The sequence below is a fragment of the Nesoenas mayeri genome (genome assembly GCF_963082525.1).
Source record: "Nesoenas mayeri genome assembly, chromosome: 1".
Classification (NCBI taxonomy): Eukaryota; Metazoa; Chordata; class Aves; order Columbiformes; family Columbidae; genus Nesoenas; species Nesoenas mayeri.
In genome coordinates this window covers 168,850,895-168,922,983 of record NC_137541.1, presented here as the reverse complement: position 1 = coordinate 168,922,983, position 72,089 = coordinate 168,850,895, and the positions used below count along the sequence as shown (strand labels likewise).

The 72,089-nt window shown below is 39.2% G+C and overlaps 1 protein-coding gene across 2 annotated transcripts; it reads left to right on the top strand.

Annotated features, from left to right (window-relative positions):
• Positions 1-15,058: 15,058 nt before the first annotated feature.
• SLAIN1 (SLAIN motif family member 1) lies at positions 15,059-63,458 on the top strand (the record flags this gene model as incomplete). 2 transcript variants are annotated; one of them, XM_080344598.1, is made up of 8 exons in its annotated part: positions 15,059-15,546; positions 18,850-18,989; positions 43,837-43,986; positions 45,843-45,992; positions 48,191-48,535; positions 57,694-57,858; positions 59,794-60,100; positions 63,383-63,458. In XM_080344598.1, 8 exons carry the CDS (start codon positions 15,059-15,061, stop codon positions 63,456-63,458), a joined length of 1,821 nt encoding a protein of 606 aa, XP_080200724.1. The 2 variants fall into 2 exon arrangements, with proteins under 2 accessions (XP_080200724.1, XP_080200725.1); XM_080344599.1 differs by lacking the exons at positions 15,059-15,546; positions 18,850-18,989; positions 43,837-43,986; positions 48,191-48,535 and having other exon boundaries at positions 45,932-45,992.
• Positions 63,459-72,089: the final 8,631 nt, after the last annotated feature.

Sequence of the window (72,089 nt, the reverse complement as noted above, 5' to 3'; positions counted from 1 at the left end):
GGTGTTGAAATTGCATCTGTCTTTACTTCAATCTTATTTATCAAAAATTATGTAAGTTTCTTTCATGTTTCCAATAAGAAAGTACAGAATAATTTTTTTGCTTGTCATTTCAAAGGCTAAACCTCAGCCTAAAATTCACTCTTAAACTCTTCTCAGAGTACACCTACCAGTGCTCAGCCCTATAGTCTGCTATCTTTCTGCATCATTTGGCTTAATTCTGCTTGCATCCCCACACAGAGTTTGTTGTTCTAACAATACTCGGCAAAACCACTGCATTAGCATAGCTCATTTTTCTGCCCAGTCTTGTGTAGCTTTTGCTTCTGCTTCCGCAGCAGTTCTTTTACCTGGTTATTGCCTGAAATGTAACCCAAACTAGAATATAATGCTAAGTTTGTGTTTAACATGTATGATGTTACATATGCTTTTTGTCTCATATGGACTTTCTGAACTCTGTGAGCACTAGAAATGCAATTTCTTCTGTAGAAATTACTCCATAATACTTCCTTAAATCTATTATTGCAAGTACATACAAACTCTAGTTTGTTTGCATTCTTTTTAGGTGGATCTACTCACATAAAGAGGAATGGGCTTCTTATGCAGCTAGGAGTGTTAACATATTGGTAGTGGCCGAATTATCTATTAAATACTTAAGCTTATTTTTAAATTAGATTATTTTTGTTTCCTATTCCCAAGTGGGGACCTGTCTGGCCAGCAAAATTCAGCTTAAGTTTTGTGTAACTACACACTTATGAAAGCTTTGACAAAAAATTAAACAACTAATTTAAGTCTCTAGTTCATGCTTGTAGTTATGTATTTAGCTAAGTAGTGCAATTTCTCATCATTAATATTCATTTAACTCCTTACAAATACCCTGTATCCATTAGAGATTTGCATCCAGTTGTCAGCAGTATAAGGTCTTTGGTTCCTTGTGAAGGTATACGCCAAAAGTTCAGTGACTAAATAATGTAAACTGTAGGGGTTTTTTCTCTGTATGAAAACACTAGATAATTTTGGTGATCAAAGCCTTGAAAACATGCCCATCTTTTAGCTGATTTTTACACAGAAATGTAAAATGAGTGAAGAAAGCAGACTGCTTTAATAGTACCTTAATACTAACAGCTTATGTAGGAAATGTATAGAAAAAACATTTCTGTAAAAGTGAAAAAACAAAAGTACCTTTAAAACTATGGTGCTGACATCACACAATTTCTTTATTCATTTAGCTGCAAGTGGATGTTCTGGGTAATTTTAAATTTTAATAAAGATTTTCAGTTCAAATTGATCTGAATAGACAGCCATTGTGAAAATTATGGAGAGGTTTACGGCCCTTCTGGAATGGCTGTCCATTTGGTTACTGAATCACACTAATGCTGATTTTCACTTACCAGAGGATAAAATATCCAAAGAAACCAGAATTTGACAATTTTTTAATTAAGGTTGCAGAAAAAGGGATGATCTGGGTGTCAACATTCTGGTTTATAGGTCGAATTACTTTGCTCCTTGATTCGCTATAGGCTTTTCTTGTGATCTTGGGAAGTCAGCTTCTGTGTGTATCTGTGTATCGATGCTTCTCTATCTCAACAGTTAGCTTTTTGAGAAATTTGGGAAAGCAGTGCCCAGATTCTGCAATAATGGGAGACATATTTAATGGTTAAAACAAGGTATTGCAAAACATTTTAAAATAAGCAGGTTTAGATTCTTGAAGATCTTCTCTGAGTTGGATGATTAAGGCTCATCAGGATTTCTTTACTCAATGAAGAAACAAGAAGATCTCAAAAGGGTGATTCACTTCATTTTAGAACAAATTTCCAAGCTAAGACTGAGAAATTTCCCTTCAGAAATGTCTGGGGGAGGAAGAGGTCAGTGAGTATAAAGAGAATGCAGGAAACCAGTAGAGACTTAGGTATCAGATTTTCAGACGTCTCAAGGTAAGATATTCAGATATGTAATCTAATGTTTACAAAAACTACTCTTTCAGAGTTCAGATTTGATGATACTGCAGTACTCATAACTCGTTCTGGTCTGAGGTTGCTTACTCCCTAAAAGACAGTATGCTGGGAATTAAAGGAGGATTTCATTTTAATTTTTCTCATCATTTTTATTTGTGTGTTGAAGTGTGAAGTATGCAAAAGACCACTGGAAGATCTGAAAGCAGGAGACAGCATTTGGATTTACAGACAAACTGTGCATTGTGAGCCTTGCTATTCCAAAGTTAGAGGTAAGATGCAAGATGTATTATATTGATCATTAAAAAAAAAATATGAAGAGAACATTGTTCAGATAACTACAGCATATTACAACACAGATATTGCTTTTGCTTGTTTCTGTGTAGTTAAACCTTTTCAAAGTATTTCATTCAGTAAGACTGGGTTGCTTGGGATGATATCTAAGCCCAGGCTCCAGACACGATAATTGTGTTGTACCTGTGAGGGAGATGCTTTAAGGTCTCATGGTAATTTGTAGAGTCCTACCTGTGCAGTCAGTGGAGACATCTACAGTGAGGCAATGGCATCTTGCCCTAAAATTTGCAAGAATAAATTGCAAGGCTATCTGAAAATTAGGTTGTTTTACGGAAATTAATAAGCCAGAGTTCAGGTGTATTTCCATCATGTAGTCATTGTGACCAATAAAGATGCAAAGTCTATTAAATCATAATGAAAATATTATTCTGCTAGTGCCATTCTTACCTTTGTGAGTAGTATACCTAGTTAGTAAACAAATATGCAAGGCAGTGAAGAATGAAGCTTTTATTATTTTTTCTAGAAGTTGCTAGATTTTAACTCTTCTCTGTTCTCAGCAACTATTACCTCATAATACTATAAATCAGTACCTGTGTACCAAATAAATACAAATTGAAACATAAATGAAAGGTTCTTACAAGTGAACTTCTTCCAAGATAAGATCGTGTTAACTAAAATTATATTAATCAATTTGTGTTATTATGCCATTGCAAAATTTGGTGGAAGAGTAAATTTTACAATTAATTAGATTCTAAAATTAATTAGGCATTGTGACAGTGATCAAACAATAGAAAAAGATATTGAGGCTCTGTATACTAATCATTATAAATAGACATATCCTATTTCAGCACATGGCAAGATGGGACAGTCAGACTTCAGTAGATTTTCTAAAAATTTAATTGATCTAAAGTTTCCTTGTGTGATATGTAGAGAATACTGACTTGCTTGGCATTTCTGACCAATCTTTTCTATCTTGCAGAAAAATGGATCTACTAATTTTGACATACAGAAAGCATGATAAAGAAGTTCCACTAGTTTTTAGTTAAGTGTATTGGCCTGTTAATTCAAACCACTATGGAAAATAATTTTTTATTACTAGGAACAAACACTGTAAATGCAGTGCCCAAATGACAATGTAGATGCCTTTTCATACAAACATTCCAGGAGGCAAACCAAGACATTGTTCAGCGTATTCATGAGATCTGTGAAACTGCTAAACTGTATGTAAAGCTAACGATAATTTATTGAAATTTTCTGAACAGCAGGACATACCTACACATAAGTTTTGATAGGGCTGTATTCTCATTACTGAAAACACATCTCCTCATATATAAAGATCTGTTATCTTTATATAGCATGAATGGGATTAATGTCATCAAAGATTAGTCATTTTGAAGTCAGCTGTTCAGTTTAAACTACATCCAGAGTGAGGTGGGTTCACTTTGTACTTCTGAGGAGAAACATCAATCTCCTGAGAAGGATTCTCCACAAGTAACTCAAAACAAACCATTAAATGAACAAGCCATCTTTGGAAAAAGCATCTCTATTACTGCAGAAGAATTCTAGACAAAAATTGTTAGAAGTTTTTAATTAGAAGTATCTCACTCCATGTTTGTAATTCTGGTAACTATCATATTATCATTTTTAAGAAGTGTACTCTTAATTGTTGCCATGAAATTATGAAATACATACTTTGCATGACATTATGTTGCTGTATTTATCCTTCCTACTTTATTAAGTTGACTATATAAACACTTCAGATGGATTAATCTCACTTAAATTTAAACATCTACAGTGTAGACACCTACTTTTCAGTTACTTAATCTAATCTGTCTTTATAGTCATGTAGAGAAGTAAACGTTTTCAGGTACTGATTCAATTGATCAGATTGCAAACATTTATTTTACCGTGCTCTCAATGTACGCTGTATTTTCCAAGATTTGTAAAGGAACTTGGATTGAATAGTTCAGGTTTCTAGACATCTACATTAGGCCAGATAAAATCCTTCCTTTGAGATTACAGTGAAAGCTTTTGTTTTGTTTTGTTTTGTTTTGGACAGTGTGTGTTAAAGTATAGAAACTGAAAGAAGAATTCATGCTTTGTTGTGTTTCCTCAACAGTTACCTGCCCTGTTTGCTTAAAATAATATATAGTTCAGTAGTTTGCTGGACAAAGGTGTTGAGTACAGGTCTCTGCTATGACATGTTTTACATTATGGTTATTCAGAATGGATTTTTGTCCCTTCACCTCTCAGCCAAAAAAGACTTATTGGGTATGATCACGGCAGGGCTGGAGAGCTCAGAGGCTGCTGGACCTGAGCAAGACCTTAGAAGGGTGAAAAGTGCCAAAGTCGTAGATTAATATTAGACTGCTGAATGGCTGTCCTAGACAAACTTTCTCTCTTTGGCTTTACATTCAGTAGTGGAAACAGGACACATGGATGTCTCTGTAATATAAACCGTTGGGCCTGCAGCTGAATAATGATGTAATCTGTCTTGCCTGGCTTAAAGGATGTTCAGACTGATATGCAAAGGAGCTGTGAAACAGTAGATTGTTTTGGTATTTTTATGACAATTTCTTATGACTTAGTGGCAGTAGCTTTAATAAACCTGTTATTATAAATATTTTCCGATGTGTGTCTATTGCTATTGACATATTCTAGTTAAACTATATTTGTTATTAACCTGTGCTTCATGAGGAAACTTGCACAGACTTGCACAACAGGTGGAGAAAATTAGGGGTGAAGTTTTGATGTTGGGGTTACAAATTTGGTGTTGTTCAGAGTCTGACAGTTATTGCTAAGGCTCAGTTACAATGGAAGATGTTAGATATTCATTTGAGCCAGTATATTAGAAGCCAGGACTTCCCAGTGTTTGAGGAGATGTGAGATTTTCGTTCGCTCCATTAGAGACCAGAAGCAAACTCTGGATCCAAATATCTTCTACTTAAATGCTCACTGACAGAGAACTAGCAATAAGAAACAATAAATAATAATTCTGTGCTCATTAATTCATCCTTGCTGAACAGCCCTGGTAATTTTGCCATGTGTTTTTTTTGTTATTTTTTATTATATGTTGTAAGTTTGCTGAAAAGAAACACCGGATTGTGATGCTTGATATTTACCATATAAAAGCCTGGATGGCAGTACTCATTAAAATAAAAATCATATTAACATCTCAATACCAATGTCTCAAAACTTAATTGTTTTTTGTCCTTTTTGCATATCATTAGCATGTGGTGTTTTATTTCTTTTTGACTAGTGCTTCCGTGAAACAATCCAAATGAGCAGTTTGCTGGCAGCTGTTTTAATGAACATGTTATCTTCAATAATAGATTAAATTAGACTGAAAAGCTGTATTGAGAGATGATGTACTAAATTATGTGGGGTTTTTTGATTCATCAGGCCCATTTTCTTGGTGTGTAATGGACACTTTATTTTACAAAGCTGGGGCATAGCTCTACATGGGAGAGAATCAAGCAATAAGAGGAAAGGAGTGAAAGAATGCATATAATATATATTGATGTATTTAAATATGTAGATGGCTTCAAAGCTACTGATATCGACAAGAACATGAAATGTTACAAGAACTGTTTTGCTATATTAATATATTCTGTTGTATCTTGTGTAGGTTCTTACAGAATGGTCAATCTGAGCATACCCTCCTTAGCAGTGCTTAATGCATGATGATGAACATCTGCAACATTGTCCTCTCATCCTCTTCCTCAGTGAGTGTGACAAGACATGCTCTCCATTACTTCATAAAGGCTCCTTAGCCTAGGAGCTTAGGCTAGGTGAAGTTAGCTAGGCTTATAAAGAACTAGTCAATATGAAAAGTCAACTGCTTTTATTCAGTAGGTCAGCTCTACTTCTTGCTCCTTGGTATGGAGATATCTGTCGTGTTGGGACAGTTTCATGTGTTCGGTTTGTTTATTCAGAAAACATGTACATCAGAACTCTGCTACCCCTCTTGCCTTCCTTGGTATTTTAACATAATCCTGTTGTTTATAATAAAAAGTATCCGCTTTCTTGGTTGCATTTTATTTCCTATCATACTTGCATGTTGCTCACTAGAGCTACTCTGTTACACTAGCAGGTGGTTTTAGCTTCCAGTCAAGTAGGTATCAGACTACAAGGGAGAAATGTAGCCTTATTTTCTCCCTTCTGCTGCATCAAAAGCCCTTGTTTTTCTTCACAGCAGCATAACAGCAGACACACCTATCATTCCATAAAGACAAAGGATAAAGACAATACTTAGGTAGGTTTGATGTGCCAAAGTCTGAAATTGTTGACCAAAATAGCTCTGTTTAGCTGCTTAACAGATGCAGAATCACTGAGGTCTTAAATTCACGAGATATTTCTTTCCTTGACTTCAAAGGCCTGCTGTCCGATTTTGCACTTTTCCTATTCTGATCAATACAGCTCTAATCTCTTGCATCAGTAAAACTGGGACCTTGGACTTGCACTTGAGGGAGAAAAATCTGTAGATGTTCTCTAAACATATTTGTCACATGCTGCTAAGATCAGACTCCCTCAAAAATCTCCTGATAGCTACTGCCTTTTAAAATCAGGGAGATGGTGCTCTCCTCTTCGAACAGATCACTGGCCCATAAAGTAAGAGGGCCAAGTTCCATTTCTCTCTAAATATACCTCTCTTTTAACCAAGTGGTGTAACACAGTGGAACAGATTCATCTCAAAGAGATGTCCCCATTAATGAGTTTGCCACATTCCCTGACCTGTGCAGGGTGGATCCTGATGGCCCATGGACCATAGCATAACTACAATAGACATGTGTCTACTGACTCCTCAGGAATGACTGCTGAATACAAAATATACAGAGACATCTGGGAGCAAAAAGCAAATCCTGGAATTTCTCCATCTAGTCCAAGTGGTCTAATTCATAATTAAAAGCAGTCTCAATGATTCTCTGGTTCCTCTCTCTGAATGCCATGTTCCTTTCTAGCACCATTAGAGGAGCTGTCTGCACTAAGATTTGTCTGGAGCAGGATGGTGAGGGAGTGGAAGTTTGGGGTTTTTCATCTAAGAGTACTAGAAACATCTTCAAATGGTGATCTCTTCTAAGCCTTAGTATCTTCTTTGCCTTTCTAGTCCCTGAGCTCTTTTGGACAGGGACTAATTCTCTCTTTTTGTGCAGTGACCAGAACAGCAGTGGCCTCTGGGTGGTACTGCTGCACCTGTATAAGTGGCTCAAGAAAAAAATCAGATTTTACCTCTTTTTCCAAGAAAGCTACTTATAAATTTACTATTTTCATGGAGTTGTTATAATTGTGTCAGTTATAAATGGACACCGACAGTCTCATAGCATATGCCAACACTTAAAGCTGCTTGGTTTTGTCCTTTACAGTCAAAATCTGACTATAATCATGCCGAAAGTACTTGTCTGAGCCTGGCTGTCATCAGACATCTGTTTAGGGAGCTTAGACAGCTATTGTGGTCAAAACAATATGCAGCCAACATTTTAAACCTATTCATTAAAAAAATAATAATAATAATAATAATGCAAAGTTTTTCTGGTATTCAAGTAATTTTTCCTGATAGGGGAAACAAAAATGTCAACATCAAAATATCCAAAAGAAACAGAAAAAGGAAAAAAGATTAAGAAAAAGATGAAAGCATTACGCAAAGAAGCCAATTAAGGACAAGTAGAATCAGTGATTTTGAAAACCAGGGATAGCAATTTAAAAAGTAATAGTGTTGCTATGAATTATGGTGCCATTGAAATCAATAGCCAAACTTTACTGCAACATGAATATTCCAGGAAACGTTGGTCTGTCCTCCTATCGTCAGGTTCCTCTGGGGAGTTTCCACTCATGTAACTTTAAAATATGTTGTCCTTGTGTGTAGTTCAGTTCTCGGCATTAGGAATGGGAATCCAGTTAGCTGTACTTGTAGCATTAGAATCTCAAACAGCCAAATATTTAAACTACTAATATTTGGAAAATCTACAAAAGTATACAACTGATAATGCATTTCAACATTGCTTTTATTTTTTTACCAAAGTAACAGGTCATTAAATGTAACTGCAAAGCCTTTTGTAGTAAAATAACAGTTTTCTCACAACAAAAGTCTCCACGGGAGCGAATGTACCAGGTCTTGACATGAATGACATCTGTGGAAAGCTGGAGGAGGAACATAGGGAAGGAGGAGGGTTTTTTTCTGCTTCTTCCACTGTAGTGTGAGACAACCCAGATACTCAGTCAGAGGAGAGCACATGCTTTGAGAACTCTGGTTTCTGATTTTAACTCAGAGATCACCAGGACTGTTTAAAAATTCCCCTGTTGTCTGATTCAGAATCAGGATCTCCTCAGTAGGAATAGAAATGGAAGAGTGGAATGGAGGTAGGAGGGACTCATGGAGAAACTGGAATAAACAAAAGACCTAGGTAAGAATATGCTCTTTTTGTAATAACATAATTCATACATCCTTCATCAATACAGAGTCTACTCAAGAAACACCTTTGCAGCACCACATTTCTTCTATTTCCAGATTATCCCAGAAAGGGCTGATCCTAAAGCAGCTCTCCTCCAGCCTTGGAGTTGTAGGTGACACCTAAAGACTGTTCAGTCCATCACTACCCAGCCCTGGGAGACCTGGCATGGCAGGATGGATGGCAAAGTTTTTTCTGCTGGTCTAATGATCTGTTGCAAGAAAGATCTCAAGTGTTCTGCAAGTTATGTAGTCCATGGAAGAGAAGGTCTGGAAAACAAGTTTGGATTTAGGTTTTCTAACTGTACCTAAGTTCCCCTCTAGGTACCTTTGTCATTTATTGGATCTTCTGTGATTGAGTGGGTTATAGATGGTGCAAGGACAGGGTTTTGCATGCTAGGCTTTTTTTCAGACCACATCTGACAGGGAAAAAAAATAATAAAAAAATAAATTACACTGGCATTTGTGGATATTCAGCCAAGATTTTTGCTTGATCAAATTGAACTCAGATGAAAGTTCAGGTAGTCATTTTTTTAAATCATTCCCCATCTGAAAATATAACACACCCACTTTGACACAAGAAAAACTTTCCAAGCAATGGCAAACTTTCCATGCTCTTTTGGCATTCATTCAACCATGGTATCAGTGCTGTTCAGATGTTCCTTCCAAAAAACATGTTTACTGCTGGACTGAGGGACTTTTGCAGTATTTAATTTTTCCTAAATATGTCACATAACCATTGCCAATAAGCATTTTGCTTAGTTTTTTTTTTTAATGTGGTAACTTCTAAATAATTTTACAGTATTACAAAGCATTCAGTCTGTTGGCCTATACTTACTAAAATTTTGCAAACTGTAAAAATCATTTAGTTATCCATATGATGGAGTGACTAACATTGATAATATTTTTTTTTTCCACTTTATTGCAAAGCCGCTGAATTTCTTGAATCTGCTTCTCTAACTATATGCAGATAGACAAAATTATAGATGACAGAAGATTATTAAAAAAAAAAAAAGTAAAAAAAGATCAAAATTAGTTGAATCCTCCAATATATTAATGTCATCATGAAATAAGGCATTTTTCCTCTGTTCAAAGCCACTATTCCCTGAAGACAAATCAAGCTGAAATCATAATTCTTGGCAAAAAGTGTGTCATAGAGTTTTAGCCTCCTGGAGAGAAGCTGTACTTCTGTCACTATGATCTTCAGCATTTTACACTCGGACTTATTTGCTATTTCAGAGCTTTTGACATTATTAACAATCTTGAACTCCACATCTCCCCCGCTACCTTCTCCTTCTTATACATCAGTGGTAAGGTTCTGTGATCCAAATGATATTCTCCAATATACATGTGTACTGGAGACCATGCAAAGGTTCGAGCTTCTTTGAAAGCATAATTAGACTTTGTTCTCATTAGAAAGAAACAATTCTTCTGGATTTGTAAGAATCAGGTCTTTATATCTCTAGAAAATGGAAGGGAAGGGAAGGGAAGGGAAGGGAAGGGAGGGGAAGGGAAGGGAAGGGAAGGGAAGGGAAGGGAAGGGAAGGGAAGGGAAGGGAAGGGAGGGGAAGGGAAGGGAAGGGAAGGGAAGGGAAGGGAAGGGAAGGGAAGGGAAGGGAAGGGAAGGGAAGGGAAGGGAAGGGAAGGAAAGGGAAGGGAAGGGAAGGGAAGGGAAGGGAAGGGAAGGGAAGGGAAGGGAAGGGAAGGGAAGGGAAGGGAAGGGAAGGGAAGGGAAGGGAAGGGAAGGGAAGGGAAGAGTTAATTCATTTGAAAGCCAGATATGATATGGAATTGATCAGTCAAAATAAAATAACAGTCCATTAGATTAGGACTGTCACGTATAGTTCCATCTAGATGGATCTACAGATTAGAGGTCCCTAAGCTTAATGAGCAGATGATATCTTTGGATACCACAAACACTGATTTTCTGGAGCAATTTGGGCTCAATGATAATGATGAAATTTTGGATTTGATCCTATAGAAAATCCATTATAATTGTGATTACAATGTACTTCAATTTAATATTAATCAAATAAAGAAAAAGCCAGAAGGAATTGTAGTAGTTAAAAAAATGAAATTATATAAAAATTAGAAAGCCAACTATTAGGAAATTAGCAACAGCTAGGAAGTCAAAATATTTGCAAGAGACATTGACAATGAAGAATCTATGCTGTAACTCCAGGAAAATGTTTAACTATTTAAATATTTTTTAAAACAAGATTCTAAATCTAACAATAACAAATGGCTAGGAAAAGGCAGTATTTATGTAAAAACTCCACAGCAGCTGAAGTGTGACATTGTTGAACTTCTCACAGACATTTACCCTGTCATTCAAAGCAGGCTTGGTGCCAAATGAGTTGGAAGCATCAGCTGGGACATTAGTCTTGAAAAAACATGAAAGCCGCTCTGGGGAACTACATTTCAGTTAGTCTGATTTTCTATCAAGCCAATTTGTACAAATTATAATAAATAACAGAATATAGAGGCATCTGGATATGTATGATATATTGGAGGAGAATCCATACGGCTTTTTAAAAGCAAGGTATGGTCATGAATGTGTGAGTGTTTCTGAAGGAGACAATATGCTTTTGGTTAAGCTGATTTCTTTGTCTGAGTATATTTGGATTTACAAGAATTTTTTGTCACAGCTTTTCCCTAAGCTATTGTGGCATAAGAAGACACAGAAAATTAATAGAAAGGAAACAAATTAGAAAATTCAGTTTTCATTATGGAGACAGGAAACAATGGGAGGTTCAACTTGACTTCTGTGGGGACAAGGCTATATAAATTAGGGCTTGTCAGCTTGGAAGAGAAGTAACCGAGTTTTATAAAGTCATGAATGACAAAGAGAAGCTGAATAGAGAATGATTAATCATTCTGTCTTTCTCAGAAAACCAGAACTAAGGGACACCCAATTAAATTACTAGGCAGCAGATTTAAAATAGATAATAGGCAGTAGTTTTTCTTACAATACATAATTAAATTGCAGTGCTAATTGCCGCAGGGTGTTGTAGAGTCCTAATGTTTAAATGGTTTAAAAATGGGGCTCAGCAAATGTAATATTATTACACATTGGTGACTATCAAAAATAAATGGTCCAGATGTCTCGATTTGGCAACTTCTTCAAGCTGGAGAAAATCCCTCAATATTTTTCTTGTTTCTGAGGTATTTTCCTTATGAAGCTACTACCAGCCTTTGTTAAAGACAGAATACTGGATTAGATGGACTTCTGCTGGCATGGTAGTGGCTCTGTTTTTACAAAACTACTTTCACAGTAATTTTTCAGGCTGGAACTGCCCTTTAAAATAATCTCACCAGACTTGCAGTTTACTGTTCATGCTCTGACCTTATTGTAACACATCTTTTGCAGAGTCCAGACTGGATTACTGCAATTAATTCTTTACTGGCTTGCCTGAAAGGCAGGTCCAGCCTGCAGCTATTGCAGCATAAAGCAATAGGCTTATTAACAGAGAAGAGCAGATGGGATTTGTAGACTTTCAGCTTCTTTGTTCTCTGCACTGGAAGTTTATTAGTAACTCTACTGATGTAGAAATTTCTACTACAGGATACCATATAAGTAGCATCCTAGAGTAGATCTCTGCTGATTTAGGGCATATAATTTCTCAGGTCCGGGGATAACAGGTTTCATGGGCAGGTTAGGATTTTTGGGGTTGGTATTTAACACATTTTATCATTGACTTTAGAAACAAAAGGAATGGAACCATGAAGTCTTCATTATGGTTTGTAAAGAACTTATGAATTTCTGGGTTGACCAAACTCCTCAGCTAGTGTTGGTATACTGAACAGAGCTCATTAACAATTTATTACTAATATCAATATTGGAAGGAGAATAATTTGTGCTTAAAAAAACAAACAACTATGACGAATATTTTAATGACCAAGATGTTCAAACTGTCTTTGCAGAAGAATAGCAGGTCAGCATGAAGACCAGGAGATAGTGTGTTCGAGAACATACATTGTATTTGACAGCATTTCTACGTGAAGCTACATTGTTAGTGAAATTACATGGACCTTTAAAACAGCAACAAATGCAACACAGTGAAACACAGTCTTACCATTTACTAGATCAACCCATCCAGGAAATGCCTGGAAAAAGGTCTCTCACACCAATTGTGAGCCTGGTGGTTGAATATGCACAAATTTAAGCTGTTTTCTGCCATACTGCTGGATGGCAATCAGGCTCAAAGCAGTACCACCCAAGGAAGAGCCGACTTTCTGAACTGTTATTTTTGGGACGATATGTAACAAGCCTGATCCTGGCTGTGACCAATTGATCTGAACTGTCTGGAAAAAACTCTCGTACCCATGCTAAGGCACTATGCTCAATCCTAAGCTTTTTCTCCTCAGGAGCTCAGCCCAAACAAGTGTCTGCATGCAACGTTTGTGTGGGCAGCATAAACAGTAGAAGGCAGTTGAAAATTTGCAAATGCTTTTACTCATAACTGAGGACAAGCATTTCCATGGTGACTATTAAAATCCCGTGCCATGATGCTATGTGCTATAGTGTGTCTCCAAATGTGGCCCCTGATGTATCTCCAAACTGGTGTCCGCATTAGATTTTTTTACACATTTCTAAGAATTAAAGCTAGTACCAGCATTAGTGATAGCCACATGAGATATATGCCTTTTGCCCGGGTCTAAACATATAGAAATAAAATTCTTCTTTCACTTACAAAAATAAAGATTACAGCTTTCTGTAGTAGTGAAAACTGGATTATGTTACTCACTCTGGTGACATGTGGCAGAATTCGGGCCAGACAGTTTTTACACTCTCAGCATTTTCCCACTTCTTTCTTCCAAAGAGACAGAGGAGACCAAACAAAAGTTTTGGATTAAGCACTATCTGGTTGCAATCTAGTACACTGGGGGCTATGTTTATTCTCTGCAGTGTTAGAAGTTACGTTATCTGGAAGTCAATGCTTTGTGCCGTGATGTGTGTTCCTTTCCAGCCATTCTTGTAGCACGAGTTGTTATTATTTGCACTGTGAGAGTGCTTAAAAGACTGTCAAACAACAGTGCCATTGTCCTATGCATGTGCAGAAGGAAGTTTCCAGACTATAAACAAAAGAAGGAAAACCGTGACAGGCTGGATGATTTCAAAGTTGGCTTATGCTCTGAACAGAGAATTAGTGTCTGTCTCTCCTTACATAAGAAAGCTGAGATGGCGATGAAGAAAGGTGAAGGCGCTGGTGGCTGTTATCGCTACTACTCTGCCCAAAACTGATGTTCAAGAACTTGGTAGTGATGAACTGACAGCTGTTATTAGTGGGTGGCTGAGCAACTCACATACCTCCTGGAGATTTGTTCCCTATTTCATGTCAGAACTTTAGGAGACTTCAGGTCGGTAAGGTAGGAGGTTGGCCCCTGTAATTGTAGCTGGGGGAAATGAACCTGACCATGGCTGTGTGATGGCTGAGCTGCCTTGGGCATTACTGAATCTCTGCTCACCTGCCAGGTGGGAAGAAGAGAGGCAAGCAATGGCTTCATTCAATAATGGTCAATGAAGGACAATCTAAAAACCCCACCATGCACAAATGTTATTCATCTCTAAAGCGAAGACTTGAACATTAAAAACTAATCTATGTATCTGGACTGTGTTAAAGGAAATCATTTCAATATGCGGGCATCTTTCATCTTCAGGTTTCTCCTATACATAAAGAATTATGTAGTTACGCAGTTTTCTACTATGCTTGGTTCAGTCTTCTCGCTTCACCAGCAATGCATCTTCAAAAATACGTTTCTTTCCTTCATGGTGAATCAAAACTCCTAGAATCAGCACGTTTCAAACCCACAAGCGCCTGCTTTTGGCTGAATTCGTTCCCTTCGAGCCCAACAAAGCCCCTATTTGTGATTTCCATTCCCATCACACTTTCAATCTGCATAATTACAACCCTGACACCACCAAGCTCTAATTACACGGCTCATGAGGGGAGCGGCGTCCTGGGTCAGATCCAACCCGCGGGTGGGGTGCGGGGCAGGCACCTTTGTTTAAAGATCCGCGCTGAGGGGGCCCCGTCGCCCCCGGGGTTACCCGCGGAGATCCCCTCCGAGGCGGCCCCCGCCGCCCCTTTCCCTGGGCGGATGGCGGGAGAGTCGGGCGGCTCTTTGTTCGCGCCGTCTGCGTGTGCGCGGCGCTCCGGCTGCCGGAGTGGGAGGGGATCCCACCCGCGTCCTCGCCGCCGCTGACGGGAGACGCTGAGCGCGGCGGCGGAGCGGGGGCGGGCAGCGCAGCGCAGGGCCGGGCCGGGGCCCCAGCGCGGCGAGCAGCGCTCCCCAGCGCTCCCGCCTCCCGGGCGCTGCCCTCCGGCGGCGCGGCGGAGCAGGTGCCGGCGGCGGCGGGTCGGTGGGCAGGATGGAGGCTGCCTTGCTGAAACCGGCGATGATGGCGGAGGTAAAAGGGAGCGGCGCCGGCCCCTCCGTGAGCGCCGAGCTGGAGGTGAAGAAGCTGCAGGAGCTGGTGCGGAAGCTGGAGAAGCAGAACGAGCAGCTCCGGAGCCGCGCCGCCGCCGCCGCGGTAGCCGCCGGCCCTCCCAGCCCGCACCTGCTGCTGGCCCCGCCGCCGGCTACCGGCGGGTTGCGCCCCGCCAGCCCACCCTCCGTGGCGGGCGGTGGGGCCGTGCCGTGCATGCCCAGCCCGGTGCCCACCCTGCTGTGCGCCGCCGCGCTGGGCCCGCCGGAGCCCCTCGCCTATTTCAAGCCCTCGCCCGGCCCGCCGGCGGTCGGCGGCGGGGGACAAGAAGCCGGCGGAGGCGGCGGTCCGGGGGCGGCGGCCACGGTGCTGGACGAGGTGGCGGTGCTGGAGCTGGAGGACGGCTGCTGCGGACAGGACGAGGATACATGGTACATGCGGCTCGGCCCTGCCCTGCCCCCGCTGCGCCCCCCGGCCCCAGGTGTCCTTCTGCCCCCCAGTTCCCGGTCGGGCTGGCGGCGGCCGCTGCCTCCCGCAGCGCTCACCCCGCTGATGCTCTGCAGGCTCTGATTAGCATTAGCCCCCAAATCCACTTGATCTCGTTCTGCTTAAACTTAAATCTGAAATCTGGCTTTTTTTTTTTTTTTCCTAAAACCTGGCATCAGTGCGGTTAACCCCACCAACCAAAGGGGGCTGTGTCCGGGTTGGGGCTCAGGTGGGGTCTTTACCCCCCTCGGCGGGGGATTTGTGTTCATTTTCCTCTTTGAGGAAGATCGTCTCTCTTCAATTTCAGGTCTCAGCCTAGTTTCAGCCTCTTGTTTACATAAGGAATTAAAAATAGCGGAATTGTTCTGGGAAAGCCTTTCTCTAAGTAGCGCTGCCTCCCCATCCTAAAATCTCTGCCCAATTGTCTCCCATCTTCAGGGATTTGGGAGGGCTTTTGTCTTTTAGACATTGATCTAAATGGTTGGTTGTGTATCTTAAGAGCCCATGTAGCTCCGAAAGGCACGGCTGGGTGCTGGTAAATTGAATAAAGCAGAAATGAATAGCAGGCGAATAAAGCGGAAAATAAAATCGACCTAGAGGGATGATTATGCTCACTTAGAAAGAGATAGAAGGGGAAATTATAGACTGAGGATATAAATAAATAAGTGAGCCTGGTGCCTCAAAACTTGTCTCAGCAACGTGGAAGAACATCGTAGCGACTGTCCAAACAGTGCTAGAATACTGTCTGAATCACTGAGTGTGTAACCACGTTAAATATAATTGATGTTTAGTTGTTTTAAAGTGTCAGTAGTGGAATATGTAGTATGTATATTTAAATAACTGATTTAAATATCTGTCAAGGCTTCAGTGTAGTTTTTTTATGTGGTTAGTTTTTAGACTGAGCTGAAGTTTACATCAGCTGAGGATAAAATACAGTATAATGCAGCTGAGGTGCATCTAAACATCCTTATTTTGGTAGCAGACAAAGGATTTAAAAAATGACATAAATATAAATAAATATGTATAATAAATAAATATAATAAATATTTAGTGAATGCTGGTTGTATGTGCTTCATGATATAAAAAATACCATGCTGCAGTTTTGCAAAATTTCTTTTGAGAATCATCAAGAAATTGTATGGAAATCTTTGCCAGTGTTGTTTCATTATGTGCAGCACTAGCCTGCGTGGGGCTGTTCTGGGATTGTCGATACTGACTTCACTCAAATTTTGCCTCGATCTTAACCCCTAACTATCCATCACATTAAAGAATATCGAATTTGTTTGATCCCATCCTCTTAAACAAAATGTTTTCTGTGTTTATATTTTGGGGCAATACAAAGTCAGCATTTTTTTGAGTCCCTCAGTATAGTTTCCTATTTGATTTGTGCCCTGGAAGCAATCCTAAATGCTTTTTGGGGGCCAAAACTTGCTTTCATGTCACACAGATATGTATCCACAGAAGAATTTCGTGACAGCGATTTGTTAACAAATTTATTCCACTAAGAGTGAGTTGTTTTAGCTGTTGAATGTCTTTGGTTCAAGGCTGAATCTCCATCCTTGTCCATGAAAGGTCAGCTGTGTGATGCCAGCTGCTTGGGGCTTTTTTGTAATGTCAGTCTTTAAAGCAGACTGTTATCTGGAAAGTCGAAGACCAGTTTGTATCTTAGTTGTTGATTAGTAATTTTAGGCCTTAAATACCTTTGCTTTTTTTTCTTTCTTTATCTGCAGTTACAGAAAAAAAAAAAAGTAAAATTAGCATCATTGCAGACAAGTCAGACCTCTTTTGGCTGTTCAGCTTTTTACACAAATGTCTGATCACTGAGAATGATCAGTCACATGTTCAGCTTTTAAAGCACTTCTGCAGGTTAACAGGAAAGCTGAAAGATATTCCTTTTCTTTTCCTTTTGTTTTTTCTCAGTATTGTTTTTTTAATGTGTAGCCAGGCACCGCAGGAAGTCAGGGGAAATGAGTCCTCTCCTCAGAGAAATTCAATAGTTGATGTCTACTGGGATTGCCATGAGAGACGGCAGTCGCCACGAAGATATTTACTCCTTGTGAGATGGAGAGAGAGTGCTGACTGTCTTCATGGGGGTAATAAGAAGCATGGAGCGGACATTGGTGTACCACTCCTCTCAGGGCACTTGGGTAGCTGGTGAGTCAACACCTTGAAGATGAGAAGCTGTTACCTGGCCCCCTGAGGAGCTCAATCCTTTTTTTTTTTTAATTTTGATTTTTTTTTTTTTTTCTGGCCTTGCCTTTTGCACCCCCTGTGTGGGCTCCAGATTCCTTTGCAGCCCATGGAGCATTTTGTTGGTGCCTGAGAATCTGCCTGTGGCTGCCTGCAGCCCCATCCATCAGAACTGGTCAGGTCAGGGAGCTGCGAGCCATCTCCGGTGGCCAAAAATAGTTCCCTTCCTGGGAGATCTGCGCCCTCCCAGGTGAACCGGCGTCTGCTTGTGTCCACTGATCTGCAAGGGCAACAGCAGCAACACAGATCCCAGCTTTAAGAATTTTCCCATGAAACCAGCTTTGATACCTGGCTTCCTTGTGTGCTTGATCATCTGATTAGTTGCTTACTGTTGTCTGAGAATAATGCATATACACTAGCATTTCTTGCCTATTTTTTTTTTCTCTGCTGGAATTGAATATCTAAATTGGATCTTCATTGTTTCCCAGGAAATGTTGTCTAATCTTTACAAATCTGACTTGTACGACATTTGGTTCATCGGGCAGAAGAGACTGTGTATGGAAAATGAATTATGATCAGCAATCTCACAAGCTGATTAAATTGTTATAGGCAAAGGAGTGAAATAGATAACATTGAAATTGTGATTTACATGTAAAAACAAATACTGAAATTATCTAATCTCTGGTACAGGTAAATATAAAGGGGAAAACCGACAGCATCTTTGGTGTGTGCGCAGCACTTAATGAACTTGAACTCTGGGGAGTGCTGAAATTGAGACAATAGTAATGATGAGATGGAAGCTTTTTGTGAGAAATCTACTTCAACTTTGTTTTTATGTGCCAGACCTGTAGAGTTCATATTTTGCCACCTACTTTTCTGAGGAGGGAAGAAGAAAACTAATGTAAACTCTTCTACTTTGGAATACCTTTTGTTATTAGAATATCATATTGCAAGGCTTTGCACTGTTCTACATTTTTAGTGGGCAGGAAATTGAGAGTATAGAAATAAACTTTTAAGTATTGCATATCTTGCTGATATTTGTGTGGTTTTTGGTTAAGGTTGTACATCTTGCCTACCAAGACTCTCACTCCTCAAGAGAAATCGCTGAGTCCTCTGCAGTGGTGCAGGCGTGTGCTGGATAATCCAAGTCCTGAGATAGAGGCTGCAAAACGTTCCCTGTGCTTTAGACTGGAACAAGGTAATCTTATTATTTGAATTTCTTTGCTAGTAAGTTGGAATTTTTGGTGTGGCAGCTCGTGTTTGTTGTTTTTCAGAACTTAGCAAGCTTTACAAATGGCAGACATGCATGTTTTTCCTATGTATGCGTCTTCCTCCATTACATAAATGCTAACAATTATTTGATTTTTTTTTTTTTCTGATCGTGCATTTTTTAAAGTGTTCTGCTTTTTTTTTTTTTTTTTTATCCCTTTCTTCCCCTGCATAACTTTTGTTTTTAAACCTGGCAGTTTTTATGCATTGCTTAAAATAGCAGACCTCTTGGCAAGAAAGCTTTGATGCTAGCTTTACTGTTGGTATCTCTATTGAGATTTGAAAGACAGTATTTTGGTTTTGTTTTTTTAAAGCAAAAATTATCATGGTGCTATACATTTTTAAAGACTTGTTTGTCCCCATCTAATGTAGTATCAGGACTTTGCTAATTATAGGACAGACCAAGAAGAGCTGTAGCTTGACTGCTAGCACTGCTTTGCTGGGCTCTTAGTAGTCTCAAGTACTGGGATCGGTTTGATTGCAGTTTGGTGCCAGTGAACTTGTAGAGTTTTATCTGGGTGTGCTGAATTTTTGTTCTAAGTAAATGTCAGCCAGCTTTAGTTTTACTTTTTTACCATCTAGAGTCCTATTAAGATTGTACTAAGTGTTGTTGAAGAAAGTGATTAAGGTAGGATATTATCTTAAGGTTCATAACTTGCTAGGAGAGAAGCAGCAAATGAATATAGGAAGATGACAAGAGAAGGAAATAAAGATGATGACATTATGAGCATATGCTTGTATAAACTATCTACAACCATCGTTAAGACAGATTGAGGATGTTCCTGTATGCTTTGGAGGATATAGGTAGCTGTGGGTTAGTCCTATCCAAAATCAGGCATTTAACTGAATCAGTCTCTGAAGGCATCTCTCTCTTTGCACTAATAAAAGATTCTACAGTGGTTATTGTCCTAGCAATATTCAGTTGAGGTCATTTGCCTAAAGTTAGGTGGGCCAAACTAAGGTTCCTGTGTTTGGAATCTTTCCACCTAGCTTTGGGGTGGAATTTGGCTCACGATTCCGACACCCGAGTTCAGGTGTCTGTAGTGTGAGCTAAGTGTCAATGCTTGGTGCTCAATGGAAGTTTTGACCACACAATCAGAGGAACCTGGGGAGCGCCTCAGGCGATGAGGTGTATGTATTGGCCTTAGGATGAAGTCAGTAGCTCTCCGAGACCACTGATGGTAATGGGAGCTTGGCACTCAACTCCATTCTGGTCACCTGAAGTAGGCGTAGGTATAAGTCTGGTGTAGGGCATCCCAGTCTGGGGCTGAATCCCAGTGTAGAAGCTCCATTTAGATTACCCCACACAAGCATCTAGTGCCTTTTGGGGTGGTCTCAGTTACCCTAGCTGACCTCCAGCTTCCACTCAGGATGGACAGAGGTCTTGTGCCTTATCTGCTGTTCTCTGATGGTACCTTGGCCTCCCAAGGACCTCTCAGATGGGCCAGTGCATGTAGGTGTGGACAACTGAATCAAGTCCGTAATGTGTGTGTAGAAAGAAGCCAGAGGAGTGTGTGACCTATTTTTACCTTTCAAGGTATTATTTAAATGTAATAGGCAATAAAGACATTAGAAAGGCAAAGTTAGTGTTTCAAATTAAAGTCACTCTCTGGTTATCAGTTCAATCTCTCTCTGTGCAGAAGTCACAGCAAATGACATATATCACAGAGTTATGTTGACAATGAGTTGCTTTGATCCATATGTTCTACATGAGGTGATGGGTTAATGAATTTCTTGGGCTCTATAGAAAGTTTCTGAGAAATTATATGCCACATACAAAGCCCATTATAGGAACAGTATGTTCAAGGAGGGAATGGACTCGTGGGACTGATGTTTCTACTGCAGCAATTCTGTGCTAAAATTGTTTTAAATAATTATCCAGTTAGACTTGATTAACTCTCATATTTCTAAATATTTCCTTTTAATCACCTATATCTTTACAAATAATATGTAATAAGCAAATGTCATGTCTTACCCTGACTTTGTCAAAATTAGCTTCACAGTATTTATTTATTTCTCAGTTTTGGAACCAGATATGTGATTTTTGTAAGAATCTAATAATTCCGTTTTAAAATACAAGAAGCTTTCTGTAATCTGACTTTCTTAGGATTTCTTTTGCAGTCTACTCTATCAGTAAGTGTATATGTATGAAAACATACACATGATTTTATTCTAATTTTGAAAGTGACTCAGTAAGAAGACATTCTTCTCTGGTACTAAAGCTTCAAACTTTGTACTTCTAAGTTGAACAGCATTTTCGTCCTTTAGCTATACACTTTGAAAGGGCATTTTAGAGGGATTTTGAAATCTGGTCATGCCTTTTATGTTTGCACCGAGTCAACGGTAACAGTCATGTAGTTAAATGGTTTTTGACTAAACATTTAAAAACTCTTATAATGTGCCAAGCTGAGATTTCTGAAATTGCTTATAGATAGAATTCACTTCGTAATTTTTACCATGGTACATCAGCCAAAAATTAATCCAGTTTAGAGTCTCATAACTCTTTAGGCACTTATAGTGCTCATACAAATAAAAAGCAGTAAAAATTGATTTTTGGCTGCAAAGTCAGCGTATCTGAATAAGTGCACACAGAGAAAAGGGCTATGAGCCAAAAGGAGTAAAATTTTGCCAGGCTGTTTTTCTGACTTTTAACTAATTCCCATTCTCTTCTTAAGATTCCTACATCAGTGCTCATTTATTCCTGCTCATGTAAGTTTTCCTTATTACATTTTATCCTGATTTTCATAAAAGTATTGCTTTGATGCCTGAAATATGCCAGCATTACAATAGCTCTTAACAGGGCTCACAGTCTTGTTAGAGGCTCCTGGCAAAGCAATCCTAGGTGGTGAAATAATACAATGACTACTTGGTCTTTCAGGCTGGAGAGTCACTCGAGGGATGCTAGTTTACTTTTCACCTTGTTGTGTGCACAAACCTGTTTCTTTTCGGGTGAAAATATCTGCTTTAAGTATTTCATGGTGGAACTAAGATTTCATCTTGGCATAAATCTTTAAGAGTATGAGCCACTGGTGGTTCCAGAAGGTGGTTCTTCTGTGAACCACTGTGAGAACTTGGAAAAGCTTCTCAACATTCCTCTGGTCTACCACAAAGTAGGTAATGCTTATATCTAGTTCATAATGAGCTAGGCTTATTACAAGCCCTATTCCTGTGGATTAAGCATGCTAGCTTTAAGGAGGATGAAAGTTAAATGTAACCTCCTATGAGGTTTTGGAATTGTTCCTGTTTTCCATGAGCAGTTCTGGTGTTGAGGTAATATTTGTTTATGTGGCTTGGCTGATTTGTTTGGTTTTTTTCCCCTTTGTGGCCTGACCTGGATCACTTCTTTCTTTTTGCTCTTGTTTAGTCATCTTTTGTTTGAAACCTTTCTGCTTCATTTTGTTTACAGCAGTTCTATATGTATTGTAGGGTCAGTTCATTCTCCCTTTGTTTTTTAATCTTGCCGGCTATTTTACTTCATTAGATTCATTCAAAGCAACAAGGCCACATAACAGTCTTAACGGTGTGATGGAGCTTCTTCTGTATTTTCTTGGTAGTACTTGGAGATGTTGGGACATGTCAGCGTGCAGCCCAGTGAGCAGAGATGTGACGTGTAAACTTGTTCGGTGGTGCAGATGGGTATAACCCTTCTGAAATTGACGGGATGGTGTTGACTGACATGCTGGCTGAAGATGCTCTGTATAGCTTCACTCCTGTAAAATGCTCTCGAGCAGGCGGGTGGATAAACTGGGAAGTTAAGAGGCTTAGCAAGGAGCCAGTCTGCAGGAGCTCAGCTTTTATGCAGGGCTTCAAAGCATGTCTCATCCGCTTCAGCCTTCCAGACAGAAAACTCCTCTTTCATGGAGAATATGAAATATTGGCTAGATTCAGAGTTTGGTTTAGATGATTCCTTATTCAGAAATGCTGCTTCAGATGTTTAAAAAGACTAAGCAACAGAAGTCTGTATGTAGACATTGCAGTTGGCTGCAGTAATTTATAGTTTTAAGATTAAACTCTCCTTTGTTTCTTAAAATGAGAAATGTGCTTCAGGATGAATGTTTTTATGTCATCTGTGGATGATAATGTGTGTTGTGAAACAGACTGATCATAGTTTCTCTTCAATTGCTTGTGATTTCACAAACCCCAAGAATCTCATCAGTAATATTTTAGCCTTTATTGTGCTGGATCCCAGTGTCACATGTCAATTAAGTTTGATGTCCAAACATACAACATGACTGGAAAAAAACAAAAAAAATATGTAGTTTGACCGTACTATATTTTTTTACCTGAAAAAAAAAAATCTTAAGGCTGGTTATGCCCCAGGCACAAGGTTTTACCTGGATATGCAACTTGTTGCTTGCACAGAAGGAGGTGAGGTTCTGTCCCATTCTTCTAATTCTCTTCCATTTCCCAAAGGTTCGAGGGCAGTTTTTTAGTTTGAATTCGTTAAGATATAAAATACATTTAATAAACTGTGAAGAATAGAATTGCTATCATAGGGAATTTCTATGCTGTATTCTGTTAACAGCAAAAGCAAACAGAAAATACTGTACATGGATGAAAGCTTTTGTTCTTTATGCTTGAGCTGGATCTGCACTGGTGCAAGGTGAGATTTTTTTATTACTTTGAAATAGGTTTAAGTTTATTTGCTGTCCATTGATGCATCTGTATGTTGTGGCACTCAGGACTGGATAGATAAGATTTAATACAGTTTTCTCGTCCTTATTTTTCATATGTAATAGAGATTGAAGTTTTATGTAAATTCTTCTGGGGCAGCAAATGCTAACATGCTAAAGCTTGCAGGTGATTGAATTGTTGTTTCCATCATAAATAATAAAAGATCTAACACTCTAGAAGGAATGAAAGAAGTGGCATGACTGATTTGGTTCCTTTTTCTGCATGTTGCTGATATTAGTAAAAATAAGAAAAGGTGGTGAGCAGCTGAAATTCCTGTCAGCACCTGAGCCCCTTTTGGGGAACAGGACATCTCAGAGGATGGGGTGCACAGCTGTCTTCTCCTGCAGTACAGGCTTAGTGCTTGGAGCACATATATACTTGCACCGGAGTTATTTCCTATTAGCTTTCATTTATTTGACATAACCTGTTGCAACAGCTGCATAATTCCAAGCAGTTCTTAGAGGTTTTGCAAATGCTGATATCACTGGATTTTCTAACACAGCTGCTGAGGATGATTTGTAGGTTTCAATTGGGGAAAAACTTGGTTTTGATATTCTACTTAGAAGCATGTGCTTGCATTTCAAACAGAATATCTCTCTCTACCACTGGAACATTTTTACTCTGCAAGTACACTTCAAGACAGAAGTGTTTGATTGAAAACCCTTATGGCAACAAATGCAGAGAAGATCAGACGCTTCACTTTTTATTAATTTCACAGATATTCTTTGCTGTTTTAATATGTGTCTTAGATATTACTTCTACTTTTTGTTAAATTATAATATGCATACTATTTAAGAATTTTATTTCGTATTTGAGGATTAATCATTGTGCAGCTTATAATTAAATGTTTTCTTAGAACTGACTTCTGGTTGTCATCATAATTACAATTACAAGAAGATGCTGAATGCTGAAGCTTGTAAAGGTTGGTAGAGAGGTAGTGTTGGATCTTACCTCAGTTGAGAAGATACCCATCCTGTTTTAGAATAGAAGCATTCTATTAATCCATGCTAGCGACTGAGCTGGGATTATCAATTCATCATGAGTTGTTAAACAGCTAGAAACACTGTCAGATTTTACGTGAGGATTTCAGTAGGCTTACTTAAAGTAAGAATAATTCATGCTTGCAATGTAGGCTCAATGTCTGCAATGCAGCATATGGCTAAAAGCAATAGTAGTAGCATCAGCCCTGACAGTTACGTTAAAAATAGAGGCACAGTTAGTGTTATCCAGCAGAGTACTAATCACTGGTTTTTGTTTCCAAAGTATGCAACTACTTTCCTAGATAGAAATTGCAAAGAAACCTAGGTTTTGTTAATGGACTTGACAGCTTATCTTCTGAAGATACTTTTTCTATGGACAAGAGGATCTTTTCAAAACTGGGCAGTTCTGGAAGATGTAATTTGATTTTCGCTTCTGATAGTCTACATGTCTTGCTTATTGTTTCCTGGTCCGCATGTTATTGTTATAGCTTTTGTCTTACATTCTGACTTCCTTTCACTGCCTGTTTTTGATGTCTGCAGAAGAGAGGCGGGAATAACATTTCAGAATGCAGGCAAGCCTCCCCCATGTGGTTTATGGAGGTAGCACTGCTGCTTTACTAAAACGTTATTTATATCTGTATTTTCACGTTCAGGGAGCACTTTGGATCTTTTTTTTGATAACACTGCATCATCTGGGAAGCTGTTGTTCAGACTGTTTTGTGCCATGGCCCCTAAGTATCTTTTGGTTGGTTACTTCTGGGATATAGTCCGCAGTCTTGTAAATGTGCCATACAGTCTTTCTCCTTGGCAGCTGACCTCTCAGTCTAATAAATTAGAAATACTTTGTTGAATACTTTATGATTGAAATATTTGGCTACGAGGTGTTACAGAAAACTGATATGGGTAACAATTGATTTTAAAGTGATTTTGAACTGATAGTTTAGATATTATTTATTTCATTGTTTTATTTGTTTTATTTATTTTGTTGTTTACCACAATTAAAAAGTAATGTAAATCAAAACACGAGATATGGATTTTGACCACCTTTACCACTTCTACAATGTAAAGTACCTGAAAAGGGATTCTATCCATCTAGCTGAGCTGAGATTGTATCTACCTTGTAACACCAGATAAATCTGTATGGTAATACTGTTTTGAGATAACTTGTAACTGAAAGCAGAAGCATGGAAGTACAGCTGATGGCTGAACATACTCAACCCCGTATGCTGCATAGGGGCATTGCAAATGCATTCTGACTTGGAACAAATAAGTTTTCCCACCTATGGAAAGAAATCCAGCTTCTTTTGTATTAATTTGTCTTCATCCTGTAGTACCAGTATTGATCTTGCTACCTCTGCTCTATTAAATCAGGATGAGATGCCTCGTACCTGGAAGTGCGCATTTCAAAAATGGTTACATATAGAGGTAAAGGTGGCTAACTTTGAAGATGTTCTCATGTAGTCAGATAAATTCCACTATAAGAGTTGATGAGTTGTATTCTCTGCTGCATAGAAGAGGAGGTCAGTTAATTTCTCGCTTAGTTTTATCTGCAGCTGCAGGAGAATAGATTATTTCTGACTAAGTATGGTAAGCGTTAGTAAATAGAGAGCTTTTGTAATTGTTGGTACTAACAGTTATATGATTAATTTAATCTAACATGAGTAATTAAAGTTAGATACCTAGGAAAAAAAACAAAACAAAGCAAAAACCGAACAAAAAACTAGTTGTCTGACTCTGAAAAAGACAAAGGGGCAATTTGTCCCACCTGTCTTACTTCATCCATTCTTAAGCAGTTCTCTGATCTGAGTCTGGAGATAGTGATTTCTCTTTACTAATTAGAAAAAATAACTTGGGTAGTACTTAACATTGGAAGGAATTAGATTACAATATTCCTTTATAATTTTAACAAGTCTTAAATACCCTCTGCATTTTGCAAGAACAGCACTGATGCCTTTGTTTAGAGGTGGTTTCTCATTGTCTCCTATTTCTTCAGTCACAGCACTTCAGACCTTATTCATAATCATTTGCTTTGACACCCAAGTTAACTCTCCAGAATGGGGCCAAACAGGACAGTCAAAGTCTTTCTGTGTGTGTTTTCATGTACTAGTAGCTGATCTGAATATTTGTGTAACAGTTAGGCACAATTTTGTGTCAGAGTCCATAGACCAGTGAAGCAGTCCGTCTAAACACTATAGTATGTGTCTGTTGGTCTTAACGGAGATACATAGGGTATTGCTTTGTGTTGTGTGTGAATCACTTAGGGAAATCTTGGTGATTAATCTCCCCTGGAAAGACTTTGTGTGTCTTAGTTACCAGCACCAGACATAGAGCTGTTTCTGTTGTATCTGACTGGAGGTACCTTGTCCTTGGGTCTCAGGCATTTATTATGTGAATAATGTGACCCAGATTTATTCCATTTAATTTTAGGCATGTGTCTGCTATACCTAATTTAACAGCACAATTACTTTGGTCATGATTCATTTATCTTAACAAAGGTGCTAAGTGTAATTTGACATGCTTTCTGGTCTTTGAGATATCCAGATGGATATGAAACAGGAGCTGTGCAAGAGCCTCACTCATCTAGATGAGCTGGGGCACCTCAAATGTCATCGTATTCTGGTTTTGAACAACTGAATCATGCCCTTCCTGTTTAGTGCTGAAGAGTGGTCTCTTCTCCAGACCTCAGGTGTTTAAATGAAGCTGTCTAAGCATATGCGGTATGTTTGGATTAGCCAAATCCAGTGGACTTCAAGACACAAGGAAGTGCACCAATCCATTTCTCCAGAGCTGATTTTGTTGGAGTCTCAGACCCAGGAGATTCCTTCTCTCTGGTCCACTACATGTGAGGCTGCTGCACGTCCCTGTTCCCAGGTCTAGCCAGTTGTAAGGCTGAGCCGTGCTGGCAGATCTCGCACCCACACTCGTACGTGCATGCACGCCCCATGTAGGTCTCTTTGGTACCTTCCCAGGCCTACAATCCCTCCAATGTTATAACCCAGACCTCCTCATCTGATAGCTGACCCCTCGATCCATTGTCCTTGCCATATCTGACTCCCAAATCTCTACTACTATTGGCTGGCTAGTCTGACTCGATGTTTGTTGGCATCTCATATGCATACTCATATGGGCCTCTGTTAGCTGGCCTAGACTCAAAGTCCCTCTAGTGACAGGTCTGTAGCCCTCTAGCTGCTTGATAGCGGGTTCCCAGACCTCATGTCCTGCTCACTCACTAGCCTGGTTTAAGTTTGCTGGAGTCTCTCACACGCGTGTATGCATTTGCACTTTCACACCCTTTGTGCAGAAAACTAGGAGAAGAATTCAGTAAGCGGTAGAAAGAGACTGATCAGGTACAGGGCTGGCTCACACCAGCGGCCTGACCAGCAGAGTGTTGACATGTGGCTGGACCCTCTCATCCACCTTCTCTCATTTCCCACGCATGTTCCTTACCTGTTTGTTGTGATTCCTCACTTTTTGTCCTTGTCTCCTGAATAAGCAACCTGTCACTAACTCCTACTCCCCATTGGTCTCAATTTTGCTACATCTGTACCCAGATTTGCTATTTCTGGTACTGGTACTTTGGTCTTCTTGACCTTACATGGTGTCACAGATGGGGTTACCAAGACACTGATGAGCAGGACTCTGCTCTCCAAAAAGTCCATGATGTTCTCATTCAGCTGTTTCTCATGTAACCCCCCTCAGTACCCCGTGAGACCTGGCTGTCCTTTGCAGCACAGTGGGTCCCTTTTGGCAGCTTCACAGCCTGTTCCTTGTTACCTTGAAGAACGTCTTGTGTCTGGTCCTGCAGCTCCTCATGTTGTGTCCAGCTACCCTGATCTCTGGCCAAGGAGAACAAGCCATGTCCTGGCATACTTTCACACAAGAAGTATTTAAATGTCCATTTTAGCCAACAGAAAGACAGGGCTGGGTTTGGTTGCCTATATATACAGCACTGATGTTGCCTTTGAAATGTCCTCAGCAGATGTCTAAACAGCATGAGATGCCTGTATGTAGGCAGCTGAGTTGAGCTGTACTTCTCCATTGACAGTATCAGAGCTTAAGTGCAAAACTTACTTGTGGGCATCATGGAATATTAATAAATGCCTCAAACAATCCTATGAGAAAAAGTTGATTTATTTTTCTTCTTAAAGATATATGTGGTTTTGTGTCACGTTTTTTTCAAAACATTGTTTTTATTGGTATTGAAATTGCATTAACCTGTTCAATGTTACAGGTATTATTACACAAGTGACTTTCATATGTAACTTGTTAATTTGAAGTAATTATTTAAGAGTTTTGGAAGGAAAATTTGTAATAATTTTTTTTAATTAATTCTGGATGTAGCTTCAGGCTGTACCTTTTAAATTATTAGCAGGTTGGCATATGGCTCTCATGGTTTTTTATGCATCATACAGCAGTATGTAGTCATTATTTTCTCTTTTCCATTTAGAATTGCTTTTTACATATGAAGAAATTCGGTAGGTGCTTTATGTTGATGCTATCATGTTATTGAAAAGTAATCAGCACACAAGAAGATAAGTCTTGCAAGATGACTTGCACTTGTAAATTTTTAGCACGTGAACAGACTCTAAGTACCATTAACTGTTGGCCACTTCTTTTAAAGTCACTTATAAGCCATGTAAAGATTTGTGTCAGAAATCGAAGTGAGTTGTTACGGCGAGGGAGTGTCATTTGTTTTATCCTTCAGGAGTGGCTAATATAATGTAATTCCAATTTCACTGGGCTCAAGGTACTGCTACAGTATAGGCTTAGTAAAAGAGTAGGATTGAGCATTAAGTCAAGAATTTGCATCTGACTGGTAGCATATCTCCTTTTTTTTATTACTATTTTAGAGTTACTTGGTGCTCGATGTTTTTGTGATTTTTGGCTTCAGGCAATTTTTTCTTCATAGCATGTCTTAAGTCTGTTATGGGTGGAGGGAAGGATTTTGTGGCCTATAATGTGTGGGCATTAGCAATTTAGTCGTGTTCTTTCCTACAAATACAGAGGACTGGGTTTAGCATCCCAACACCTTAAGGGCTTTTCTTCCTAGAAGTCCGGCATATCCCTCAAGTAGCTCTGTGAAACTCTAGCAAAACTTCTCGATGTTCTTTGTTCCTCCTTCCCAACCCATAGGAAAGGCAGGTGAGAGAGCAGTTTGTAAGCCAGCACAAAATGGGACAAGATGGAGTGATGGAGGGAATCATTGCTTTAGGCTTTAGGCTGTTCATCTGTGGTGTCAGCAGGTTTGTTGCTTTTTTTTTTTTTTGTCATTTCTTCTTCATGTGTTGCAGTCATGTAGCCAATGTTATGAGTGCCTCATGATTGTTTCTTAATGTCTTTTAAAATGCTGGATGTGGAATACTTCACTGTCATCACAAATGGATCTTTAGTTATAAATAAGTAAATATATAACAGTTTGTAAGTAGGCCCATATGTTCTTGTTGTGTTGGACTTAGTCCGAAAAAGATTTTGTTATTTTTTTGCTTATATGGGTGTTGATAAATCTGAGATAATTACTTGGAGGAAACAAAATGGGAATTGTGGAGAAGTTTGAAGAAACTTCTCAAACTTTGTTGTCCAAGGACATTCTGCTTACTGTGGACATGACAGGTTCTGATGGTGGAAACCCTTTGTCCTGCTTTTGGCTGGCATAGAGTTAATTTTCTTTCTAGTAGCTGGTGTAGTGCTGTGTTTTGGATATAGTGTGAGAAGAATGTTGATAATACACTTATGTTTTGGTTGTTGCTGGGTAGTCAAGAACTTTTTAGCTTCCCATGTTCTGGCAGGTGCACAAGAGGTTAGGAGGGAGCACAGCCAGGACAGTTGACCCTACCTGGCCAAAGGGTGTTCCTTACCATATGGTGTCATGCTCAGTATATACAGTGGAACTGGCCAGGTGGCAAATGCTGCTACCTGGAAATGAGCAGATGATTGGTATCATGAGCAGTGAGCAATTGTATTGTGCATCACTTGTTCTGTATATGATTATTACTACTGTTGTTGTTATTATTATTATTATTATATTATCTCTTCCTTTGCCGTCTTATTAAAATTTTCTTATCTCAACCCAAGAGTGTTTTCTCCCTTTTCAGTTCTCTCCCCTTGCTATCAATTTGATTCTATCCCACTTGCTAGAGGAGAGAGTGAGTGAGAAGCTGCATGGTCCTAGTCTCCAGTTGGGGTTAAACCATGATAACTTAAACGATAGTGTAGAGTGTCTCTGATCTTGAAAAGCAAGACACGGGCAGAAAGGTATTACAGCAGTGTAATAATTGTGTTGACGGTGCTTCTGCGACTTGTGTGCTTTGACGCTTGTCTCTTGTGCCATTCTCATGCTTTCCCTGTTGTATGGTACTCTTGGTTAATAATGTCATAGTCTCCTCTTCTTGCAAACTTATATCAAGGTGACTTGTTTGTGAGGAGCGAGGATTGCCTCTTTGTTAAATGCTTGTACCATTCTTGCTGCAGTGTAGATACCTATGGGAGGTACTCAGAAGGTGAAGCTTACTTAGGGAGTCTCCCTTGAGATGTCTGAAATCACCCCAGGGGAGCTTAAATTTAGGAATGTGCTTTGGGTTAGTGACAGGAGAAACTGGTCTTTCTCTAGGGAGTCTGAAGAGATGGGTTTCTCTAGGTGAAAAGTTGTCATGGGGGTCAGGGGTTCTGCAATTACAGTAATGATAATGGTGTCTGTATCAAATATGTAGATGTCATTATACCCATGTTTCTAGAAATAACTATGTGGTTAGTGCTTCTTAATTTGACTCATGCTTGATGTTGAACCTTAATTCTACATGAGGGTATGTATTCTGAATGCTTTATTACATTTGACAGTCACTTAAACATCTACCAGAACTTATTGTAATCCTAAACTTCCAGGATTTTTTCCCCAGTTTGGCATTTTAGAAGCATGGAAAACCTATTTTAAAGTTTCTTTTATTTTTGAAGAGGTTTGTATCTCTGCTTTGGGTAATTGTGTTAACACTGTCTCATAATAAGCACATAGCTGTGACACCTGCTATATTTATCCAGAAAGCCACAGGGGTCCTGGAGGGTAGTGCAGCTTTTGACCTCAATTTCAGCCTAACTTTTAGCTTTCCCAGTCTCATTCAATATAGGCAGCAGGTATATGTGTGCAAAGAAAACGGCATCTTGGAACAGGGTGTCAGAGTCAGAAGCTGTAGACAGAGAAGCTCCCTTGCAAAACTCTCTTGACAGACGTTTAACCTGTGAATGAAAATGGTGGGCAAATACAGTTTTAGGGGAAGCGAAAATGTGTTTATGGGTGTTTCTTGAATGTAGGGGAAATTTGTGACTAAGCAGTAAGGTGAGAAAAAATGCCGTTTAGAGTTAATGTCTGAATTACTTAATCTTTTTCACATTATGATAAATTATCAAGTTATATCCAAGCAGACACATATATTTGGATTCCATCTGGCATGCAATTATTATCCTACCCTGTTAAGAGAAAGTGGGAAATTGTCCTTCTACGAGTCTGTTATTTACAGAACAGGTTCCTTACCTGTTATCCTTACCTCTGTTGCAGATGGTACTGTAGAAAAGTAAAAGAAGAGTTAAGCATTCAACCAGAAATTTTAAGAAATGTAATTATCTATATTTTTCTTGCATCCACCTGTTCTCCTGAGCATAAAAATACATCTTTGGTTTGAATTTTTGCTAGCATATCTGGTTAGCAGTACAGTACATGTCCACTTAGGAGAACTGCCACGCATCCTGTGTGGCATGTAGGAATGAAGTTCCCTCATTAATTGGAACAAAACCCTAGTTACGTTCTCTGAAACAGTAGATAAGTCTTTTTTTTGTTGTTTATTTGCTTTTCCTCTGGTCTAATAATAGACTAAAGGAATAGGACATCTTCAGCAGAAAAATGTGAGAGCACCTTGTGTAGTAGCTGAGCTCTGATCTGCAAGGGGATTGAACTAATACCTGTTCTTTAAATCAAGCAGCGAAAGGTTAAATGGCCTTGCTCTTCATCCTAGAGGAATCCTCTAAGCCTGGACTTACAGAGAAAAAGGGTGAAGGTGCCCTTCATCTTCCTCTGTTTCGTGAATGGCAGCTCAGCCCCTCTTGAAATCTGTATTAAAAAATCTGGTTTATTCCCTAAAATAATAATTGCAACACCTTTTTTTTAAAAAAATTTTTTAATTGTTTACACTGTGGTTGAATGTTTGCCCTAATTATTACATATTTTTGAAGCATTTTAGTTGATGTGAATTATTTTTTTTCTGCCTGGAACAACACTTTACTACTGTCTCCTCCAGTCTTTTATTCAACTCGAGACCAAAGCTGCAGAAATTGATCTGGTCCAACAGAGTTCTGTGGGACCGCTGTGCTTGCAATGACTCAGTCCCTGTACTGCATGCACAGGAAGATAAATACAATGGCACTGACGATACTAGACCTAGCCGGACAAAGACACAAAGACTGAAGACATCACAAAGCAGCTGTTGTTCTTTTTAGGGTTGAAAACAGCATTTCCAAGAGTGGGTACACTGCTATTATTGGGGTTTTAAAAATGCTTTTAGCAGTCTAACGTACAGTTGCAAGAAATTACGGAGATTTATTTCTGCACGAAAAAGCCCATAATACATTAACTAGTTTTGAAAATAGGCCTCCTCAGACTGAAGTTAACAAAATACGCAAGAGCTCTACTCTTTTGCTATATAAAAAGCGGTTGGCTGACAAGATAAAAGCCTCTCACATTCTTAGTAGCCTTGAAGAGTACACTTGTATTCAGAGCATATACAGGCACACAGAAGACATCATCCTTCCTGACTGTGTTATCAAAACAGACATAGACTGTAAAAGTTGATCCTGTCACTTGGGTCCAACTTGAATGAATGTCATGATCCAACTCATATTTCAACTTTCAGGTCACATCTTCTCTAGCTACTATATATGTCTCTCTTTCTGTGTGTTAAACATGCTATAACTGCTTTCAAGGTAAGATTCATACTACTTTGTTAAAGCCATCTTAAACTTCAGGCTTGAAATCAAGGACTAGTTGAAAAACAGAGACATTTCCAGGGCATGAGATATGTCTTCCTCCAGTGACAAGGAGAGACAGAGAGGAGCATAGTCGGTTTGATAGGGCTGGATGTCAAATTTGAACCTTGAAAATTAGTTGAGGTGAATAGAGACCACAGAGTTCATTAAAGATGGAGGAGCTGCTGCATTTTGCAAAACAGTCTTCCTCCACTTCTCCTCTCCTTTGTGACTAAAATTCAGATTAGCTTCTTTACCATAGCTTTTGTAAGAATTTTTTGTCATCCAACAAAAGGAATTTCCAGCCTTTACTTATGTTGTTAAACTGGAATTAATTCTATTAAAAGCAGGGCTTCCACCACTGTAAAATTAACCTGAGGCAAGAATGAGGTGGAGTGTCTTCAGTCATATGGTAGGATGATAGATAACTAAATAAATAGTATTAAAAATGGTGTTACGATAACCTTTTGTAATTATATCCCACATACTAGATAGAAGTAATAGAAAAAATAGAGTAGTAGAAATATAGTAGGTTTTGGATAAACATGTTTTTTTCGCCTATTGAAACCACTGGAAGTCTTTAACTTTCTTGTGGTTTGTGCAGTGTCCTTATGTTAGCTCCTTAAGGTATTTCACCTACTAATAGTATACTTTTTGGGATGAACATCAAATAACTTTGAGAGGAGTCTTCAGCTTTATATTTAAGGTTAAAAATATAAGCTGAGATTCAGTATTTATTTGTTCCCATATGACTGAAAATACAGTAAGTTCATGGTCTTGGTTGGAATGGCAGCAATAAGTACAAACTGTTTAAAACTCTGAAACTTGATTCCTCATAGTCAGAAACTTTGCTTGAAGACTTTGCAAGACTTGCTTTGACACCACAGGTTTCTTCTGACACACATTACAGAACTAAACGTCATATTCTTGCCATTGTACAAGTGTCAGGAAGGTCAGGTCTGTGCTGGAGACCTGAATGTAGCATAATTTTGTTCATGAAAAATGTGAAAAGCTGTGAATCCATGTCCTGCTTTGGCAGAAGTCCCTGGTATATACATATTTCCTTATACTGATAGAACTTATTTAGTTCTTGGCAGTGCTTTCAGGGTGTTGACATACAGAACAACTTTCCTCAATGGTGTAAGAGTCATTACAGGTCCTACTATATCATATTTGCAAGATATCCCTGCACCAATGGGCTTACTTGGTCTTTATTAAGTAATTAAAATTATCGGGTATATGTGTGGAGTAGACTGGTTTGGGGAAACAAATAAGAGAGATGCCCAAGAAAATTATTCTTAAGAGTAGTTCAAGATGTAATCTGACACAGAACTGTCCAAAATGAATTTGTTTACCAGCTTTTTCTGCAACTGAAAAAGATTGTCACTGTGCATTCGTGACTTGTACAAGGGTGTATGCATCCCCTGTGTGAACAGGGGACATGAAACTACTTCTCTTTCCTCTTGGATGCTGAGGTGAACTCCACACATAACAGTGGCCCCAGGGGACAGAGCTGTGTGGCTGGGGAAGAGGACGACCTATAACAAGAGTCACATACCCAGTATGTGTACCAGATGGATTAGTAACTTGAAAGCCTGCTCCTGAATAATAGATAACCCCGTCTAAAAGAGTGGTAGGCCAGATTTCCCTTAAGTCAACTTTACCACCAGATACTTTTTAGGATGATGAAGTGCACAGATTTATGATCATGGACCCATATTACAAGCAAATCACCCCCTGCAACATGCCTTATTAAGGTTATATAATGTGACTAGGTTTCTCTCTTGATTAATCCAGGATCTTGGGTAGCAAGGGTGGTGAGTTAGAAGGCTCAGCATTCCCCAAGGGACATGCTGGGGAAGGTTTATAGAGCTGCAGCTCCCCAGCTCCTTTCTGTGAAGTGAATTGCAGAGTTTCTCAAAATAGGATCTCAGGTAACTACTCTCTGTCTCAAAGTGGAATAACCAATCCTTGTGGTTTTGTATTGAGGCAGCAAGTGCTGCTTCTATGGCACAAGGAATTTCTGCCTTCCCTCCTGGTTAAGGTACTTTAATTAGCATTTTTTGTTGAATATCTTGATTAGATTATGGCCTGGCTTTAGATTCCAAACTTCCTTAACTTCTTTATAGCAGACCTGAAACTTAGTGATATAATAACACATTTTATACAGAAATAGGAAATATTAACTCTGTATATTCTGGTCAGTAATCTATAGATGTATACAACCTTTGCACAGGAACAACATGTAAAATAAAAACCCTGCAAACAACCTGATTTCAGGTGTGGTTGCCAAGACCACACTTGGCTCTTCTGTGTGAGCATGTATCGTTGATCCCATTACTGTTAAAACCACCTGTCTAAGAGGTGATGACAGTATGGTTGTTTTGAGTCACAGAAAACAGACTTAGGTGCTCCTGTTTTTGAATAGAACACAGAACTGTGGTGTTAATAATCTAGCAGAGTAGCTGTCAAACTGCTGGTCACCAACACTTTACTGTGTGAGCTGCATCCCAGGCAAGCATCTCTGATGAGGATGCTGCAAGCGTTGGATTATGGAGGCTGTGGAGGTGACTCCTGCAGCTGCATACACTTGCTGCTGCTTATCTACAGACACTTCCTTGACTCCTTTGGACCTAGAGAGAATATGGCCTGCTGCGCTGCAAAGCAAATATGTCCTCTGAATTGAAACAGTGTGAGTTACCAGGCAGACAGAGGTTGTCAGGGCTCTGCAAGCAGCGAGCAGTGAAGAATTGTCCTGATGTGCACTATAGGCACAATATTTTTCAGACCTGGGAGATACTTCAGACCTGAGAGCCAGCCTTTAACAACAAAGACAAAAAGACATGTTGCAGTTAAAAATTTAGTTGATTGTGCTATTTTTGGATTACTGGGACAAATGGAGTGTTTAAACCAGCACTGTAGGATCGCAAAACATGCTTTCCTCAGTACTCTTTGCAATTTTGCTGTATCGTACTGTCACTGAAATATAAACAAAGCAGTTCTCAAAGGTAGTAGATTCAAGAGGGAAAATAAGGTTGGGATGAGTTTCACAATGCTTATGCACTGAGTATGAGCTTTCTGATTTTGCTCACGGTGTCGTTACAGAATATGAATGTCTCTTTCTTAATGGTAATGTTAGAGTGCATGTAATCAGTGGTAGACTTGTGATTTATAAAGAAAGATGCAAACTATGTCACAGACGGTGCCAATCAAAATGTTTTCCCTATGGATTAGCAGGCAGGGTTAAGCAAGTAGTGAGTAAAATGTGATTCACACTGATGACGATGCTCAAACAGCGTTACAGTGGTATGTGTATGCTGATTTCTGATGCAGCTCTGCTTATGTCTAATGCTTTTCCATGCTGTAGGCTGCAATAGCAATGTCTGTGTGAAGAGAGCTGTTTCACGTTAGAGGAGTTGAGCCACTGCTCATAAATTAGTATGGTGTGGAGCTTTCTGCAAGGTTATTTGAACTGTCTGAGACCAGATGAGTTACACCTGCTGGTTTGGGTGCAGTGAGCTGCTAGTGAAGCTATGCTGATTGTGGAAATGATGTTATTTACTTCTTATGGTCCTACCTTTCTCTAGGTAGATGCACCACCTTCCTTAGACCTTGCTCAGGGCTCTTACACACTCTCCTCTGCTGTATGGTATAAACCTCGAAGTCTCTTGTGGATCCACTAAATTTGGGATAAGGTGGTCTTAGATTGCCATGGTTGTCTTCCTCTCATCCCTTCGCATGGGAATGCAACCTGCTTTCTCTTTGGCAGGAAAGTATGTCCTGTCCTAACATCATTTGTGCCTACATGAATTGCTGACGGCTTCCTTGCCCACCGCAGTCAGAACTTGCTGGGTGAGCTTAACCAGAGACCTAGCAAGCTACACTCAGAGCAGGCTGAGGTAGGAGGCCTGTCCAGCTGGCATGGTGGTAAGAGCTGGACTAAGATATTTCTGGAGGAAAACTGTCTGCACATCATGGTGATAGCTCTTTCTTTCCCCTCTGAGTTACGTTGTAAGGTGGTTACCATTTGTTTCTTTTTTTTTTTTTGTTGATAATTATTAAAATTTTATGGAAGTGCTGTTGTTTTGCTCTGCGCTGTATATGTGAGTAAGGAATCAGTACCAGACATTGAGTTCACGTCACCTGCCTTCAGACACATCATGGAGGCTGTTCTCTGACAAGTGTTTCTTTCGAAGGCAATGTTGGCTTCAGCAGCCCCACCTTCCTGCTGTGTTCTGCTTCTCATTCTCTCCCTTAAATGCCCTGGTACAATTGGGCTCCATCCTCTCAATAAAGGGAATTGAGGAACTCTTCCTTGTTTAAAAAAATAAATTAACAAAAAGGTCTTTTTAGTACAGATAGGATAACTGGACTGATTTAGCCTGAAGTCTTGCAAGGACAGTTGTGCTTGCTGGTACAGTGTAACGATACGGCCGAGAGGATGGAATGGGGAGGATTGGCATAAAACCTTAGTCTGTAGGAAGGCAGCAAAAGTTCCTCTTTCAACTGGAGCTGCTGCTGAGAAGGATGTTCAACATCAAATAAAGATGTTTCAGTAGGATGGATGCAAGCATTGCAGTGCTCTAGCACTGCAGAAGAATTGTCTTTTTCAATTGCTGAGAAAAAAGGGAAAACAATGCAGTCTCTGAAATCTGTTTTTAAGCTCTGTTTATTATTCCCTGTAGTGAATGTAGTCAGAATGAATTTTGTTTGAATACAGGCAGAGATCTGTATCCCAGCCAGTCACGCTGGACTGTGTTTGTAGGCGACACAGACAAACAAGCACAGCTCGTGGCCTTTTAAAGTGGAGGTGGGGTGAATCGTGCCCTGTCCTTTCCCTTTGGAGCATGTTGCATCCCATGGTGACTAGATCAACCATCAATGTCTATACATAAGAACATTGTTGTGTCTGTGACATACGTTCCTGCATCCAAACGTGCCATAAATAGATACTGGAAGATAGTGAGAATACAGGGAAATAGCATCCATACCAGCCCCAACACTCTCCCAGCTGTTTTTCAAGTTCACGGACTGACCAAACCAGATGCGAGCTCTGATTTAGATGCGATTTATTAACCTCTGGTGGATTCCTCTTCTGTGAATTTGTGCAGTCTTCCTATGTAAAGTTTTGTAAAGTCAAGTCACATGACATGTAAAGTCACAGACCTCTTTAGAGCACAGAAGCTGAATGCGTCACTCCGTGAAGCAGACCTAAGTATTTTATGTACCTCCAAGGTCCATGTACTTGGGAGCTACTGAGGCACTTAAAGGCAGTGTCTACTTGAGCTTTACTTTTAAAACTTAGCTGCCTGAAAACCTGTTCCTATATGGTGGCACCACAGCATTGGTTGCAGTTGGGTATCTAGCACCTCTCTTCTACCAGGTTAAATACCTGTCTTCAAGAGGGAGATATCAGATATGCCTCACTGAGGTGATATCTCTTAGCTAGTTTAGACATTCTTATCTACAGTAAGGAGAGGGTTTTGAATTTCCTCTTGCACTCTTGAATTTCCCCAGTGATTAACAAAATAATTCTGTTTGCTATGCAGGACTCATTTCACTCCCGAGAGAGATATTTTGCTTTTAAGCCTGGCTGCTGTGCAACTGTGTGTATGCAGAATGCACCAGGGAAGTGGTTTGGGTTTCCTGCTCTGAGGAAAGTATGTCAGCAGGAAAATACTATGGGTTCAAAACTTGCGGTTGGATTGACAGCACTGTAAATATTCCTCCAGTTACTGACTCAAAAGAGCGTTTTTGCTCAGGCTGTGTAATTAGTACCCATATTCAAGTATCTGCATATGTGCAATTTATTTTTAGCTTAAGCTTAAGGAGTATTTTTGAGTCTAGCCTGAAGGCCTATATATAAGTTAATGGAGTGGATAAGCAATGTAGATAGCACCTCAGATATAATTTAGTGTGGTTAGTACAACACAGTTATTTATGACTTTAGTGTTTCTGTCTTCAAAACAAATAAATATTTTTAATTTGTTTTGCTTAGAGTATGAAAATAATTTACTGTGTTAGAGAAATACCAAACTGGACTCACCAATTTTCATAATGGAGATATTAAAATCAACGGTATTTAAAATGTGCACGTTCTTCTCTTGGTGTCTTGGAAACCCTGATATCCTGAGCTAATGCAATGCCCTACATATATGATTCATCAAGTACACGGCTTGTACTTGATCTGTCCCTGTATTAAATCAGTGTAGCCTTACAAAACTGAAACAACACAATGAGAATCTATGCTGGTTTTACCTCATGTCCCAGCTTATGAGTGTTCCCATTAATTTGAATAGCAAATGTCATCTTCACTTTCAAAAACGTGCTTCTGTATATGTTTAGAAATTGTGTACCTTATGTAGCTTAAATGAAAAATTGCTTTTACTTAAGGAATTGCTTTAGCTATGGTACAGCATGCTCTGGTTTTGCAGAGTGCTCCATTCCTTTTGAGCCATGCAATACTGTAGATGTTTATTTGTTAAGGTTTTCGTGTTAGATTTTCCATCAGTCCTTATCAAATGCTGTTTTTTCACATGAGTCAGTGTGAAGAATATTTGTGTTTATGTAGCTGTTCATATTTTTCTGAGAGTTACTATTCTCGTCTATTTTAGCATTTTGATATTTCCAGGGAAGTTATAAAATTAAAGTCTTTCTTAGTTTTTAAACCTTCGATTGTGTTAGTAAACACTTTAAAGTTATGAACAGGCTCTCTTGTTGCTACTTTTGTTTTTTGAAAGGAAAGGTTTTGTTTGGTTGATTGTATAGTAATTTTGACAAGTCCTGTTTTAAAATATTACAGCAAACATTGTGCAACACAGTAAATTATCATCAATCTAGTTACTAAGGATTGGTCAAAACCAAATAAATCATACCCCCAAAATTGGGCACTTCAAATCTAACTGTAGTCTTTGATGACTGGGATGATTTGTGCTCCTTGTATTAGAGAATATTAGTTCCTTTGGTGTGAAAGGCCAACTGTATTATGCTTCAAAGAGTCAGATTATTATTACATTTAACTATTTGCCATCAGTAAATGGATTTTTTGGCTTATTTTTTCTTCATGGTTCTTTACATGCCCCTACTTTCCATTCTAAGGCTGATAATTTTTCTTGCTTCAGTTCATCTTCAGTATGAAGTACTGAGAGCAAGATTATTCATATTTCTATTCAACTGCATGGGTTAGAAACTTCCCTTATTTTTAAAAGGTTACCTGAGTTTCTTATTTCATCTATGGGCAACTAGAGTTGGGGCTTTAAGAAGAAGCTACAAATATTGTAAAATTCAGAGCTTGAGAGCTGGACTTTTAAACTTAAAGGTTTTAATGACATTGTCTCATTCTCTGGAAACAACCTACTGGGAAGAGGTATCAACAAGCAAATCTGTGCACACTGTGGTGCTAATCAGGGCAGTCTCTAGCCAGTGTGGGGCAAAATAACTTACAGAATTACTACGCATTGCGCGATTTGGGGATTTTATAAATTTTACATTAATTCATGTATTTCCCAAGATGTTTGTAGCACTTGCTTCCTAATACCTTTTTATGGTTTTGGCATTAACATGAGACTTTAACAAGTCTAATTTTGCTGTCTTTGTTAATACCATAGAAGTACTCAATAGGTACTTTGATATTTCCATTTGAAATGTAATGACGTTTTTCTATATGTGATCCTGAACAGTGGAGTTAATCAAATGCATTAAAACTGTCAATCCTTTGCTGAAGCTTAAACACTATGAAGTTTTATTTTAGGCACAGTGGCAAATGTTCTAGAATTAGGGGTAATTTTAGATTAGTAGTTCTAGAGATTTAGTATATAGCGAGATGAGTGTAAACAGTGTTTCTTGGCTTCTTCCTCCATCTTGCCTTGAGAATACATACTATTTGAAAGTGGGGTTTGGAATCTGGTTTGCCATAAATACTAATTATATTCTTTGTGTGGGTTCTTGCTTTCATAGCCGTGATAACTGTTGCTTTGTGCTTTGTGGGCCAGCTCACAGTGCTTATTGTGAAGGGTAATGAATGATGTTTATTTGTACTGTACGGTTGATCACATCTGGGGGTGAGAACATTCTGGCAGCTAATTGGCCTGGCAAATGAGCAGGCAGCTACAAAACAGGATCTTGTGTTAGGCAGAAAAATAAAATCACAAGGAACTGTCATCCTTTGCTCCTTCTGATGGTTGCTAGTGGAAATGACAAACATAAGCTGTGGATGTGATATTGAGATCTGCTCTATCATGTATATTTATTTCAGTGGATGTCCCCAATGAATTTGTAGTTATTAACTTTTTCTGAGTTAATTAATCACCAGCGATCTGTGTTAATTACTAGTTTGTAGAGTTTTGTCCATCTGCATTTGCTCTCCTTCTTTTCCTGGGATACTTGCATACTTGACTTTTGAACTGATCGTGTTGATAAATATTAAAGACAAATAGCCCTGCCTGGAGGTTGGTGTCATGTCACTTGGCATCAAGCAATTTCCTACAAATGGTACTGATGCTGCTCCTAGTTCAGATCTCAAGACCTTTCGGTTTCTTTATCCTTTAAGGAACTAGAATCATTAAAAATGAGGGAATTGCAATAATTCTATAATGAGGGGACAACAAAGAGCATCATTTGCATTTTTATATCATACTGTTGTGTGGTTTATAATCACAGAATCATTTGGGTTGGAAGGGACCTTCAAAGGTCATCTAGTCCAACCCCTGCAATGAGCAGGGACATCTTCAACTAGATGAGGTTGCTCAGAGCCCTGTCTAGCCTGGCCTGGAATGTCTCCAAGGATGGGGCATCTACCACTTCTCTTGGCAACCTCTTTAGCTCCATCCCACAGGTAGTCCCTTCCCTGGCAGATTGCTTTGTCCTGCAGCCAGGAATTGCCTTTGCTTCTAGTGGGAAAGGTAGAAAAGGCTGCTTATTCCTTACAAACCTGGGACTACCTTTGTTTGGGTCAAAGTAAAAAGAGTGAGCGGAAGTAGCATCTTTTGGAGTGACAATGAGCAGATTACGCCAAAAGGTTGAGGGATTTTGGGCCCTTCTGGTTTTTAAAACCAGATTGTGGCACCTGACGGCACAAAGTACATCTGCTAAACATCAAGGTTACGCCATTGATTTCTAAGCTAGTTATAGGTATGTTCCTACCACAGATAAACAGGCAATAGTATCATTTGGTTTTCATCTGTACAAACTTGGCTTATATCTGGATTGGTTCTCTGAAATTTACAATTTTAAAATTTTACCTTTTCCTTCTACTTAAAGCAACTTTACCTTCTTTTTTTTTTTTTTTTTCTGAATATAATTTGGATTCTGTTTCTTTTTCCTTTTGAACACATGTTAAAAAATAAGCAAACTGAAGGACAGTTGCATTCATATTTTACTGGATGAGCTAAGAAAATGTAAATTAAATACACCTTTAGCTTTTTTGCCTACCCTGAGCTCTCTGTGATGTTACTGAGCAGACCAGATGCCTAGCAAGTTTATTGTAAGCAATATGTAGCCAAAGAGGTACCTCATTCTATTGTTTGTTTGATCCTCTAAAAACAGTGAAAAAAAAATCATGCTTATGTAATTGGGAATTTGATCTTGTAAAAAGAGAAGGAAAATATGGTAGCTTAAAATCTTGCTCTGGGATTACAGTTGTTTTTAGCACTTGATGGTTAAGAGCCTTTTACTGCTGTGTCTCTGAACTCCCATAACTGATAGTTTAACTGCTAATTCAATTGTGTGGTGATTGATTGCCATGAACAATTCCTTGAAGAGCACTACAAATTTAATCTGTGTTACTTCATTAGCTGTAGTGGTTTTTACTTCTTCTATTACTTTGTGTGTTGGCGCACAGTGATGTATGTGATAAATATATACCAAAATGATGTGTACATAGAAAACAGTAAACAAGGCATACTTGCTAGAAAGCTTTTTGGAGCACACTTTTAGATGTAGAAGGCTATGCTGATCCTCTGTTTTGCTGCTGAACTTTGACCATTATTTTCCTTTTGCCATAAGTAAAAAGTGTATAATGAACACATTAAGATGAGATGATTTTTCTCTGTAACAGCACTATTCTATTTATAACTGTAAATCTTTTTTTTCTCCCTCCTCCCTTTGCATCTGTAACAGCCAGCCGATGGCGGAACCTCTTCTCTACGCCTGTCTCCTTGGCTTTTCCCTATAGTCCTGTTGCAAGACTCACCCCGTATACCAATGGCTTTAATAGTCCCAGCTTCTCTAAAACCTCCAGTAAAGCAATACTAACACCTGAACGGACAGGTAATGCTTATCTTTTTATTGATTTACGGTGCTTACAAAAATGCTTAATTTAGTCTAATCTTGCTAGCATGTAACAGCAATACACTGCTTGGATGATTGTATAGACTCTTATCTCAGAGGGAGATGTATTTAAATGACCTAAAATTTGGCAATTAACTGCTAGCGTTTCTGTTGAACACAGCATGTTATAGGAAAGTGATGCAAGTAAACAGAGCCTATTTCTAAATAAGGGTTTAACTGAGAGTACAGTCGTGACTGTGTCAGCTGAAGGAGTCTCCAGCTTTGCCTGCCCTTTACTGCTCATTTCTGCCCCACTGTGACCCTTTTTTACGTCTATAGAAACCTTTGTGCAACTGTGTAATGAAGTTGCAGGGAGAATTTCTCTATAATAAAAACAGCCATCAGAATCACAGATGTTTTCAAGCTGGCACTGCTGCCACTACCCAAGGTTCCAAGATTTATTTTTCATTTGCCGCTGATTTTCAGGGGACACAGGAGTTTTAGGAAAAATACAAACTTTCTGTGGGCTGTGAATTGCGAAGAGTGTTATTTTTCCTTCTTTGCTACAGGTATCAGGAGTCGATTTATATCTGTGACTTCTCTTAAGCTGAAGTGGAGAAAATAATCTGGGGAAGAGGCATTAACATTTTATTGCTGTGGTGTGGTCTAAGGAATTTAGCCCCAGTGTCACACTGATCTGTGTGCAATTTTCTTTACAGTGCATGAAATCAGTGCAGGGATATGGGCACTGCGGGTGGGATACAGCTCCAGACTGAATACCTGCTGGAGGTGTCTGTGTGAGTGAGGTGCCTAAGTGCCTCTATTCAGTGAGATGTAGTTTAGTCCTTAAATGAAGGGATCTCAAGCTATTTGAGATGCCCTCATGTATCTTGCCTAGCTTCGCACTGCTGTTGCAGGAGAGCAGACCTGTTGCTACCTTTGCAAAACCTCAAGGACCATTGTAACTCGCAAATTTAAAAAAGCAAACATTTACTCCTTACAATCCTTCCAAAGAAAAGTAATCCCCTGTGTGTTGTTTTCTGTTGGAGATTTTATTAGAGCACAGCCAAATTTGGGACGAATTTTAGGTGACTGCTTTGAGCAGTGCTTGAGGGTGCAAACACATCTGTGATACGAGCAAAGCTGATGAGCCCTCGTAACAGCTGTTCTTGCCCTGTAGGTTCTGGGCCTGTGGTGGTCCAGAGGATATTAGAAAGTGATTTACTGTTATATTTGAATAATTTTTCTTTGAAGTTGGGCAACCATAAGCTCATGTAACTAATTGTGATTTGGTTTATACTTTTAATGTCATGGAGCAAAACAGAGAATCCAGAGCCCTCTCCAAAAGGTAGCTCTGTGAAAGAGGCAATGCTTGCTCTGTTGTTGCATAAGTTTCAATCTTAATTATTATTGTCATTGATTTATCTGATTATTATACCCAAAATACTAGTAAAATTTAGGTAAGTGGCTCTGATATGGAATCTGATTACTGAACAGAAGCTGGTGAGACAAACACACTTGCTTTTCAGAACAGAATAGTGAGAACCGCAGTCCCATGGGAAGGATTGTGTATTTAAGACTACGTGAATCTGAGCTGTATCACAATTGTATTGGGTAAATTATTCATTGTCTAGGCTATGTGATGTTATTTTGGGAACAAGCAGAGGAATTAATGATCCATTACTACACTTAACTATCAAACCCTTTGCTGTTTATTAGTGGATTGCTAATTTTCTGGAAGTTTTTATCCATTATACAGAAAATATTTTAATCTACCGTAAAATGAAGGGCAGATAGTTGTGAATGAAAGATGGCCAGATGTACTCACAGACTAAAGGTTATGTTTTCTTCCATAGGTTACATTTCCAGGAGTTCCCCTTTGAGCCCACAGTCATCAATAGACAGTGAACTGAGCACCTCGGAGCTGGAGGATGACTCCATCTCTATGGGATACAAGCTGCAGGACCTCACCGATGTACAAATCATGGCTCGTCTACAGGAGGAGAGTAGGTGGCTTTTTTTTCATCTTTCAAAATAGTCTGAGGCTGATTTCCCGTAACAGTCAAAACTGCTGCAGTCTGGTCTCAGTCAAACGGATCTTTCTTAAATCATGTCAGCTCTTAAGTGGCAGGTGGAAAACTCTTCACCTACAAGAAGAAGGTACACAAGTTGTTGGATTCAGGTTAATGGTACTGGATGTTTCAAAACTTGATGCTTATATATTTTTCATTCCCAACTGGTAGCTCTAGAGTACATTTAGATTTAGAAGATTTATAATGTCTTACATATTAATTAAAATTATTTTATTTCTGCAAAGAAAAGATGCTAAAGCATTTTTCTTCTCCTTACATTTAATGAGAAAGGTAAAAATAAGAAGCTCTCATGGATTTTTTTTGTCTCTGCTTTGATTTTCTTAGTTGTTGGATGTATTTTGAAATTAATTTCCCTTTAAGTCCTCAGTTGGGAACATGTAAATTTAACATTTTGTTTTGAGACTAGTGATTATGCACAAATCTGAGCCTGTAAGCATGTTTGACATAGATTATGGTATGGTGTGATAGTAATTTTTGGAAAATGTCTATATTGATAAATAAATAATGTTTGACTTAGAAGTCATTCGGACAGTAAGTGTAGTATCTTACTTACTATTAGTGCCAAGTGAGACATCAAGGAGAAAATTATAAGATGAGAAATGAGAAATTCAAAGATGGTGACTGAAAGAAAATGCCAAGTAATAAGTGATTAAATAAAATAAAAATCAAATGTGAAAAAAAAAAAAGTAGTAGAGCTGTGATCTGTCTGCAGGAACCAGACCGAGCAAGTCGGCACAATCACTTGTCAGCAGTTGAACTTGCTGAGCGTCTGGTACCACTTGTCGTGTTCAGCAGAGAAATTAGCAAGTGTGAGACTTTCCTAGAGAGCTGAATTCTCAGTTGGTAAATGCGTGTAGTTGCAGCCAGGAAAATTTCTGACAATATGTGAAATTTATAATAATTAAAAAAAAAAAATACTATCAAAAATACAAAGGATTGCATTACTTAAATGACAGCTGTGCTTGTCTCCTTCAGGGTGAGGTTTAAAAAAAGACTTCAGGTACTTGTGTCTTTAAGGAATAAGGTCATTTGTAAACTGGAAGGAAAAACAGAGTTTTCCTTCTAATTTATGTCAGTTATAATGATTGTATCTCATCCTTGTAGTAGCAGCTGGTACAGAATGTTTGAACATATGATGGTGGTTGCCCACTTTATCCCGTGGAAAGTGGTAGTATTATACGTGCGTGCAGACACGCTGTCTTCGTGGGCAAGAATAGAAACTCCCACTTAAGGGATGGGGGGAGCATATTATAATAAGAAGTTTCCAGCAAAAACATGTGTTGAAGCCGAGTGCTTTTTGTAAATCTAGAAAAGTTGTTATCCGCAGCTCTTGGCAGAATTACTCAGCTCCTGGAAATGTGATGTATATCCCCTTTTTCCCTGACTACTGTGCAGCTGGGAAAAGGAGGGATGTACAAGGGATGTGGATGTTTCCCTCCCACTTGACCCAAAGTAAACATGCTCTTCTGGGGCAGTGCTAATAGTGGAATGGTTTTCAAAGCCCAGTGTTCCAAGAAGGGACTGGGAGGATGCGTACGTGTCTAAAACATGGCTGTGTTACCACTGAGCCTTGTCCATGAGACTGGCTGCTAGCAGGACCTAATTCTGGTTCAGGGAGGCTGGACAGCCACAATATTTACATGGATTCTAAATTTAGGAAATGTTATCAGTGTTTTCATTGCATGGATATATAAAAGTAGAATAGCAATAATTTGGAAAACTAATACAGTCAATGTTAATTCCTCTAAGACTGTTTAAAATTTAAATACTTAATGCTCATGTAGTCTTTCTGTTGGCAGAGAAATAAGTGCCTCCTGAAGGCAATTCATCTTCTGTTAAGAGAGACATTTAAGAAATCTCACAGGTACTGCATTTTAGAGAGGCCTGTGTTCTTTATTTTTTATTAAAAAGGGATCTCAAGGGAAATAATTCAGGCTCAGATGCCTGAAAGATAGACACCAAAAGTTAGATCAGATGAACATATTCAGCCTGGTGACATTGTAAAACCAGTTCTTGATGTAGAATTTTGTCTACTTGCTTAGTTTTCAAGACTGAAGTGCATGTTAAGAATCAATCACTTAGCAGAATCATCCTTTTCTCGGAATTTACAGGCCTGAGGCAAGATTATGCTTCGACTTCAGCATCTGTGTCAAGGCACAGTTCGAGCATCTCTCTGCATGCGGGAAAGAAAGGGACGTGTGGTGGTGACCAGGAATACGATCGCTATAGTCTGGAGGACGAGGAAGAGTTTGACCACCTCCCACCCCCACAGCCGCGACTGACTCGCTGCTCCCCCTTCCAGAGGGGGATCCCCCACTCACAGACTTTCTCCAGTATCCGGGACTGCAGGAGGAGCCCGACCTCCCCGCACTTCCCTTCAAATAACACTTATCAGCAGCCGTACTACTCTCCTCAAGCCCAAACTCCAGAGCAGCAACCAAATAGGATTAATGGAGGTGGGTTGCACGCTTTTTCTGAGAAGTGGTGTTTCCTCTCTGTGAAGTGCTGGTGCCATTTTAAAGGTCGAGTTGTGTCACCTGGGTGAAGTGCTTTTAGTGTATGACAGCTAGATCAGTCTGTGAGCTGTGACAAGCAATTTAAGCCTGTGCAAATTATTGAGGAATGTTATTGTTAAGTAATTTGCTACAAAATGTAATCTGTGACCTGGTTGTGAAAGTTGTTGCTTTAGTCTGTTTTAAAGTGCTGCAAGTATGACCACAAGTGAAGAAAGAAGAAAAAGAAAAGCATCTCTTAGCAGGCTAATGGTTAGAAGACCTAATCGAGTTTTCGAGCTTGGACTATGCATGTCCATTGTGGATACAGTGAAATACAAAATGAAGTTTTCAGATTTTCATTCCCTCTCTTATTCCTGACTTTGCTGTTAATGCAGCTACACCGTGAATCCACAATGAGCGTTTATGGCAAGAGTCAACACTCTGCTCCTGTTCCAGGTCTGGTAGGGCAGACTGCTGACATAGCAGGAGATAATGTCACTCCCAAACTACCCTGAGCCTTTGATGCTTTTTGCATTACATTTGAGACGTGTTCCAGAGTCTCTGGAATGTTTGTCTCTCAGTGCTTACTCAAGACTTAAGTTTCCCTCTGTTGTTGCTGTTACTCCCCTTTCATTCCTTATTATGATCACAATTTTCTTCTTCCTGCTGCATCTTACTTTCCTGTTCCTTCAGTCTTTTCCCCAAGGTAATTCAAAACAGTCAGTTTTCAGTCAGGGTCTTGTTTGTAACATTGCAGGTTACAGCTCACCTTTGGGCAAGAAAATAAATGTGTTTTTCAAAGCAGTTGCTATTTATAGAGTGCTACAGGTATGCATGTTGCTTTCCTGACAAATAAGACATGACAGGATGGTGCCAAAAGCACTTGCATTCAGAGTAAGACATGGCATGGAAGTATAATTGACAAGTGACAGTATATAAAGAAGGCTGAGGTTGACAGAGGGCAGAGAGATGTGAACGTATGTTGGTACAACATATGTAGCATATTAATTTCAGTGTTATTTTTCTTACTGGTGAGGTACAAGAATGTGACAGCACTGAAAATCTTGCAGAAAATCTGTTGGGGAGAAAGAAGGGAAAGTTACGAGACTTTTTAATTAAGGAATAAGGACAGGATGTGGTGCTGTGAGCTTCTTATATGGTCCCTAAATGCTTTTTGAATGATTTTTTTAATGTTCCATGTCAGTGGAACCTTGAGCATTGGATTCCCTCATGGAAACCTCAGAAAGTACTTACAGGACACTAAAAATTCTAAACTCTCTGTTTATTAACTAGAAAATGCATAAACGTAAAAGGCCACCAATTTTATCATCTGATTGCCTTTTTTCTCATGAACTTAAAAGCGTTGGGTAGTTTTTTTTGGTGTTGGTTAATTTTTTTGGTGTCACTCAGAAGATGGACACACATGACCTCAGTTTCCTTTTTGCTGGAATGGCAGACAGGCCTATAATAGCTGATACCACTGTCTTTAGACGGGAATTATCTCTTCAGCTTCTGCGCCATCAGCCTCTGACTCATGCAGCACTGTTCCACATAAGTGGCAAATACTGATAGTGAGAAACACTTTACTTTGGCGGTGCTCTGTTGGCAGACAAGGAGTCAAGTTTTCGCTGTATTGAGTATAGGGGGAGTAGTATTATGACAACATCTCATCAGCACTTCTTATCAGCTTGGCATCAATGTCGTTGTCTTTCAAGAACTCCTACACATTAAAATGGAGTTAGACTGCAAAATATGACTTTGTCTGAAGCTCAGTATGATGGACCGTGTATTTCCACACTGTTAAAGTTTACCAAGGCAAATGAGAAAGACGGGGGTGATAGATGAAGGGACTAAACTGTTCAGCTACTGCTTTCACTGTATGGGAGAGCATCATCCATTATTAATCAAAATTGCACATGCCACGTGCTGTGCTGCTCATACCCATTCCAACACTCTTCCCAAATCTCTCTTCTTCTCTCTTGCCCCCAAGAGATGACTTGTGTTCTTGTCTGTGCAGTCAGCAGTCAGGTCACTGGTTTGTCTGATCATTCACAGAGCTCTCCACAGACAAAGAGTTGTCCTTCCTGCTTTTAGTGAGGTTTGGTATGACATGCTAGTTGTGGTACTTGAATAAATGACTTAACTACCTGTACTGTAACAGATACACCAAAGGTGGGATAAACTTAGAAAACTTCAATAATTATTTTAAAAGTATGATACATGTCTCCTGATGAGGAACGCCGCCATTTATAGGCTGAGATGTAGATGCCCACATATTAATATATATGAAGGGCCCGATTCAGCTGCCACGTATAAGCACTTAGTGCTTTATGAGGTACCCTAATGCACTCTGCTTGACTTCACCATCACCATGTGTCAGTGCTATTCAGACGCCTTAGACAACCAGGGTCTCAAGTGGCGCGGGGTACCTATACGGAAGCACTGAATTGTGCACTAGGTGTCTTGTCTCTCACTACAGCCAATGGTTTGCTTGTTTTCCATCCACAAGGTTGCATTTTAGGTAGCAGAGACGTGGTCTGGGGTTTCTGGCACCCTAGTAAACTTCCCGCTGTGCTTGAGGTGAGAACACTTTTACGGATGTTTTCCAGCTGTATTTAAGGCCATAATTTCAAACTCACACGTTGTTTTTGCCAATGTATTGTAACAAAGTGCTGCCCCTGCTGTTATTCTGACCTTTTTTTTTTGTTTACCCTATTCTAAATTGCTGTACATCTATTTTAAAGTAAAATACCATGCATCTGTTTTAAAATACCACACTGTCTGGCCCCCACTCGCAAACCCATGTTCTTTCTGTCGCCTTATCCCACCTGTGTCTGAGTGAATAGTACCAGTCCAATTTAGTGCCAGTCCCCAGCAACTTGCTGTACAGAAAGGCTCCTGGTAAACGGTGCCATAAATTGGCAGATGTATGCAAAGGTAAATAAGTTGTGTTTAAGGTTTATTTGAGGCCACTTGTAGCATAGGGAATAGGCATACCTGTTGTTACCTCTTTAAGAACATTTTTGTAGTCGTCACCTGTAGCATGTGTCTGTTAACTTTGCTTTCTAATAAGTGTTATTTCCAGTTCTGGCAAGAATACATTAATCAAAAAGCTTTGCATGAAATCTGTTGGGGTTTTTTTTTGTACTTATTTAATTACACCCTCTCCCTAATCAGCTGAATTGTCTGTAACGATTCCATCTGTGAACTTTTTAAGGCATTCTGGTTTTCAGGGATTTTGTAATTGATTAGTGGGTTGGAAGTAGTTCGTTTAAAGAAAATCTGAGAGAGGCTGGATGTGAATAGCTTTTGAGTATCTGTTGCAGTTAGCTAAAGTGAGTCCATCTAGTTAGAGTGTGTTTTATAATTTAACAAAGCTTTTAATGTGCTGGCAATGGAAAGATTTGAGTTTATACCTCTCTCCCCTTCCTCTAATTTGAAGAAGTTCATGGTTAACAACTTAAAATGTTGCTAGTTCTATTAAGGTTAAGAATAATAAACATTTATGCCCTTTATTACTTCTGGTTTTCAGAAACCAGAAGTAATAGAACTATGTAGTGCTGTGAAATCATCTAGAGTAGTCAAAATCTAGGATAGACAAGATACTGAAAATGGGGTTCAACTTCTTGTGTTCTAGCCTGCTTTCTGGATCTTGGGATAAGCTTACTCATAAACTTTTATCCTGGCACTCCTTCTTTCATGTGAATTTTAAAGGGTCCATTTTCATAATACCTGAAAATTGGAAACTTTGGACAAATTATTCCAGCTAAAGAAGTTTATTATAATGCAGAAAGAAGGGGCGGATGAAAAGTACGTCCTTCACTGAGTAGCAGTGCATGCAACCTGGTTAATTTTAATGTATGTTTTCCATTACTCTTTCATGTTGATTTTTAAATTTTTAGCTTGGCTGATACCTTCATAAGCAGGCCACAGATACCAATCACTTTAAAAAATTTGCTTTTATTTTCCAGAAGTCACTAGTTATGAATTACTTAAATGCATACACTTCTAGGGAATAACTTTGCTCAAGCAAAATATTATTAACATCTTGGGCTGTTGCAACACCTTTGCCTCATTTGGAAAGCAGCAAATGTGGAGTTTTTTTTTGTTGGTTTATTCCAGTGTTTTTTTAAGCAAACTTCACGCAGATATAGAAAAGCTCTGTTTCAGGGGCAGTAGGTTGATGTCTAGATAGCAGGCCAGTATAGACTAACATTGATTTGTGTGTTTGGAGAAATGGGAAAAGGTCTTACTGATTTAGAGTGTTTTCCTGCTCATATCTTCTCTTGCTCACTAAGGAAGAGAGAATTCACTGGAGGAAATTGTAGCAGACTTCGTTAAAGAAAAGCAGAAAAAAATCTAACTTTTTCACCTTTGAAGTTATATTGAGAATAGCGGTCAGTGGTGAGAAGTCATGGAAGGATAATGGAAAAGTCTTTAATTTGCTGTAACTGTCTGTGCAGGGAGACATGTGCCTGTGAAGCATAAGAAGTAGTAATTCTGAATAAAATGGAAATGTTCAGTGTTAGCAAAACATAGGTATTCACAATCATGAAGAATGATGTCTCTAGCTTAAACTGAAAGACTTGCTTTTTGCTGTTAATCTGTATTTGTGTTTTTACACACTAATGTCTCTGTTTTATCAACTGACAATTCCACAGACCTTTAACTAGACCCTGATGTATTTGGGATGTCACTAATGTTACAACCATAAGAGATGTAATGCAGATACTGAGCTCAGGTCTTCAAAGAAGGGGAAGATAAATGAAGCCCTTAAAGTTGTAATTGAGTCTACAAGTTTGTTAAGGATTTCAGAACAAACTCTGAATATCTATATGATCTAGAACATAATATTGAAAATAGAAAAGCATAGATTTTTTTTCCTTGTGTTTTTTTCCCCAACTTACTTGTGCACATAGTACAGGTAAGACAGCTGAATTTGCAGGGTTTGTGTGAAGGATTTAAGTATGTTCAAGAAATTGCTAACGTAAAATGCTGATACAGATTTCTCTGGGATGCTAATAATTATGATTCATTGTATCATATTCCTTAATGATAGTACACTTTTGGTCAGGCTTGTGAGTCCTTTTGTTCAAATAAAATGTTGACAATACTTGCAGAGGATAACAATGAATGAACACAAGTGTTTTAAGACTCTTCGCCACAGAGACAAACTAAGCCTCCTTGCAAGGAGAGCCTCACTGGGTGAGGCGTTTTGGCAGAGGGAGATGTTATTTATCAAGAACTGCTACAGAACTCTCAGTCTGGCAGCCCACCAAGAGCACGTCTCTTCTGGGGATGCTTTGCTACGAGGACAAGGTCTGTTTGCATGTTACCTGGACATTAATCTTCAGCTGGTGATAGTATTAGGTCAGGGAAGGTAAAAAAAAGTGTTGGAACTGGGACAGCCATCAGTAATGCTGGGATCAGATGCTGCCTGTTCTGGAGTCCTGCCAGAATGAAGCTGGGCTGCTGATCCCATGCTGACTCCAGAGAAGAAACTGCATCAGGAGAAGAACTCACTGGAAAAAAATCAGAACTGAAGCAGGTGTGTAAGAGGCAAACTGCTGTCTTTGTTGTAAATTTTGGAATGTTTCACAGAATAAATGGACATTTTTGCCTGCTTTTCAACCAATTTCTCACCTGTAGTGAATATGGTCTGTGATGTGGGGTGGTCCTTTCATGCACATTTTCAATTGAGGGCAGAGAACCCTGTGTTTCATGATTTCCAGTTTTCCCTGTGCTCTACTCAACATGCAATTCAGCATGGATGCCACATGGGGGTAAAAGTGTAAAAATGCAACAGGCAATTTTCTGTGGATCATTTTGCTGCAGATAGGTGAAACAAGGGCAACATGTGCCACGTAAAGAACACTCATGAAGTAACAAGCCTCTGTGTATATGCGTGAACTATTCTGAGAAGGTGGTAATAACCAGGAACTGATTGTTAACTCCATTGCATGACCTGTCCTTGCATTTTGTTCTCACACTTACAAATATCTCAAAAATACAATGTCTGTAGGTCATGCTATTGCATCTCAAAGAAGGCTGGGAAAGCTGAAGATACATCTATGATGCTTTATATGGCTGCATCCTACTTGAACATCATATTTGTTTCAACCTATATTATATTTGAGACTCAGTAGTGGTTCATAATAACTTTGGATGCTGTAGAAGGTGCAGGTCCTTTGGATTTCCTGGTGTTAATTCACATCTTCCTTAGAGAACAAACTGTAAACAACCAATGATTTTTTAGGTTTGCCATTGAACCAGATTAGTGCAGAAGACAGAGAAGAAACTGTAGCAAATTTCAGCATTCACCATAAACAAGACTCTTTGGACAAATTACGTCTCACCTGAGACTATGTCTCAGCTCTATTTATCCTCTCTGTTAAATTTCTCATTAGAGGGGAAAAGAGCTCTAGAAAGGGAAGGTTTGCTACTAGTGGCTTGGAAAACTATTTTTGTTTTTGTCTCATATTTCCAGCAAGTTCTTATCTAGTCACACCTCAGCAGCCTGAAATTATATTAAAATCACATAACTCCCACCTTCTGCTTCCATGTATCAAACTCACAAGAGCCAGCGTTTGATTTACAAAGTGTCTGTAAGACTCCTTTCACTGTTCTTAGGAGAGGAATGGTGACAGAACAAACTTCAAGGAAGAGATAAAAGAGAATGCATCATCCAAGGAGATGAAAGCTGCAAAATGCTATGAAGATGAGCATTTCTGTGTTTTCCCCAAACACAAAACTGACCTGCTATTTCATTGCTTTTCAGGACCATTTATCTTAGCAGACACAAGGACCCATCGAAGAACTAACGTAGATGCTCGATGGATGAGAATTTGCTGATGCAGCAGGAATCTGCTGCCAAAGGACTGAATCAGCAGCTGAACATACTGCTGGGATGAAAAGGCACTAATGAACAGGAGGGAAAAGATGTGGCCACCCATGACATGCTGTAGATCCAAGCTACTTTTGCACCTGTTTTTCCTGCTATTGTAGCTGCATCCATTGGACAATTTGAGTAGCGGATCATGCCCGTGGTGGCTGATGCAGGCCCTGAGTGGAGGAGCATCTAGAGTCCAAGAAATTCTGTTTATATAGCGTGATATATGGGTAATATTAGACAAAAAGCTATTTTATGCAGTGCCACCTTCCCTGCCACCATCCTGCTGCTCAAACCTTCTATGCCAAGTGCTGTAATGTTCACCTGGGATTTCAGGACATAGGATTTTAAAGGGTAGGCTAGGCTCCAAAACATGGTAATGTTTAAACTGTTCCCTAAACAGCAGTGGTTTTCCGTGTCAGATGATCTGTGGTAACTAAAAGTCAGCCTTTGTTGGGATGGAAGGGAAGAATGTCTTATTACAGGGCAAGTGTGCATGATATAGGGTCAAGGGCAGGTACGCAGTAGTAATTGGGACATGAGGATATTAGAAATGCTGGACTTGTGAAATACAAGAATGTTTTTTACTGTTTGCAGGATGCCATACCAGTTCTTATAATGAGGACCAGTCATAAAAAACAGCTAGAGTTGTAGCTTTGCTGTGACTGGGTTCACTGGAGTTACATAGGCATCACATATATTGAAATTACTGTTACTGACTACTAATACATTGGATAGATAGAACTGTACTGTCACTTCTTATTACTTGTCACTTGTTAGCAGCTTTAAGGATTAGAGGAGCTCATGATGGCGCTAAACAGGTTATATATCTATGTAGGCTGATAAACAGAGACTCTTAATTCATTGTTTCTTTGGAATGAACTTGGCCCGTGTGACCTAAGTGCTTGACCCAAAACAGCAAATGCAAGCCGTGTTCAATGTGTCGCTCCTGTGCATAAACCCAGTCTTGAAATGACCCTGCTTGCTGTTGGAAGGAGCAGTTCAGCATACACGTTTTCTCTTGCAGTGTAAGAACTGGAGGCAGATGTCTGTCAGGTGCTGGAATCTATGGCAGGGGCAGGAGCTGGTGGCCTCCATGGTACCAGGAGAAATGGTACTCACCTCAGCAGAGCACAAACAGCACTTGTGCTCCTGAACTTGGCCAAGAGGCATTAGTGGTGTTGTCAGTGACCATTTAACAACTGACCCGTTGTTTCCCCAAAGCGGTGCTTTACTGAAGTCTGTCACCTCACAGGAGGCAATTCAGAGCAGGTCATTCAATGTGTGTCTTTCTGCCCCCACCGGTCTCTTCTCATTATACAGAATTGAGTTGTCTCTCTTTGGCCCTGTGGCAGAAGAGACCAAAGAGCTTCACCTTAGGTTACCTAATGTTGTTCTGGCTGGGAAGTCTTCTTGAGATGTCAGATTTGGTTTAGTCTTCTCTCTCCAAATTGACTAGCATGAGTGGGGTTGCAAACGTCTTCTGAGCAATTAGACACGTGCCTTAGCTGTTGAACCTGCCCCAAAACGTTTGGGGCATCTGCAGCTTTCTTTTTGTGAAAGGCCCTACAGGCCTGTTCTGAAAATGCCCACCAAATCAGGCACCACAAGTAGGGTAAGAGAAAGAACCACCAGATTTGAAAATCCTGATGTCAACTCAGGGCTCCAGGCAACTGAACAGCAGGTTTTGCATGTGGCCATCTGCAGAAAATCAAAATGCTAATAAGGTTAGGTACTGAATGGAATTTTTTAGCATCTCATTGGCACCTGAAAGCAAGTCTTGAAGTCACTTAGGATAGATTAATCTCACCTGTCTTTAGACATACACAGTGTAGATACCTGTGTCTGACTTTGTCACTGCAGCCTTGCTTTGTATTCACTGCAAAGAAACAGGCACATTTAGGGCATGATTCAGCTGACCTACTTTACACATTCATGTGAAACTCATCCTTATTATGACACTTTAGTGTTTAAATTGTTGTGATCCAAAAATGTACTGCCAGTTGGTGTCTTTAAAATTATGTCTGAATGATCGTGCTGTTACTGTAGTCAAAAGGGTTTGATTAGTAGGCTGCCAATAATGTATTCATATTCTTCCTGCAGAGCAAGGCCTTTCTTTGTGTTGAAGTAATTTGTTTTTAATTTGGTTTTCTGCAGAAATTATTCCGAGGGTGCTTGTGTTTGTTGGAAATTGTGATATGACTGTGGATGTGGTCTTCTTTTACTTCAGATAAACTTCGAAGAAGCATGCCTAACCTTGCTCGGATGCCAAGTACCCCCACCATTAACAGCAACACTGGCTTTGCTAGTTCTCCAGTCACTGTGAGGAACAGCCAGAGCTTTGACTCCAATTTGCATGGAGCAAGTAATGGGATTTCAAGGATGCAGTCGTGTAGTAAGTACCTGTGTTCTTTGGCTGAGTACAGTGAATCAATAGAGTGGTAAAACAGCTGTCCCAGTCACTGGTCCTCTGCTTTATGAAAAATTAAGGGCAGGATGTCTTCCTTTTGCACCAGATTGTAATATAGCTCAGCATTTTCAAAGTTTTCTGTTTTGGAAAGAAAATTCTGCTAATCTTGTTATGCAGTATTGAGAGGTTCATCACCTCCTTTCTTCTTTGCCCATTCATTTTCTACCAACTTTAAAGGTCTAATAATAATTAGTACTAGTAGTAATATTGTAGAAGCACCAATAATACAATTAATTCTCATAAGCTTACATTTTTAGTTTTCATACTAGAATCAAAAACTGCTTTTCGTGGTAATTTATACAATCCTGGTTTTACAGTACACTGTATAAATACTATCTTAATATACATGACCTCTCTCTCTTACTGAAATTCAGCCACTTTCTTCTGAGAAAATGCGGTAAACAGATGTTTATATCCTCAATTATAATATACTTGTTGAATAGGGCAATTAAAATGACTCTGTAATTAGTTTAATATAGGTGGCTTCTTCATGAGGGGATGGAGTGAGTATTGATCTAGTGAATGTTGAATTATTAATGTAGAATGTGAACAAGATAGATCGGGATCTGAACCCATCTTTTCTAGCACAGTGGCTGAGGTACTCTGAGAGGAAGTGGAAAAAGTGGATTTCATTTGACACAGGCAAAAGAAAGGACTGAACTTAAGCCTCCCATGCTCTGTCAGGTTTTAGAGGGAGAGGTTGACAAAACCTTTTCCTGTGGGTGTTTTCTTTCAAATTTGAGCAGAATTTACAAATGTCTTCAAAACTATTAAATTGCGTATTTTCTCGAAAATATACTTGATCTCTGGATTTATTTTGTTTTATTTTGGTCCTTTTTGAAAAGGAGAATGGAAGCAGTTGTTAAGGTTCCCGCTTGATTTTGCATGGAAATGTGTTGAGAGTTTAATTTTATTTAATGTTTGAAAATTATATATTTATTTCTGTATTTATATATGTGTGTGTATAAAATGTGATTTTTCAGAAATATGTTTTTTAAAAACTTTTCCAATAAGTGACTCTGCTGGAGTATTTAAGGAGCTGTATTATGCCAAGTGTTCCATAGCACTGTATTGCCAGTATTGTTTAATTGAGCCACACATCTGTATTTTCTCCTGTGTCTTTAAATGAGTTTAAGATGTCTTTTTTTGAAAGACTTGAAAAAAGGATTAGCCTGTATGTGCTTTGTTAGTTCATGTGCCTCAGGCTTTTGACAGTTTGCTTTTGATATGTGGACTTTGAAACATGTGTGTCTGATGTACACCAGGGGGCAGGATTGTGTAGAAAAATCTATATGTAAAGCTTCTATAACTCATAGCATTGATTTTAAATGATAGTTTACATAACATCAGCCTTGGAATATGCTGTTATTTTCAGGAGATTTTTTTATAGCCTTTTTTTGATTTATACATGAAGCCTAGACTGCCGTGATTTTTTTTAGAATGCTTTAATGAAATGTTCTTTAAACGCTTTTATTACAAGCAACCTTACAAAAAACTGAATGATCTCTAATAGTAATTAATTTATAGCTTCAGCAATTTATCTTCTTTAAAGCTCTAATTGCATAGGTGGAATTAGTTTGCTTATCATGGCTAAGGAGACCTCTTTGAGGGGAGAAAGAAGGGTGAGTATGGGGTGGGAGTTTTGTTCAGGATGAGAATGGAACAGGGTATTTTCGTTCAGTGCAGTGTTACTGAATACAGTATTGGATCCAAGGGTTTTTCCAGCCGATCATAATTAGCAAATAAATTTCATAATGATGTGTTTATCCCTATTCATATCTCTCTAGAAATGAGCATTACTGTTTGCCTTCATCTGTCACATACTGACCTTGTCACTTCCTTTTCTACCGCTCTTTGCAGTTCCATCACCAGGACAGCTTCAACACAGAGTTCACAGTGTGGGACATTTTCCAGTGTCTGTCAGACAGCCTCTCAAAGCTACTGCCTACGTAAGCCCAACCGTACAAGGTAGTAGTAGTAGTAGTAGTAGCAGTAGCAGCAGTATCCCAGTGTCCAACAACTCACAGTTATATTCTAACACTGGGATCCCAATGCCAAACAAGACTGCCAGTCAAGGGATTGTAGGACGCAGTGCTCTTCCAAGACCATCGCTGGCCGTCAATGGGAGTGGCATACCCAGAAGTAAAATTGCACAGCCAGTTCGAAGGTAAGAGTTAAACTGGCCTCCTTCCCTAAGTGGATGGCTTTGGCTTAGATTGTGGGTTTGTTTTCTTTGTTCTTCTTCTGAGTATGAAGCTGGGATATAAAAGAGAAGAGTTTCTAGCTTCCAGTGCTGCATCACTGAATGGGTGAAGGTTTCTCTCCAGAAATGGCGATACAGACAATGCCTACTGGTAGTTCCTAGTAAGCTGTGATAATTGATAGAATGTAATCACATGTAAACAAGAATAGATTGCCATCCATCAATAGGAAATCAAAACAAATTAAAGACATACATGACTTATCTTCTTCCAAACTTGTGCCAACTGCAATTTCAAGGTCACAGGATAAGCAAATTTTAGAGAATAAAGAGAGCTGCATCCCTGTTGTTGTAAAAGGCAGTCAACTGTAAAAATGCAGTTTGTGACATTACAGCATTGTGAGGAAGGAAATATCCTGGATAGTATCGTCCTGGGTTGAACTAGCATCTATTCAGTTCCAGCTGTTAGACAATAGACGAACAGAAAATCCTGAAGTATCACATAGTTGCAATGAGCTATACTGTTAAGCAAATGAATTTTTCTAAGAGAATTTTGTCTCCAAATGATAAAGTTTCTCAAAGAAAAATAGTTGGAAGAGTTGACATCAGTTGACAAAAGTTGCTCTTTGAGAAACTCTTCCAACTATTTCTTCCCATCGCATGCATTCCTCCTCTTGTGAGTACCCTCTATGTGACCACCTGGTTTTCTGTTGGATGAACTGTCACTGTTTAGCTCTCACCATTTTTATGCTTTTCACTAGATACTGGCTAGATCCAGAATAAGTTCACTCGCATTCTCTCTTTGGTTGAGTTACTTGGGAATTACACTGATGTGACTGACAACAGATTTTGACCTACTGCAGTGAAACTTTGGTAAAGAACTGACAGGTTTCTTCTTTGACGAGGACTGTACCATGAGATTTCTATTATAGCCTCCTTTGCTCCCTGCTGGAACTCTCTCTGTTAGAGTTCTTTATAGCAGAGGGCTTGCTTTCTTTTTTTCTTTTTTTTGTTTTGTTTTTCCTTTCCTCAATTTCATGTTCTTTTGCAGAGCTATTAAATCTTTCATAGCAATATGTCAGAAAGACATTCCGGCCTGTGAAGTCCAGTTCTTTGCTATTTTGTAACTTTTCATACAACAGACAATATTAAAGAAAAACAAAATTAAGAGGTGTCAGTGGGAGGGTGAGACACTGTACTCTCAACATTATTTTTATTAGAAACTGCTTCAAGGTGGTAACAAAGCTGTTTATAGTGCAGAAACTCTGGGCTCAGATCTTCTCACCTTCAAATGTACCTTAGCAGCATCATATGTTGCCATACAGCCAGATGCATGATCCTTTAAGACAGATGGTCTTTTCACTGTGGGAATGACAAGTTTATAGGACTCTAAAAGCACAGGCAGGTTGGAGCTCAGCCTACAGCTCTTAAAGACCCTTATTTCATTTTATTTATGCATGTGGACGATAAGGGTGGTTCCAGTTTGTATGCAGTTTTCTTGGAAAGAATTCAGCCATCAGTGGCAGATTTTCTCACTGTTGAATTTTGTCGCTGTGGTCATTTCTGAGGGATGGTATTTCTGATTATCAGTTTAAGAGTCTAGCTTCTGCTGGTATACTGAAATTTAAAGTGGTTTTAGTCATATATTTATCATTGGTCTGGATGAGGGGATCGAGTGTACCCTCAGTAAGTTTGCAGATGACACCAAGTTGGACAGGAGTGTTCGTACAATAGTTTGTGTTGGAAGGGACCTTCAAAGGCCATCTAGTCCAACCCTTCTGCAATTACCAGGAACATCTTCAACTAGATGAGGTTGCTCAGAGCCCTGTCCAGCCTGGCCTTGAATGTCTCCAGGGATGGGGCATCTACCACCTCTCTGGGCAACCTGTGACAGTGTTTCATCACTCACATTGTAAAAAATGTCTTCCTTATATCTAGTCTGAATATTCCCTCTTCGTTTGAAACCATTACCTTTTGTCCTGTTACTACAGACCCTATTAGAAAGTCTGTCCCCATCTTTATTATCTTGTCCCCATCTGTCCCATCTTATCTTCGGCCTTTAAGTACTGAAAGGCTGCATGCAAAATAAAGTCTCCCTAGGGCCTTCTCCTCTCTAGGCTACAAAACCCAAACTGTCTTGGCCTGTCCTCAGAGCAGAGGTATTCCAGCCCTCTGATCATTTTTGTGGCCTCCTGTGGACCCGCTCCAACAGGTCCATGTCTTTTTTTGTATTGAGAGCTCCAGAGCTGGATGCAGGACTCAAGGTGGGGTGTTGATCTGCTTGAGGGTAGGAGGGCTCTATGGAGACATCTGGACCAGCTGGATCTATGAACTGAGGCCAGTTGTATGAGGTTCAACAAGGCCAAGTGCCAGGTCCCACACTTGGGTCACACAACCCCAGGCAGTGCTACAGGCTCAGGGAAGAGTGGCTGGAAAGCTGCCTGGTGGAAAAGGACTTGGGGGTGTTGGTCAACAGCTGGCTGAACATGAGCCAGCATTGTGCCCAGGTGGCCAAGAAGGCAAAGAGCATCCTCGCCTGTATCAGGAATAGTGTGACCAGCAGGTTCAGGGAAGTGATTGTCCCTGTGTACTCAGCACTAGTGAGGCTGCACCTCAAATCCTGTGTTCAGTTTTGAGCCCATCACTAGAGGAAAGACATTGATAAACTATCTTCATCCCTATGGCCAGCATGTTAGGTAATTAGGTAACCAAGTTATTGGTATTTTAGATAGACACTTTATATAGGGCCTGCATTAGGGATAGGGAACTTCAATATTTACTGCATAGGATCAAACACAAGGGAGTACTTTAGGTTATTTGTAAAACAAAATTGATAAAAGCCATGGTAAGTAACTTGGCTAAATATGAACTGCTTTTCTCCTTGCTGTCAGAGATTCCTGCATCCAAAAGCAGTGTAAATAAAAACACTACAGTCCATCCTTTCTTAGCCTTACAACTGAGGCAGAACTACTTTTTACTTCCTGGTGAATGGATTCACAAAACCCTCAGCCCTCTCCAACTCCATGCTCAGGACTTCTTGCAGACCCCTACATTCTAGTCCTCCCTTTTCTATCCTGTAACATAATGGTTCCTATTTTGATTAATAAAGATGTGTTTGAGCGTAGTTATAATGATTCATGGTCCAAAACCACAGTTACTTTTGCACCAACCTAATAAAAGAAGTTTGTTACCTTCATCTTTCACATGTTATATGACTTCCTATGTCTTTTTTTGTCATTCTTTTAATAGTTTTCTCCAGCCTCCAAAGCCACTTTCATCACTCAGCACGATGCGGGATGGGAACTGGAGAGATGGCTGCTATTGATGAAGGATGCCCATCAACAGTGAAGAATAAATAATGAGGATTTCATTACCCAGCTGGCTGGGTAACAATGATTTGGGAAAGGAGGGTCATACAGTATTATTTCCCCCAGGATTTTAATATGTAACTACCCATAATGCAGTGTCATTTTTTTAAAAATGAACATCTTATCAAATACTAAATATTGCACTTAATCAGTTACCTGAACAGCTGCATTGTTATCAGGCTGACAATGGCAGTGTTGGTATTTAGAACTGAAGAAACTATTATATATAGGCAAAGTATCAGAATATTTCCTTGGAAAGAACTAGGAGATAATGCTTTTGGGCAGCTTTACCATACTGAAATTCTAGGATAATTTATTCAATGTAAAGACATGATGCATTTTATTTTGAGTTTGGGGGGACTTATGTATGTGCTTGACTTTTTTTCTAGTGTTTCCAGTACATTTTATTTTGTATACTTGAGTTCATTTTAACTTGCCTGAACCTTGAACAACAGAGAGATAATTTAACTTTTCTGTGCCATAAATAATATTTTTGGGGTAATGTACTTTTTTAGCTCTAGGAACATATCTTACAAAATCATACCATTGGCAATACAAAGCAGTATATTTATGTTGCAGAAGCACAAAAAAAAAAGTAGCAGTCAGAGGAAATTGCCATCCAGCTGGGTCAGCATGGTTTTGTTGGTCTTTCACCGTTTGTTCAATTGTTAATTTATTGTCATCGTGTTTTGTATTTAAAATGACAGCAAAAGTCACATTGCACTTAAAAAATACAGTGATCTCTAAAACTACAGTTGGTTTTCAGTACTTTATTACAAAGAATAAAATTGTAATGTTTTATTAACAGTTGCTTATGGAAAATGAGTTTTAATGCGAATAAATCTTTTTGATAGATCTTTTACAAAATCCAATTGCACTAATCAATGCTTTCTTATAATGGCATATGACTTAATATTTGATTACAACTGTGTATACTGCTGTTTTGGAATGTTTCAGAAATAAAGAATTTATTTCAGCAATAATGCTGGTTTTGGGTGTGCAGTATAAATATTGACAGAATTTAGCAGTTGACATCTGCTTAACTCTTGAAGGTTTATTATTTAGCATTTAGATTATGCCAGATTTTTGAAAATAGTAACTAAGTTTATCTGAAAATTAAAAAAAAATGTTTGCAGAGAAGACAGATAAGATTGATTTAGAAATAATAGTTATTATGATCTTAATTTTCATTGCAATTTAATGTACGGATTCTGCAAGTGCAAATGTGACTTGCAATGGGAAACAGATAGTGTGCCAAGTGGGTCTCTCACTGTGGCTCTGGATTTGCTCGAGGACCAGCTTTTCTTACAAGGGCAAGCTCATATAAAAAAACAAAGGAGAAGGATTTATTGGTGAGTAAAACCTTCATTACACTGCGAAGTGATTGTATAGTAATGCAGTAGTATCTGTGCACAGATTAATATTAACAGAGATAATTTTTCACAACTTAGTTCTTTTAATCCAGTTAAAGTTGTTTTTTTTTTTTTTTTTTTTCCAAAAACCCAGAACTGTTGAAGAAGGTATCACAAAATATTCCAACAAGGAAATTACCTCTGCACAGGTAAGCATTTCAGCAGGAGTGCACCAAACTCATCCTGTTCATAGGAAAACTTTAACTGGAAGAAATTACTGCTGGTTAAAGCAATGTCATTTGTAGACAGTCTCTGTTGACTTGAACAGTTTTTCTCACAGACTAATTGTGGTGGGGGTGCAGAGCCAGCTTTGGGGGGGTACTTTGCTATTTGTCTATGACAAGGAGTGCTGCAGAACTTCCCAAATTAATAAGCTCTCCTGGGTTCTCAGTGCTTGGGAACCAGCACGATCTTTTTCATGAAAGATGGCTGGAGACCACTGGCAATTATTCACTTCTGCTCATTGCTAATTGTACCAGTCCTGGCCTGAGCTGTCTCTTCACTCTCTTCCCTGATGCCGGGATTTTATTCCCGTTCCTCCGTTGTCAGGGATACCATAGCCCCCCATTACGCTGGATTTTTGAAATAGGTTGCAGTTGTTGAAGGTAATACTGAGTTGTACACAGGAGGGCAGTATGTACTTGTAAAATATGTCCTTTTTGGTAGCTAAAGCTCTTCTATTTTCCAGGCTCTTGGTTTGAACCCAGTGCATAGCTTTCTTTCCACTCTTGTTTATGTATAATGACATGTTAATGGAAGGTGCCCAACTGTTGGTGATTTGCATTTTTAAATTTCACACTACAAACTGAGTCATGAACTGGAGAGTCAAGCATTTTGAATACAATGAGCTCTTTGAGAAGATGCAGTTGTTTTACCCTTTTTAATTGTCCTATTCCCCTCACGTCAGTATTTAGTAATGCTATAGCTTTGCTTTTTTAAGTGTTTTTGTCAAGTATATGTCACATTGGATGCCATCAAACATGAGAAGAAAGCCTAAAGGTGTGAGCAGCTTGATCTTGTCAACACTCAAAGAATCAACAGAATCACACTTGTTTCAACTGTGGGCTTGGTACTGCTGCTGTTTGCCTGGAGCTGGGGGGGCTGGCTGAGTCTCCTGAGATGGGCATCCACAAAACAGGTACTACTGCACGGTTTCTCATACTTCACCACAGCCTAACTGGGAGCAAACCATGTGGAATATGCAAAACAAAACCACTTCTGTTACACTCAATTTTGTGAGAGGTAGAATCTCCTCTAAGGCAATGGGGATCAGCAAGGCCATGCGGTTATCTTTAAAAATACTTATTTTTCACAACCAAACTTTGATTTCTAAGTATAAGGAAGCATTTGAGAACTCCCTCTTTTGTTCTTCTCTTTTGGTCCATGAATGCAAATCCCACTCCTGTCTCTCTGTTGCTGCATTCCAAAAATGACCTACCTCCTTCTGTCCAAACTGTAGTCGTGGGCTTAGCTCTTGAGGTGATGTCTGAGTCATGACTCTCAACTTGTCTCAACTTTTAAAGTTTTTTCCCCTCCTTTTGTAGTTACTTGGGATAAAACCTTTACATTTCCAGTCAGTAAGCCCCATACTGGGGCACTATCTTTGTCTTTTCTACAACCTAATATTCTGGTTAATTTAAAGTCCTGCATGCATAATAAAATGAAGATACACATTTCCTTTTTTCTTCCCTGCAGATAGTGGATTCACCCATTAACCTCCTCACCTGAAGTCATCTTTGGTCTTGTAGTGTCTTCAGCTTGTGAGATCTGTCCAAATGAAAATGATAACTTTCCAGTCTTCCTGCTTTGGCCATGTCACTGCTTTGACCACTTCTTGTGTATTAATACTGATTTCCCCCTCTCTGTGAAATGCAGTTAGAAAGAGTTATGAGCTAGTTGAACTCTTCTGCAAAGTCACAGATGCTATCCCATCTCACTACTAGTTTCTCGAGGGTTTAAATGTGTCCCATATATAGGTCCATGAGGCCAGTCTGCATTGTGCCTCTTGCAAGCAAAGCACCTTCTAGCTCCTTTCCATGTTGTCCTTTACTGGGGAGCAAGTCCCTCACGATCATAAGGGTCTCCATTTTCATTCGCCTTCAAATCCTTCCTTAAAGGCTTTTTCTTTGGTGAAATGCCAAAGCGGGACAGCAGTTAAACTGCCGGTGACTTCTTACTGCTCTTGAGCCCATTAATGAATGCTGCCTCATCATTTTTCTTTATCTGATTGGTGAATTTTGCTATACCTAAATTATAAGCTGTATACATAATCAGAATTGCCTAATTCAGTGCAGTCAGTGACTGCCTAGAAAAGTATAGATTCAATCAAAACACATTTTTTTAACCTTTATTTTGTTTTAAATAAAAACCCTACTTTTTCTAAATCTATGAGGCCTTTTTAGATCAAAGTCAAGCTCTTGAATTACATTTGAAATTAATGGGCAGCCTGGTCAGATCAGAGAGGAGAGAGATGTGACCCTGCTAAGGGATCACCAACTCTGGTATTAATTACCACTCTCACAGACATATCAGCTTCTCTTCATGCCTTCAACTTCCCGGCCACTGTCATTAATTCAGATTAAGTATAACTGCTTACCTTGCCTGGTAACAGCTGAAAGTCCAAATGGTGGAGACAGAGGATCCACTGAGGACCTGCTCCCGAGGCTAGGGAGCAAGCAGCAGAATAGCTGGGTGGGATCTGCAGGTGGATGGTCAGGAACCACATCAGTCACAAGTGCACAGGTAACCACTGACAGAGGTTACAAGAAAGGGGGTGAACAAGAGTTGCAATCGTAGACAAAGGGAAAAACATGGCTGAGCAGATGGACTGGTTGGCTGGGAAAAAGAAAATCAAACCAGACCAGCAAGGACATATCCTTTTCACCCCAACAGTGACAGGGAAAGTCATCCAGGCTTAGTCATTTCCTTTATTATCCACAATTTCTGAATTTCTAAGTCTTGCCTGATGATTAGACACCACAAATCTGTTTTTAAGAGAGAGGGTGTGTCACTGCCCAATTCTTTTTAATTATGAAACCTCACCCATCATTCACAGCGGACTATTAAATAGCGCTTCCCGTATAAAGATGCTAATTTTTAGTATTTGTGTTAGCATATGGACATTGTAGTGTTGTGACTGAGATCCAAATAGAAAATGACAGGAGTCTGTGCCTCCAACAGCTTGGAATTTAGGTAGAACAAAAATCACCAAGCAGAGAAAAAAAAATGCTGAGGCAGCATTCATTAACAGGCTCAAGAGCAGTAGGGAGTCACTGGCAGTTTAACTGTTGTCCAGTTTGGTGGCACTATACCAAAGAAAGCATGGACTCCTGTCACCTGCTGCACTTGTGGTACCCAGATCCACAGGCACAGGTGTCCACAGAGGTACCGGAGAGGGCACGTTTCTTTTTGCTAAGGTGGAGTGCTTAAAAAAGTGAATTACTGGGGCAGAGTCCAAATAGCTGAGGATACTCGACTGTGTTGTATCTATTCTGTGAGCACAGCCGAAAGAGAATGCTTTGCCTTTTCAGACACGATCTTTCTGCTAGGTAGAGCTCTTTCCCCATGCTCATGTATTTAGTATTATATTTTTCTATTTTGATTATTTTTAGTTAAAAGAATGAAAATAACATTTCTTCTTTGTTTCTGTTCACTTTTTCCTCCCCTCTGACATTTCTGTTGTTCCTCTGGAAAAATAAAATATTATTCCTTTGTCCTTGTGGCCAGACCTATAGGAGGAATGAGCCTGAAGCCAAATTCCCAAACGGAGCTCTAGAAATTCAGCCAACCTTCCTACTTCACAGATGTTACTAAATGAGGTATATTATCTGTATCCAAGACTGAACTTTTCAATAGTAGAAGCAGCAGCAGAAAACATGATGTGGATGTCAACTACAATACATCTAAACTAGACTATTTGGAACCATTTTTTTTACAATAATAGAAAACAGAAAAGATACTGGTATGTTTCTACCACTTTGCTTTTCAACCCTCCCTACAGGAGGTTATAATAGCTTCATTTTGGAATACCCTTGGCAAGTACTCTTTACTTTCTTGTTATGAATTTCACTGAGACAATAAAAATGTGTTGAACTCATTTTTAGCAAACCATTTAGTGACTACTGACTTGTTTAGGAGACTTTCTCATACTGGTTCTAAAATTGAGATATTCCAATGACAGCATCAGTGTATACTCTGTCTTATTTACATAATGCTGCTAATATCTCATTCAGTTCCTTTAAAATGCAAATAATTGAATTAAAAGTTCCAGAACTCAGAAGAAAAGATGATGTAGAAGAAGTAGGATTTTTTTAAAACCAAATAAAATTTTAAAAATATGTTTTGATTGAATCTATGCTTTTCTAGGCAGTCACTGACTGCACTGAATTATGCAGCTCCGATTATATATACATATACAACAGGAAGGATTTTTTCAGTGTATGAGAGAAGGAAATAAGCATCAGACAAAACAGTGTTGCTGTGTCAATGGCTTGTTATTCACTGTATCAGAATTCACATTAAATAACCTACTTCTGCCTCCAAAAAAGGAACACTTCCACCACCTGATCTTTTCAGTCAATCTGAAATAGCATTTATGTTGTAAAGTGGGCCTCATCCCCCTTAATTTACAGATGCAGTCGCTTGGATGGGTACAGGTGGGCTCGAGTCCTTTTAGGTACAATTTCATCTGGTTGATGTAAGTAAAGTCTGATCCAGAAGGTCTGCAGAGTGTGAGTGGAGCTTATCTTCCTTCTCAGGATATCTTACTGCTTCGGATACAGTCTTATACAGATGGAGATCTGCAGTTGGGTGGAAAGAGATTGTTGGTCTGCTTTACCTTGTTCAGTACTATCAGCCTGGTAGCTGATAACAAATCTGTTACAAACCATATGGCTGGATTTGTTGATAAGTGAACTACTGAGTGATGCTCTTTGACGAAGATCCAAATGTAATTATGCACAGTCTTACAACATGGGCATGTTTTTTCTGAAGCACTGAATGCCTGCAGCTCCCATCACATCCAGCTCAATTGGAAAGACCTTTAGCACCTTTGAAATTAGACACTGTGCAAATTTTTTCTTCCTGATGTTCTCTTATCCCATTTAAAAAGAGGTTTCATTATTATGTTTTCACAGAGCAATATCTTAAAGATTATTTCAGAAAATTGTTTTTACAATGGCATTGAGTGAAAATAGCTTGGAATAAAATTCACTGTTTGGACAGGGAATTCCACAAAAATACAGAATATCTAAAATTCAAGCTCAGTGCACAGAACATTCTGTTGAAAGTAATGTTTTAGATTATTTTGCATTGTCAATGATATATTTTCCAAAGGAAATAGGAAAAAAAGGTGCTATTTATTTGATGCCCTATTCCAGACAATTGGAATGATGATTTTCCCTGGCACCCAATTGCTTTATAAAGAATTGAGTGTAAATTCCAATATCCATCTAAAAGTCTCAGGTATTAATAAAAGTCCCAGTTAAGCATATACTGCAGCACAGCAAAAACTACACCCAAAGGGCATTTGTATAACTGAGGACTCCATCGTGGTCAATATCAGCCATATTCCCAAGAGTAGGCTCACCACCTCCAAATAGACTAAACCAGCAGTTTGCTTAAGAAATTTATGTAGTTTCAAAATATAAACCACATGTACTTGTTGGGTTTACATAAGCACAAGTATACTTCCAAGAAAGAAATGGAGATGTGGAAATCTTGGAGCTTTTCAGCAACGTTTCAGAACATACGCCACTGAAAAGAGCTTTGTTTCCTTCTGCATCATTTTTGTAGCCTCACTCAATATCCTGTCTACTTTATATCCTCACTGTGAACAATATATGATAAGATGAAAGGCAGTTTGCATAAAAGCAGGCCATCGCCTTGAAGAGAATTTATGAAGTACATCTCCTGTATATTCCTTTAATCCTTTGTGAAGCAGTAAACTTCAGTTTTGCCCGCCGTTTTGAAGCTTCTCCTTAGCTCCGCAGCGCAGGTAAGTTTGTTGTGAAACAGTTTTTTTTTCTCTGGGAGGAAAAAAAATACAAGAAAAACTGTGTCAGGGCATGTGTTAGCCTGCTGACAAAATCACAAAGTAGTGAAAATGAACCCATTTTCCAAAAACCTCAGTACTACCGGAAAACCCTCCTGACATGCCCGCACTTGTGTAACATTTTCGTGTTGTGGTAGTGTCTGTGGCCTGGAACAAAGTTGGATTTTATGCAATAAAACCAAAAAGCCTTGTCCGAAGCAGCTGACGGTGAAGTGAGGGCATTGCCTGAGCTCTGTGCACCTTGTCATATGAATAAAGCTCTTCCACCTGCAAGAGAATTGCAGAACTGATCCTGAGACAGGAGCAAATAATCAGGAGAGTAAACTGGAAATCAGAAAACCTGGGTTGTCTTCCCCAAACATTTTCTGTAGGGCTGGTGGTTTTTCTGTTCTTTCCTAATTCAGTCTCTGCTTAAACTGTTCTTACTTTCTGAACTTAAAATGTACTCACAGAGCCTAGCGTAACGTAGCTATTGTTTAGGTTTTAAGGGAACTAGAGTGAAGCAAAACCATTTCTGATGCTCTTGAACACAGGTAGCTATTTAGCAATGAAGAAAAGCAGTGGAATAACAGAACTTTCTAATTCAAATTTGAGAACATATTCCTGTACAGAAATATCCTGTGAAGATGGGATTATTTCATGTTATTGATACGTTTAGTTAATGACCAAAGGCTCTTTAGCAAGTTTAGGTATCCATAAGGAAATAACTCTACAGCTTTTAAGTTTTCTTCTCTATTCTGTAGGCTGGTTAAGGTTTCATATCTTCATGACATGGAACAAAATGGAACAAATACAAGTGGAAAGAAAGGGAGAAAGAGAATCAGAAATAAAGCTAACTGAGGAGAACAGTACTCTTTTGAAGACAGGGAGGCTTCCATAGAAAGTACTGATCTGTCATGTGCACCAACAGCCAATGTTTTCCATATTAGCTTCAAATCCCAGCACAAGAAAAGGTGTTCATTCTCTCCCATTTCCAGGCCCTTTGTGTTTCTATGTTGCTGTGTTTAGTGTGTGTTTCTCAGAAGAAACAGTTTTTCAGTGTTCTGTGGCAACTTCATAGCTGTCGAACTAGTTTTGTACAGGGAGAAAAGTCAAAGTTTTCCCTATGACTATTCCCTGAACAG